Raw genomic sequence first — 72,089 nt, forward strand, 5'->3', positions numbered from 1 at the left:
ACACACACACACACACCTACCTCTACACATACTTAGACACACACAAGTGCAATCATACCCACAAATTGAAACACACTCAAACCTCATACATCATGTCTGCCATTTCCATATCATACCCTACATAGAGAGCTCTCACACACGGGAAGTATGTGTGCTGTCGGACCGCGGTTCTGCATACCACAGTCTGGTAGCCCAGCCAGCAATGTTGCAGGGGGAGAGTGGTGAGGGTATGAAGGAGGAGGGGGGGTGAAAGTGGCTCGTTTGGTGGGGAGGGGGCAAGGTTGGTTGTGGATGGACTTGGATAACTCAAGCCTTCCATCTCCCATGACAGACATCTCCCCCAGGTTTCAGCCTATAGCTGGCCCCCAAACCCTCTTCCCTCCAGTCCAGGCGGCAGGAAAGACAGACAGAAACACAGCAGAGCAGCGCAGCAGACACAGAAAGCAGAAATACAGAGGCGCACGTGCGTCTGACACCTAACAGCCGCTGTGACGCCATGCCAACTGTGCAGCACAGGGTTATGTGTGTGTGCACGTGTGTCTATAAACACAGTGCCAGTATGCATGGAGAATAGACACAAATCAATGTACATTTAACATTTCACACTTACTTCTCCTGGCATGTACGGTGCAGGAACTTCGGCTCTAATATACAACTGTCTGGAACAGTTGATCTCTCCACTTGGTTTTCAATGGAGCCTCACTTCTTCCTGCTGTTCTCTTTCTTTATTTCTCCCTCTCTCTATCGTTTATTTATCTCTCTTTCTTGCTCTCACGCTCTCTCTTGGTCATGCCCTGATCTGTTTCACCTGTCCTTGTGATTGTCTCCACCCCCCTCCAGGTGTCGCCCATCTTCCCCATTATCCCCTATGTATTTATACTGGTGTTCTCTGTTTGTCTGTTGCCAGTTCGTCTTGTTTGTCAAGTCAACCAGCGTTTTTGTTTCAGCTCGTGCTTTTCCTGTCTCTCTTTTCTCGTCTTCCTGGTTTTGACCCTTGCCTATCCTGAGCCCGCCCGCCTGACCACTCTGCCTGCCCCTGAGCCTGCCTGCCGTCCTGTACTTTTGCCCCACCTCTGGATTACCAACCTCTGCCTGACCTGACCCTGAGCCTCCCTGCCGTCCTGTACCTTTTCCCCTGTTGCTGTAATAAAAATTGTTACTTCGACATAGTCTGCTTCTGGGTCTTACCTTTATCCTGATAGTACGAACTGGCCATGACTGACCTAGCAGACCCGGGCAGCTGCGCGACGCCATCACCTCCCAAAGAGTCACTATCGGGAGGCACAAGAAACTGCTTTGTGGCTTCATGGAGGGGGTCCAAACGTTGGCTGGATGCCATGACCGAGCATTGGACAGTTTGCTGGAGCAATTCCGTGGGTTGTCTGGGAGGCAGCCTACGCTTCAATGGAGAGTCGAACATCTGTTGGACATTTCCTGCAGTGTGCCCTCATTTTCGAGCTTCAGCCCTCCTCCTTCCCCTCGGATCACTTCAGGATAGCCTATCTCATCACGCTGATGTCCAGGAGGGCTCTCACCTGTGCTACTGCTGTATGGGAACAGCAGCTGGCCATATGCATTAGTCTGGAGGGGTTCGTGAGAGAGGTGAAGAAGATTTTTATGCCCCGTTCTCCGGGAGAGAAGCTGCCCAGAAGCTAATCCAGCTTCGGCAGGACTCTTTGCAGTGTGGCCGACTATGCAGTGGATTTCCGCACGTTGGCAGCGGAGAGCACTTGGAACCAGGAAGCACGAATCTCGCTTCCCTCATCGCTTTGACCATCCGAATCGATGGGAGACTATGGAAACAATGGAGGGAGAGGAAATTCGACTTCGCTTGCACGTCCGAGTCATCCCGGAAGTCCCCGACGATCTGGTTGCCAAGAGAACCTGAGGCTTCCCAACCTTCCCAGAGAGTCGGCGAAGACGTCTGAGTCACCGCTTCCTGAGCCTATGCAACTAGGTAGAGCAGGGTTATCGCCAGTGGAACAGCAGGGTGGCAGGTAGCGTAGTGGTTAGGGCGTTGGGCAAGTATCAAAAGGTTGATAGGTTGAATCCCTGGGCTGACAAGGTGAAAATCTGTCATTCCCTGAACAAGGAGGTTAACCCACTGTTCCTAAGCTGTCATTGTAAATAACAATTTGTTCTTAACTAACTTGTTAGGTTAAGTTATATAAAAATACAGGATCAACACAAAGAGTTATCTGTATTGTGGCCTCTTGTCCTTTAAAGAGATCAGGCTCACTAGTAGGAGCGAGTACTCTGGTGGGCCATATGGAGAACTTTCCTGCTTCCCTTGCTCGTACCCCTGTTCATGCCATTCTGCTGTGCGGAAACCTAAATCTCTTCGGGTCCTCATTGACTCTGGGGCCGATGGGAGTTTTTTGGACGCTACCCTGGCTTCCGAGCTGAACATACCCACTCAGCCTCTCTCCACTCCCATGGATGTTAGAGCACTGGATGGGCGCACTATAAGCCGGGTCACTCATATAACCTCTCCCATCAACCTACGGGTGTCAGGGAATCACAGCGAGACTATTCAAGTGTCCTCAGATTCCCGTGGTATTGGGATTCTCCTGGTTCCAGTGACACAATCCCCTCAACAACTGGTCTACTGGTAACATCATGGGCTGGAGTCGATTCTGCCACGCCCAGAGTCTGAAGTCAGCGCAACCTGCCCCAGGACGTCTTACTAGGGTCTCGGAAGGTGCCCCGGACCTCTCCGCCATTCCCAGGGAGTACCAGGACCTTGTGGACTGCGTAATTTACCTTCTCCCTAGCACCACTCTGCCCGGGGACGACTGTACTCGATATCGGAACCGGAGACCAAGGCTATGGACATGTACATTGGGGACTTCCTAGCTGCAGGATTTATACATCCTTCGTCCTCTCCCGCTGGAGCAGGGTTCTTCTTTGTGGAGAAGAAGAACAAGACCCTGCACCCATGCATCGACAACCGGGGACTAAATTACATAATGGTGAAGTTCCTCGTCCTTCAAGCCGCTCCAGGGGTCCACCGTGTTTTCCAAGCTGGATCTACGGAACACCTACCACCTGATGCATATACAGGAGGGGGATGAGTGGAAGACTGCCTTCAACATGGCCAGCGGCCACTACTCCTGTGTCCCAGGCATTGGTAAATTATATTCTCCACGACATGTTGAACCGTGCCGTCATCAATCATCAATCTACGTTGATGACATCTTTGTCTTCTCCCACTCCCCCCAAGAACATGTGCTCCACATCCGACAGGTTCTTCAAAGCTTCCTGGAAACCAGCTGTTTGTTAAGGCAGAGAAGTGCAAGTTCCATTGATCCATCATCCCCTTTCTGGGGTACATCATCTCCGCTGGGAGTGTCCAGATGGAACCCGGGAAGGTGTGAGCGGTGGTGGATTGGCCCCAGCCTTCGTCCAGGGTGCAGCTGCAATGTTTCCTGGGGTTCGCCAACTTCTATCACCTCTTCATCCGGGGTTACAGCATCCTGGCTTCCCACCTGTCAGCACCCACCTCTCCCAAGGTTCCATTCACGTGGTCCCCTGCTGTGGAACGGGCGTTCCGGGACCTCAAACACCGCCTCACCACTGCTCCCATCTTGGTTCATCCTGACCCTTCCCATCAGTTCATGGTGGAGGCCGATGCATCGGATGTAGGAGTGGGGCGGTCCTGTCTCAGCGTTCTGCCCTGGAACTGAAGCTACATTCATGTGCCTTCTTCTCCCATTGCCTTAAAGCCACAGAGAGAAACTATGATGTGGGAAATCGTGAGCTTCTCGCAGTTAAGATGGTGTTGGAGGATTGGAAGCACTGGCTGGAAGTGGCGGAACACCCGTTCATTGTATGGACCGACCACAAAAATCTGGAGTATCTCTGCACCGCCAAATGCCTCAACTCCAGGCAAGCTAGATGGGCCCTGCTGTTCACATAGTTCAACTTCTCCCTCTGATATCGGCAGGGATCCAAGAATGTTAAGCCGGATACACTGTCTCGCCATTATAGCCCCACCACTGTTACCCTGGAGCCCGAGACCATCCTTCCCACCTCGTGCCTGGCCACGGCACTCAGCTGGTGTATAGGGAAACAGGTCCGGGAGGCACAGCGGTCCCAGCTGAACCCCTGGGTGGGGTCCTGCTAACCGGATGTTCATGCCTGACGTGGTCCGCTCTGCGGTTCTGAAGTGGGCCCACTCCTCTAGACTGGCCAGCCACCCGGGCTCCCGCCGGACCCTGGCTTTTGTGAGACGATGGTTTTGGTGGCCCACCATGGTCCCTGACGTCTCCGCATTCATCACCGCTTGCAAAGTGTCTGCACAAAACAAGTTTTGGCTGGTCTCCTCCAACCCCTGCCTGTCCCTTACTGTCCCTGGTCCCGCATCTTCCTGGACTTTGTCATGTGTCTTCCCCCATCTGATGGCATCACCGTCATCCTGACTGTGGTGGATCGGTTTTCCAAGGCCGCCCATTTCATTACTCTCCCCAAATTACACTCTGCCAAGGAGACGGCCCAGCTCATGGTGCAGCACGTCTTCCGGATCCATGGACTGCCGGTCAACATGGTCTCTGAGCGGGGCTCTCAGCTCTCGTGTCAGTTCTGGAAGGCGTTCTGCACCCTCATTGGGTCGTCAGCCAGCCTGTCCTCCGGATTTCACCCCCAGTCCAACGGCCAGTTGGAGAGAGCCATCCAGAATCTGGAGACTACTCTTCGCAGCCTAGTCTCCGCCAATCCAACCACGTGGAGTCAGAAACTGGTATGGGTTGAGTACACCCGCAACACCCTTCCTTGCTCTGCCACAGATCTCTCGTCCTTCGAGTGTTCCTTGGGATATCAGCCTCCGTTCTTCCCCGAACAAGAGGATGAAGTCAGCAATCCCTCTGCCCAGATGTTCATCCGCCGCTGTTACTGTACCTGGAAGAGAGCCACGGCCACTCTGTTGAAGACCACATCCAGGTATTGGCGACAAGCGGATCACCACCGGACCCCTGCTCCACGCTATTGGCTCGGGCAGAGGGTATGGCTCTCCACCCGGGACCTGCCCCTCCAGTTGGAGTCACATAAACTTTCCCCTGTTTCATTGGCCGTTCCCCATCTCTAGAGTCATTAGCCCCCCTGCTGTTCATCTTCTGTTACCCTCTGTATTTACCCTACTTTCCATGTGTCTAGGATTAAGCCCTTGTCTCACAGCACTTTGTCTTCTGTTTCCAGATCCCTCCTCCCCGTGTCATCGATTTCCATCTGGCGTACATGGTGAGACGCCTTCTGAGTGTTCGACCACGGGACAGGGGTTTCTAGTACCTGGTTGACTGCGAGGGTTATGGCCCGGAGGAGAGATGCTGGGTCCCTGCTAAAGACATCCTAAATGAATGGTTTAGTAATAGGGCATTTTTTATATTTTCATAATTAATAGGCTGACACAGTACCTTTAGCTATACAGAATATCTCACCACCCTGTGTTTCCTTCTCCTCCCCTCTCTCTTTCATTCCTTTCTCAAGCACACAGAGTGATGGGCTGTCAGCAGTTTAATGAAGTATGTTTCGTTGTGAAAACATGTTACTATCGATGTTCCCAAACAGATTTCACTTGGTTTCCCAAATTAAGTCCTTGGAAACTGCTGGAAAAGGGTTGGCGAGCCCATGACATAAAGTTTGGGCGAAATACCACCTGTTGTGTGGAGAGAGGCTGCATGCTCCTCAAACAGTGGTTGATGCATGGAATGAAATAACCGAACTAGCCTACTACCCAAAATGAGTGAAAAACTAACTGGCCTCCAATTACTATTGGAGTGCATACTAATGACTTGTGTTTTTCCCTACCCTGTTCCTAACCATTTTGATAACGGGCCATTCTAAAACAAATTGTACATATTAGTAAAGACAATATTAAATTGAGAATAGTATGATATGATCAGTAGAAGAGATCTTTTGATTTATTTAGAATTTCTTTTGACTTCTAAGGCATTCTAAGGTTTGTCGTCCAAAAAGTTGACTCAAGGTTGCCAAAAAGCACCTGGAAGTACCTGGATGATCATCAATACTTCTGGAAGAATGTTCTATGGACAGATGAGTCCCATTATGCCTGGCGAAAACCAAACACTGCTTTCCACAGTAAAAACCTCATACCAACAGTCAAGCATGGTGGTGGTAGTGTGATGATTTGGGGATGCTTTGTTGCTTCAGTACCTGGACAACTTGCCTTAATAGAAGGCACCATGAATTCTGCTTTGTATCAGGGAGTTCTACAGGAGAATGTCAGGCCGTCCGTCTGTGAGCTGGAGCTGAAGCTGAAGCGCAGCTGGGTCATGCAGCAAGACAATGATCCAAAACACACAATCAATTCTACATGAAAATGGCTTAAAAGCAACAACGGTAACGTTTCGGAATAGCCTTGTAAAAGACCAGAACTAATCCCAATTGAGGTGTTGTGGCAGGACTTGAAACGAGCAGTTCATGCTTGAAAACCCACAAATGTTGCTGAGCTAAAGTAGTTCTGTATGGAAGAGTGGGCCAGAATTCCTCCACAGTGAAGTTAGAGACTGATCAACAACTACAGGAAGCGTTTTGTTGCAGTCGTTGCAGCTAAAGCTGGCACAACCAGTTATTGAGTGTAAGGGGGCAATTACTTTTTCACACAGGGACATTGGGTGTTGCATAACTTTGTTTATGAAATAAATGAAATAAGTATATAATTGTTGTGTTATTTGTTCACTCAGGTGCCCATTATCTAGATTTTGGTTGATAACATTCAGTATTGAAAAATATGCAGCAGTAGAGAAGTGAGAAAGGGGGCGATACTTTTTCACGGCACTGTAGATGTTCCAAAGGCGCGCTTCAGCAGCTTGTATGCTGCTTGTATGCTGCTTGTATGCAGCTTGTATGCTGCTTGTATGCAGCTTGTATGCTGCTTGTATGCAGCTTGTATGCTGCTTGTATGCTGCTTGTATGCTGCTTGTATGCAGCTTGTATGCTGCTTGTATGCAGCTTGTATGCTGCTTGTATGCAGCTTGTATGCTGCTTGTATGCTGCTTGTATGCTGCTTGTATGCAGCTTGTATGCAGCTTGTATGCTGCTTGTATGCAGCTTGTATGCTGCTTGTATGCAGCTTGTATGCAGCTTGTATGCAGCTTGTATGCAGCTTGTATGCATGGAGGCCAGGAGGTACTAAACATTTTATCTTAATTAATGGTTAGTTACTGTGAGACCGGCAGGCTTTTGCATGACAATAACCAGCTGACGAAATGTAATTGACTGCGACAGCCCCATGTCATGTGATATCTGGATTTCTGTCAGTAGTACAGCATGTTCCAACAAATGAGGGGGTTTTGCCTGACAACTGACAGATTGGTCTGTAGTACAATGTAGTTGTTCCTTCAAGGTCCAAGTTTCAAGATTATTTGACACTTAGTTCCATCATGAATATGAAATGTCATGTTTGTTTTGACATGAAACCCGCTAATTAGGCTTAATATACAAGAGGAGAGTTGTGTTGCTACTCTTTGTACATGTCAATGACCACTCTCAAGTAAACGTAAGAGTAAAGAGTTGCGTTGCTACTCTTGCCTTCTTAAAATGTCAGTAATGCGATTCTACTCCTTTTGTGCCTCTCAACAAAGTTGTTTTGTTTCAGATATAATCATCTGGGAGGTCTATACTCAATAATATCTAGGAGATGCTTCAACCTTTGTGGTGTAGCTTTCGTTGTTTAAACTGTAAGCCCGCTGCCTACAACACCTGCCTTCTAAATAAGGAACTCGGATGCAGTTGTCCCGTGCAACTTCAGTGCCATTTTAATACCACACACTCAAAGGCAGCTCTATCCCATTGAGGACAACATATTTCCAATGGTCTTTGTTCTAAAAGTACTGATGCTCAAATAGTGATTGTGCAACTGTAGCTTGATTGCATTGGAGTCATTTGGCAAGGGTTGGGGTTGCAGGGTGGAGTAGAGAAGACCTGCAGTTATGCTGCCCCCGTGAAGTCTGATGGTGTAACTGCACCCTCACAGCCTTTGTAACTTGATCTGCCGTCTCCTTGCCTTTTATGACTGACACATTTCACCCCTCACAAAAACCAATAGCCAGGGCCATGTTTCAGTACTGAAGGCATCAATCACCATAACAAGCTGGGGTTAACCAATGCAATGATCATGCAAAGTAGCCTATGACAATTGGGAATTCTAACAGTATAATGTTGTTTACACCAATTAGTAAGTTGTAGACAAGCCCACCGCACTTGACTTCAATTTCGCTGAGAAAGCATTCGCAGGTAAACGGTGTGGATGTCGTTCAAGCATAAATGTCCTTCAAAAGTCATGCGCTTGTCGACAATGCGTCCTTGACTGAATCCCGGGCCTATGTCTTGGTTTAAGCCCTACTCGTTTCCTTATGATTTCTATCAACACATATATGCGAAAACCTCCCGATAAGCTGGAATGTGACACTTTGAGGATGCACAGCTGAGTAGAATGGGACACACACTTCCTCCTCCAACTGATGAGCTCTAACATCCTCATCAGTATAGAGCTCCAGGCTCTGGTAAACATCTGCCTGTGTGTGTTAATTGTGTACTTCCTCTAGACTAAGCAGTCAGTACAATGCTGCGATAGAAATGTAGAGGTTGGCAGGTAAACATTCCCCTGTGATACTACTGGGATATATATTTGAGGGATCTAATATGTGTGTCCGGAATAAGATTCTCCTCAGATAGTCTTGAGCTAGTTGACTTTCACTGAGGTCAGTGGGATGCAGGGTTAGGGTCAGTTCCATTTCAATTCAGTCAATTCAGGAAGTAAACTCATATTCAGATTTTTTTAAATTAAAACTCATAGAGAAGCAATTGGAATTAGAAGATCTGATTACTTCCTGAATTGACAGGGAATTGACCCCAACCCTTGTGGGAGGTTTGGAAAAAAAACTGAACCAGCTAACCAGCTCTATTAGGTCAAAAGGTAACATGTCATAGTCATGCACACACTGAAGAAAGCTTTGACCAAAACATCAAAAAGCTTTCTTCCCGCCTGCTGCTGGCTGCTGCATGTAGTAAATACATCAAATCAGGTAAGGAAGATATTGGATTCGACTTTGTGTGTGACTTTCTAACCCTGAACTACTCTTTTTTTTTTCTTCATGTCTTTATTTCCTCAGTCATTCTCCATATGACAACGACATGACATGAGAAACACAGGAGAGGGTGTAATAAAGATCCAGATGTCATCCAAATACTCCACGATCTGGATGGGATGAAGCTACACAGTTAGAAACGCTGTGTTTTCTTGAGTTTCGGAGCTCTTGTCTCACAAAGGGAAAGACTGTGCCAGACCAGTATTCAATGAGGTGTTCTTTATTCATACTGTGGATGGAATATTAAACATCAATGCAGAGTCATTTGCGATTGCTCACACTCATACCGTTTGATGGTGCCTGGCCTGCAAAATATTCAAAAATCCTTAAAGGAATTTCCACCCAATGAGAAAGACATAGGAGCACATCTATGGTGCCACAGTTACAAGATAACATTTTGTGATTAATCAAAGAGATGAATATTAATGAGCTACGTTACTTTATTCAATTGTTTTCCTTTCTGTGCCACATCCTTATGTGAATGTCCGAAACAATGGCATGTGCTCACAAAAAAACATACTTATAGTAAGCTATCAAAAGAGTATAGTAGGTCAAAATATGACTAAGTAAAATCAATCAATAATTGCTCCAAACAAGTGGTTTCAACGATTTTACCTTTACAGTCCAGCAATAAAATCCTAACACGTGTCTCCCATATTATCACCAGGGAGATGCAGGGGCAACTGTGACAAAATCTGTTTGCACAAACTGAAGTACAACCAATTTGACATAAGTGTTACACAACTGTTGCGGAGACAGCACAATGGTTGTGTGAACATTTGTGTGCAGACAAACTCCTTTGGACCACAGAAATAGCAATTGTATCACATCCATACCACAGCCATTGTGTAAAATACTTTGTACCTCAACTTTAGTGTTCGTATGGAGCCTATTTGTTTTAGGTAGCGAATAACGCTGTGACCTGCTTGTTCCATGACGGCAATAGAGAACACCATTGCTACAGTAACAGTCATAACAACAGCTTTGCTGGGTAGACGCCAGAGTCGCAAGCTGCTGGTTTGTAAATCTATGTTGATAGTCTTTCACTGAACAATAGTATTTGCCGCGGGGAGAGGTGTGGGTCAGATTGGAAAATATTCACCCTGAACAGCCCATTGCACTCTATATTAGTATCTCTCAGACCTATTCCCTATATAGTGCCTTCCTTTTGACCGGGACCCATAGGGCTCTGGTCAAAAGTTATGCACCATATAGGGAATAGGATGCCATTCCAACCCCAGCCACTTGCTTGTTTCAATATTGTCACATAGCAACAGAGCTGTGTCTTGAATACAGTCTGAAAACTACGGGTATTTCTGTTGTATGTACACATTCTTTCTAGTTTCCCAAAAGGGAGAGGAACTACCGTTTCGATAATAATATGGCATTTTAAATCTTTATTTTAACAGTAAACAATTATTAAACACATTAAATGATAAAAACACATTCCAGTCATCTTGAAACATGTTATTTTTGGTTACATATCAGAGAGGTAAAAATCCACAGGGTGTTTGTCCAGAGAGAGTTCTGATGATGATGATGTCAGAAAGAGTTCTGTAGATATGTCACTGTTTGTGCTCTGCTTCTATTGGCTCATCTCCTCAGGCTTGGGTGGGGCAGTCTCGTGGAGGGTCGAGTGGGGAGGAGTCAAACGGGCGACACTGAGGGATTGAGCTGCAATAGAACTCTTTCTTCTTCTGCGAGAGAGAGAGAGAGAGAGAGAGAGAGAGAGAGAGAGAGAGAGAGAGAGAGAGAGAGAGAGAGAGAGGTGGGTTGAGGGCAAGCATCCACACTAGCAATAATTATGGTGGTAGCTCAACCTGCCGTTGTGCTTACATCAACAGTATCTGGTCCTCTCAGATTAACACGTGCCTATGCCTTGCGGCTTTCCCTGATTGGGCCTTCGTCACTCTTAGTTTTAGCTCTGGTTCTTACCCCTGCGGCACCACCATATCCTCTTGGTTGTCCCCACTGATGCAGCTCTCTGTCTGGGAGCTCTGCTTGTTGTAGGGGTCCTCCTCCTTCTCCTCGTCTGCTCCCTGGGAGCAGAGCAGCTCCCTGATCTCGCTTGCCTCGTCAGTCTGCACCACGATGGAGGGCAGCCGCCCCCTGCAGTGAATAGGATCCTCGGCAAAAGACTCCGACTCTGACTCTATGGCCATGGGAGTCAGGGGGCAAGGGAAGATCTGGGGCAGAGAGGGTGTGAGAGGGGTGGCAGGGAGAAGAGGCACGGGGGAGAAATAGGATGAGGGAAAGAGGAGGGAGAGAGCAGACAGGAAGGGAGGGGAAAGAAAGAGAGCAGTATTTATACAGGTACTTTAAGTCAATTTAAAAAACTAATTCTTATTTACAGGGACAACCTGTCCAGAGGTGAAGATAGCAGCAATATAGAACAACACAAAAATTTAACCTGAACATACACATACAGTATACATAAAGCAGAACTGATGACCTTGGTACACTCTAAAAATGAGGGGTTCATTAAGGGTTCTTCTATGATCCTCAAAGTTCTTTGAAGAACCTTTCGGTTTTTGGCACTGAAAATGACCCCCAAAAGGTTCTTTCAAGAACCCCACAGGAGGTGGGGTTCATCGAGGAACCTCCTTAGTTGGTGGGGGTTCTTGCAGAAACCTAATTGCCCAACTGAAACATTTGGATTTGAAATTGAAAGGACATCAGGTGAAGGCACAACTGAAAAATGTAAAGATCTCCTCAATTTAAGGTAAGGCTTGTCTAATATAACTTGGCTTGTCTAATCTAAATTGATATTGTTTCAGGATGATACCATCTATCTTTTCATATTTATGCAAATGATTCCAAAACATAGACTGGACACAATTCAATGGATACCAATCAACAAAGAGGTAAGAATATGTACTGTAGGCTATAAGAATATGTTGAAGGCTAGCTGTATTGGGTGCAGATGACTGAACTGCTCACTTTTGTGTCTGTGTCTGCACATATACATACAAGGAGGCATGCATAGGTATGTCAACTGGTATTGGTATGTTACGCAGACCGCATTTACCTCCTCCCTTACCTCTTCAATGGATATCCCAAAGGCCTCTACATTTTGGACAAGGTATGTGTATAAAAAACTTTTTTTCATTCACATTCACCGTTTGGTTAATCATCTGTATAATTACATTTTTGGTGATTAATTCTTCCAAAAACAGTTCTTAGGATGAAAAAGGTTCTAGGTAAAAACCCTTTGCCTTACAAACAACCCTTGTCTTCTACATAGGGCTCTTTAGGTGAAAATGGTTCTTGGTAGAACCCTATCCATCTGCAAAGAACCCTTTTGGAACCATTTTGTCGAGGAGTGCAGTAGTTCTGTTTCTGTGTGTGTGTGTGTGTGTGTGTGTGTGTGTGTGTGTGTGTGTGTGTGTGTGTGTGTGTGTGTGTGTGTGTGTGTGTGTGTGTGTGTGTGTGTGTGTGTGTGTGTGTGTGTGTGTGTGTGTGTGTGTGTGTGTGTGTGTGTGTGTGTGCACGCGCGTGTGTGCGTGTGTGCATTCATGCTTGTGTATCAGAGTAAAAAAATATTTCATAGAAAGTGTTACTGGAGAGATGTCAATGTCATATATGTAATTTACTTCAATTGCGGGTTATTACATGTGTGTGCGAGTGTACGTGAGTACCTGGTAGACTCTGCTCCCTCTCCTCTGATTTGGATCTGCTGAATCCTCTGGGGCAGTCACCACATTCACACTGGTAAAACACGGTAGAGCAAGATACATCCATATAGTGCACAGATATCATTTAACATGCTTACAAGTATACTGTACATACACACAGGAAGATACAGAAGTTGGAGTCCATTTCATTGTGCTTGTTGACAAAGTGCCTTTGATTGAATCGCGGCCATGGTCATTCCTTGCATCCACATGGCTCTGTCTATGAATTTGAGTGTGGTTACATTTCTCCAGCTGTTTACCAAAACAAGTGGCAGTTGGATATTTTTTTGTTTTTCACATCGTAGACTGTATCTTTAAGTAAGTCCCATTTTCTGATGTAACGGAAAATGGATCGAAGCGCACCGCTCAGGTGACATCATGTCCCAAATAAACACAGGGGGGCCATACTTTCTGAGGTTAGCAGAGGTCTAAATGTGCAAGCTTTTGTAATGGGAACAGCTAACATGTAGCCTTTGATCGCGTGAATATACATCAACAATTTGAATTGGCTCATGCTTAAACTTAACCTTGAATATTAACTTTCCCTAATGTGTGCAAGTAGGCCTCTGACTGTTCAACCGGGCAATTGGGGGGGGGGGGGGGGGGGGGCTTTTCTATATGTACAGTACCTTCAGAAATGATTCATACCCCTTCACTTATTCTACATTTTGTTGTGTTACAGCCTGAATTTCAAATGGATTAAATAGAGATTTTGTGTCACTGGCCTACACACAATACCCCATCATGTCAAAGTAGAATTATGTTTTTAGTAATGTTTGCAAGTGAACTAAAAAAGAAAAGCTGAAATGTCTTGAGTCAATAAGTGTTCAACCCCTTTGTCATGGCAAGCCTGAATAAGCTCAGGAGTAAAAATGTCCTTAACAAGTCACTTAAGTTGCATGGACTCACTCTGTGTGCAATAATAATGTTGAACATGATTTTTGAATGACTACCTCATCTCTGTACCCCACACATTCAATTATCTGTAAGGTCCCTCAGTCGAGCAGTGAATTTCAAACACAGATTTATGCACAAAGACCAAGGAGGTTTTATAATGCCTTGCATTGAAGGGTACCTATTGGTAGATGGGTAAAAAAAAGTAGACATTGAATATCCCTTTGAGCAGGATGAAGTTATTATTATACTTTGGATGGTGTTTCAATACACCCAGTCACTACAAAGATGCAGGCGTCCTTCCTAACTTAGTTGCCGGAGAGGAAGGACACCGCTCAGGGATTTCACCATGAGGCCAATGGTGGCTTTAAAATGGTTACAGACTTTAATGGTTGTGATAGGAGAAAACTGAGGATAGATCAACAGCATTGCAGTTTCTCCATAATACTAACCTAAATGACAGAGTGAAGAGAAGGAAGACTGTACAGAATAAAAATATTTCAAAACATGCATCCTGTTTCCAGGCACTAAAGTAAAACTCCCAAAAATGTGGCAATTGTTTTTACTTTATGTCCCGAATACAAAGTGTTATATTTGGTGCAAATCCAATACAACACATCACTGAGTACCGCTCTTCATATTTTCAAGCATGGTGGTGGCTGGATCATGTTATGGTATGCTTGTCATCAGTTTTTTTTAGGATGAAAAGAAACGGAATAGAGCTCAGCACAGGCATAATCTTAGAGGAAAACCTGTTTCAGTTTGCTTTCTAACAGACACTGAGAGAAAAATTCACCTTTCAGCAAGACAATAACCTAAAACACAAGGCCAAATATACACTGCTGTTGCTTACCAAGATGACATTGAACGGCCTAGTTACAGTTTGACTTAAATCGGCATGAAAATCTATGGCAAGTCTAGCAATGAACCAACTTGACAGAGCTTGTAGAATTTTTGAAAGAATAATGTGCAAATATCGTACAATCCAGGTGTGAAAAGCTCTTAGAGACTTACCCAGAAAGACTCATACATGTAGCTGTAATCGCTGCCAAAGGTGCTTCTACAAGGTATTTACTCAGGGGTGTAAAAATGTATGTAAATTAGGCATTTCTGTATTTCATTTTCAACAAATGTGCAAACATTTCTATAACTTTGCTTTCACTTTGGCGTTATGAGGCGTTATTGTGTGTAGATGGGTAGAACAATTTCAAATGAATCCATTTTGAATTCAGGCTGTAACACAACAAAATGTGGAATATGTCAAGGGGTAGGAATACTTTCTGAAGGGACTGTAGAGATAGTAATACAAACATAGTGGTGATAAATAATTGTGATATTTATTATAATTATTGTGGGGGCTGCCAATTCACGTGTGTTTCTGATTAGTCCCATAGGCCCTGTACGCACTGTACAACTGATGTACAACACATTTGACACAACTGATATGTTTGTGAAGCTACAGAATTGCTCAGCACAAAAAATGTATACATAATTATTTTGTGCTGTCTCCGCAACCCTGTAGTCATTTTTGTACAGAAAGGCTCTCCATTGTAATACAACCGTTATGGCAAATTCGTTATACATTATTAAATGGGGCCACATAGCTTATGGACTACAGACAAAAGTCACTGGGACTGAAATTTGTGTCTGATAGCACAGTCTCTATTGAACAGACAACATAGATGAAATGAAATAAGACCCAGCACCTCGGTCTATTCTTATACAGACACTCCACTGCACTGATAAGCAACATGTTAATCATGGCAAGCCAGATTATAGCCAGAAGTCAGAGCGAACAGGTGAGAGTCAAGCCAAAGTGTTGACAGACACACTCCAATGGCAGCTCAGCTCTGCTGTTGCCGGCGGCGATCTGGTATTGGTACATACATTTTTGGTGCTTTTAAATATAACATTGATTCTTGAAGAATTTAACTTAGAAATACTTTCTGATCTTAGTACGACATGTCTTTTACTCCATTGTTTGTAAAAATGTATTCTAAACAAATAATCGCTTCCAAACATGGATAAAACTATCATGTAGATGTCATGGACTGTCAGACCCTTGCATCTAGAGCACTGTCTATGAGTTTGAGAGTGGTTCCATTTCCCAGCCCCATCCCTCAACTATACAAAAATAACTGGTGGGGCGGCCGGTTTCACAGACTGTAGCTTTACTGAGAGGGAGGAAGTCTCTCCTCCTCTTCGTTAGCTAATCCTCCACAGTAAGACCTTAACGAGGTAACGGGCTTGCACACCCAGTACCTGCTCACCCCTCAGAGGGATAGAGGAAGCGAAGGGCGGGAGGGGAGGGAGGGAGGGAGGGGGGAGGGGGGAGGGAAGGGGGGTGAGGCAGAAATGGACAGAAAACAAGGGCACGAAGTCGAACAACACAGATGCTGTTTACATTGTCAGTGCTAATCTGAGGATGGGTTCAATGGGGGGGCGGTTTCTTTTACAGCGACGGCCGACCGCTATCCTGGACACCAGAAATAGGGACCCTAGGTTAAAACCTCATCAGGCCCGAGGACCCAAGCAAACATCTATTTGAATTGATCTGCATGTCCAGCCCTTTTAGCATCACCATGAAGTGTTTTACCATTTGCTTTTCAGAACAACCAGAGCTACAAGTAGAATTCACAACCATTTGACATAAACAGTTGCATTCATGAGCTTTATTGACCAAATTAATGTAAATAACAAGAAATAGGTCAGCCAAGCCAAAACCTGATATGAATTTATGAAAATACTGTACAGAAATTCCACTCCCCAATCCTGACCTTATCCTAACCTTAACCATTAGTGGGGAAAATGCTAAGCTGACCCAAAATCAGCGTCTAAGGGCAACTTCACCTTACTTCGGCTCTTACCTGTGGGGAGGGGGTAACCGGCTGGCAGGAGTGCAGCTCATTTCCAATGGAGAGTCCTGGCAATGGCTGTACTGAGACCAAATCAATCAGAACTTCACCCAAATACCGAAACCAAGTCTGATGCTCTTTTGCGTTTTATTTATGCCTGTTCTCCTGTTCGGTTCTTTTACTTATCCCTCTCTCTTTGGACCTCGATCCCTCTCTCTTCTCTGTCTCTCATACACTGACACACGCACACAGTATGTGCATACACCCTCATGCACGCACACAATCCCAAGCCAGCTTTACCGACTGGCCGGCTTAACGTCACCTTCAATTAAAAAAGAGCCAGTTACATCATGGTGACTGTATGGTTGCACGGGGTTGGACACATAGAGACCACGGGGCAAATGGCCACCGCAGACAGATAGTCCAAGGTAGTATTTATTAGTGCACAACATAGCAAAAATGTTTTTGCAACTGAAAAATAAAACGTGTTTCTTATTGGACAAGTTCAGGTAGTCCCTCCCCGTTTCAGCTTGTTTCCCTCTGTTTTGGGTACTAGTGAATACGACCCAGCTAATTAAACACTCTCTCCTTATATTTTACATCATACGATTGACACAGGGTCTCCCCAAGATAACTGTGTTTGAAATGGCACTCTATTCCCTTTATAGTGCACTAATATCCACTGAGTGTACAAAACAGCTCTTTCTATTTTTATTTTTTTTATTTTTATTTCACCTTTATTTAACCAGGTAGGCTAGTTGAGAACAAGTTCTTATTTGCAACTGCGACCTGGCCAAGATAAAGCATAGCAGTGTGAGCAGACAACAAAGAGTTACACATGGAGTAAACAATTAACAAGTCAATAACACAGTAGAAAACAAAGGGGGAGTCTATATACAATGTGTGCAAAAGGCATGAGGTAGGCAAATAATTACAATTTTGCAGATTAACACTGGAGTGATGAATGATCAGATGGTCATGTACAGGTAGAGATATTGGTGTGCAAAAGAGCAGAAAAGTAAATAAATAAAAACAGTATGGGGATGAGGTAGGTGAAAAAGGGTGGGCTATTTACCAATAGACTATGTACAGCTGCAGCGATCGGTTAGCTGCTCAGATAGCTGATGTTTGAAGTTGGTGAGGGAGATAAAAGTCTCCAACTTAAGCGATTTTTGCAATTCGTTCCAGTCACAGGCAGCAGAGTACTGGAACGAAAGGCGGCCAAATGAGGTGTTGGCTTTAGGGATGATCAGTGATCAGTGAGATATGACATACTGTAGACTGACCAGGTGAATGCAGATGAAAGCTATGATCCCTTATTGATGTCACCTGTTATTCAATTCACTTCAATCAGTGTAGATGAAGAGGAGACAGGTTCAAGAAAGATTTTCGAGCCTTGAGACAATTAAGACATGGATTGTGTATGTGTGTCATTTAGAGGGTGAATGGGCAAGACAAAATATTTTGGTGCCTTTGAACGGGGTATGACAGTAGATGTCAGGTGCACCTGTTTGAGTGTGTCAAGAACTGCAGTGCTGCTGGGTTTTTCATGCTCAACAGTTTCCCGTGTGGATCAAGAATGGTCCAACACCCAAAGCACATACAACTTGACACAATTGTGGGACGCTTTTGAGAACTTGTAGTCCATGCCCCGACAAGTTTAGGCTGTTTTGAGGGCAAAAGGGGGTGTTCCTAATGTTTTATATACTCAGTATGTATATACATTTCTTAATTTCTTTCTTTTTACTTTTTTGATTGTGTGAGTATTGTTTTGTATTGCTAGGTATTATTACTGCACCATTGAAGCTAGAAACACAAGCATTTCACTGCACCTGAGATAACATCTGCAAATCTGTGTACGCAACCAATAATCTTTGATTTAATTTAGATTTGATTTCATTTAGAGTTTCTCAGCCCAATACAGTTCAATTCATAGGTCATTCTTACTTTTGGCCACATGGGGGCACTAGTACATGTGACTGAATTGTCAAACTTGTTGCAAAGTACAGTCGTGGCCAAAAGTTTTGAGAATGACACAAATATTAATTTTCACAAAGTCTGCTGCCTCAGTTTGTATGATGGCAACTTGCATATACTCCAGAATGTTATGAAGAGTGATCAGATGAATTGCAATTAATTGTAAAGTCCCTCTCTGCCATGCAAATGAACTGAATCCCCCAAAAAACATTACCACTGCATTTCAGCCCTGCCACAAAAGAACCAGCTGACATCATGTCAGTGATTATCTCGTTAACACAGGTGTGAGTGTTGACGAGGACAAGGCTGGAGATCACTCTGTCATGCTGATTGAGTTCGAACAGACTGGAAGCTTCAAAAGGAGGGTGGTGCTTGGAATCATTGTTCTTCCTCTGTCAAACACGGTTACCTGCAAGGAAACATGTGCCGGCATCATTGCTTTGCACAAAACGGGCTTCACAGGCAAGGATATTGCTGCCAGTAAGATTGTACCTAAATCAATAATTTATCGGATCATCAAGAACTTCAAGGAGAGCGGTTCAATTGTTGTGAAGAAGGCTTCAGGGCGCCCAAGAAAGTCCAGCAAGCGCCGGGACCGTCTCCTAAAGTTGATTCAGCTGCGGGATCGGGTCACCACCAGTACAGAGCTTGCTCAGGAATGGCAGCAGGCAGGTGTGAGTGCATCTGCACGCACAGTGAGGCGAAGACTTTTTGTGTCAAGAAGGGCAGCAAAGAAGACACTTCTCTCCAGGAAAAACATCAGGGACAGACTGATATTCTGCAGAAGGTACAGGGATTGGACTGCTGAGGACTGGGGTAAAATCATTTTCTCTGATGAATCCCCTTTCTGATTGTTTGGGGCATCCGGAAAAAAGCTTGTCCGGAGAAGTCAAGGTGAGCGCTACCATCAGCCCTGTGTCATGCCAACAGTAAAGCATCCGGAGACCATTCATGTGTGGGGTTGCTTCTCAGCCAAGGGAGTGGGCTCACTCACAATTTGGCCTAAGAACACAGCCATGAATAAAGAATGGTACTAAACACATCCTCCGAGAGCAACTTCTCCCAACCATCCAGGAACAGTTTGGTGACGAGCAATGTCTTTCCAGCATGATGGAGCACCTTGCCACAAGGCAAAAGTGATAACTAAGTGGCTCAGGGGAACAAAACAACAATATTTTGGGTCCATGGCCAGGAAACGCCCCAGACCTTAATCCCATTGAGAACTTATGGTCAATCCTCAAAAACCCACAAACTCTGACAAACTCCAAGCATTGATTATGCAGGAATGGGCTGCCATCAGTCGGGATGTGGCCCAGAAGTTAATTGACAGCATGTCAGGGCAGATTGCAGAGGTCTTGAAAAAGAAGAGTCAACACTGCAAATATTGACTCTTTGCATCAACTTCATGTAATTGTCATTAAAAGTATTTGACACTTATGAAATGCTTGTAAATATACTTCAGTATTACATAGTAACATCTGACTAAAATATCTAAAGACACTGAAGCAGCAAACTTTGTGAAAATTAATATTTGTGTCATTCTCAAAACTTTTGGCACGACTGTATATAACATGATTATAGAGGTTAGAGAGGTTAGGATGTTGCAGGTTTTAATCCCAGGACTGACAAGATTTCAAATTCTGACCAGATTTCAGGTGCCAATTAGTACCTATGTGTCCTTGAGCAAGACATTGAACACCAAACCCACCCCAGGGGCATTGCACTGCACAGCTAACTGTGTGCTACTCCCAGCCTGCCATGTGTGTACAGTATGTTTGTGATTGGTGCTGTGTCAGCAAAATGTCACATTTCTGTTGTACTGGACATAAAGATTCTATTTTATTCTAAATATCTATTCTCTTTTCTTATGTTTTCTTCTATTCTGTGTGTGGGGGTGCTCTATAGTGACTGAACAGCACTACTGTCTCCTGTTATACATTAGACATAGACACAATGTTTCACAGTGTGTGCTTGATAATGGATGCATCCGAAATTACACCCTATTCCCTTTATATAGTCATATAGAGTGCACCCTGGTTAAAAGGAGTGAACAATGTAGGGAATAGAGTTCCACTTGGGACACCTCCAATAACTCATCGGCTCTACCGTCCCAGCTACATACTGTACTGTGGCATTGTGGCTCGTGTGTTTAGACGTGTCACTCAAACCTCTCACAGAGCACTAACTCCTCTTTTCAAAACTCTGTCTGTATCTGTGCATGAGCTCCCACCCTGTCCCTAGACAGAGCGCTCTGATGAAGGCGATTCATGTCGAAATTCACATGGTTTGTTTCTCCCGTCAATAAATCGATCAGACTTACTGAGTGCTCTTTTTTATTTACTCTCCTGGATATCCTGGGGTACGTTTTTGGGGATTTCCAAGTCCCTCAGTTGAGCACCTGATCCCCCCCCCCCTTTTTTTAAATGTATTCTTAGCTGAAGCACATTTGGGTTTATCTTTTTTCCTAGGTAGATTACCCTCCCCTAATCCTAACCATAACTATTTGGGTTGAAATGTAAAAACAGATCATAGGTCAGCATCTAGAGGCAACTTCACTTAACTGTGTGGTGTCTGTGTGAGCACCAACCAAGGTTGGGCTCAATTCCATTTTAATTCAACTATCCCAGGAGGTAAAGTGACATTTTGTCAACTAAAAACATTGGGATTAGAATTGGAATTTCAGTTTACTTTCTGAGATCACTGAATTGAAATGGAAATGCTAAAACTGACCGTAGATCAGAATTGGGTCTGACCAGGGTGAAGCTAGCTGCCCAGCCTTCTGTGCTGTGCCCTGGCGTGTCCCAGAGTGCCACTTCCTTAGGAAAACATTCCACTTACACTGTCTGCACCACACTACCATGTTGTTATGCTGTGGCTCCTATACATAAGCACAGACACTCACATGGACACCACACACACATTCACTAAGTCTAAGATATGCTATGCACACATCAGTGGAGGCTACCGAGGGGAACCACTTAATACAAACACGATGTGCACACACCGACATGCTAGATGTGCACCAGCAAAAGACACCAATGTACGTAGACATAGGAACATACGTAGGCACACGTGTGCTCTACATGCACACACGCCTAAGTGCATGAGCAAATACGGATGTACATCAGGGCAAACGCACATAGACAAGAAACACACTGTCATATGTGTGCACAACATGCCGGCTTGCACCCACACAAGCCCCACACTGTCACAAACACAATTCAAACACACATATCAATATGGTGTTAAAATGAAACATACACCAATATAAATCACGCGTTCGGTAGAATCTGCTATGAAAACAATGAAATATTGGAATAAAATGGAGAACAAGTTCAAGGCAATGAGAGGCCAATTTGAGGCAAGGGAGGCTGGAGCGGTGGTGCATCAACAGGAGAAGAGAGGAAGGGGGCAGTTCAGTGGAGAAGTCAAAACAGAAAAGTTGTGAGGAGAGAGAAAGAGAGAGAGAGGAAAGAGGGAGCAAAGCTTACAGGCACACATTGAGCGACAGACAGCGGGGAAAGAAGAGAAGGACAGACAGACAAAGAGAATAAACGTATGGACAGACGGAGAGTGGAGGATTTTCAGAGCCAGTGAGCCTAACAAGAAAAGTGAACAACCACTGTGCCCCTGAAAAGGGTGAGTGAAGGAGGGAGAGAAAAAGGGAGGGAGGAGGGCTGTGCAGACAGAAGATGAGCGAGAGGTGAGATGGAGGGATCTGCAAAAGTTGAGGGACCAAAATAGCTCATGGACCGTGGACAGTTTTGTAACAGTCGTGTGAGAATTGTGGAGACAATAAAGCATGTACTGTGCCTGCAGTACAGAGTAGGGTAGGTTTTGGTTTGGCCACATACAGTTCTAGAACATGGAGCTACAATTCTGTGAAAGAGGTGAACGATTTTGAACTTTGAAGTTTTGGGAGGCAAGTACTGACGAATGAGAAGGATGAGAGAAAGACATAGACTGAAAGAGAAAAATTAAGAAGTGGTAGAAGTGAGACAAAAACAGAAACCAAGAGAGGGGGCCAAAGGGTAAGAGAGAGAGAGAGAGAGACACACACACACACACACACACACACACACACTGTACAGCATGACGAACGAACAGATGAGAGTGGAGTAGCGAGTGGAACAGAGGAAAGAGAGAGGGATCAAGAGAGAGAGAAAGAGGGAGGGAGAAAGAGAGTGACAGACAGGGAGTAAGAGGGAAAAAGACGGGGCAGTGTAAACTACAGGAAGCCACCGTGTCAAACAAACAGGGGACTAGAAGACCTCCAGTCCAGAACCAGCCACCAGCCTCCAGTCTCCATTGACTTCAGGGAGTTGCAACGCCTGCTGGACAGCATGTCGGCGAGCCCTGGTCCTCGTGACTCAGACCTACTTCTGTTGGAACTCCAGGCCCCAGGGCCGGTGGGACTGCAGACACTGTTGGACCTGCTAGTGGGGGTGTACCAAGAGTTCCGCTTCTCACCCCTTGCCAGGGAGAAGTACGTTGCGGGCTTCCTGCAGTGGGGTCAGTCCCTTACTTACAAAGCCTTAACTTAACACTGTGTGTGTGTGTGTGTGTGTGTGTGTGTGTGTGTGTGTGTGTGTGTGTGTGTGTGTGTGTGTGTGTGTGTGTGTGTGTGTGTGTGTGTGTGTGTGTGTGTGTGTGTGTGTGTGTGTGTGTGTGTGCAGATGTAACCTTACATGTGTACTTACTGATTTAAAACCTGCCTGTGTTTCAATTTGCTTACATGTATGCCGGGGGGGCCGAGTTTGCCCTTTTGGGATTATCCATAGGTTCTATTGCCCCGGGGTAAACTAAATTAAGCACAAAGTATTTGAAAGAAAACGATTACACTCCCCTGCGTATTTATTTGTAGAGTGAAGCTAAAACTTTTCATTTAATACTCTAGCATTTTGGATTTGAGACCAAATGTTTCATATGAGGTGACAGTACAGAATGTCAATTTTATTTGAGGCTATCATACATATATGTTTTACTGTTTAAAAATGAAAGCACTTTATGTATCTAGTCGCCCCATTAGAAGGTGTTATAAGAGCCATGGACAAATTGACTTATAGTGTATTAAGTGAAGTCAAAAGTTTAGTATTTGGTCCCATATTCCTAGCACGCAACGACTACATCAACCTTGTGACTCAACAAACTTGTTGAATGCACTTGCAGTTTGTTTAGGTTGTGTTTTAGATGATGTTGTGCGTTAATTGAAACGAATGGTAAATAATAATATGTTTCGGAACATGTCTACATTACATTGGATGCTACCTACCATCACTCTGGATAATCATGAATGAATGGTGAATGTACAAAGATCATACCCCTCAAAAGATGTGCATGTTTTGGAGACATGATCTTTGTGTATCTGAAACCTTTTGTGGGATATGGTTTCATCTTGACATTAGACTACTTTAGAAAACATTGGACAAACTTTGATTAGAAAGTGTAAAGTCCCTAAAATGGACAGCATTACGACTAGTTCTATGTTTATAGAAGCAGTCAACCCTTGGTTGTGGTGAGTGCATGTGATGTGTTCCCCAGAGTAGCGTACTGAGTCATGTTGTGTTCTACTAAGGGCAGGAGAATAAAGTGTCCTTACAGTGTAAAGACTGCAGTAAAAACACAAGGTCATGTAAGCCAACACCCCTCTGTTAACCTTCTTCCAGCCCTCGTGAGCCCCCATGATATTTCAGCTGGTGTCAGCCTGTTAAGCCCACCAGCAGTCACAAACACGTACACGCACACACACACACACTTTACAGCAGGAAATCACAGGACTATTTGCTGATTGCCCCCCCCGGCTACTAAAACTGAGTACTGTTTTATTGGGAACATTGGCCTCACTGTTGGACATAGAGTATGTGAAAAGAACTCCTCACATCTTCACACTTTTCTTTTCAACCTTTCATTGTTTTATCCTCCAATTCTGAAACTATTAATTGACTACAAAATCAGTCTCCGGATTTGAACCCTGTTGAAAACCTGTGGTTTGAATTGAAGAAGGCCGTCCATAAGACCGGACGAAGGATATCAAGGATCTGGAAAGATTCTTTATGGAGGAATTGTCTAAGATCCCTCCCAATGTGTACTCCAATCTCATAAAACATTTTAGAAAAAGGCTCAGTGCCGTTATCCCTTCAAGGTGAGGAATTGAAAGATATTGAAAACAGAGGTGGCAATAATTTTGACCCTTAACCTTGAGCGCTATTTTTTATTACAAAATCTCTTTCTTTTTTAAATTGTATAAGTATATAATAATATGTTCAAATTGTTTTGGGGCACACAACACAGCTCAGTATTTGTATTATTATTTTATAGTATTTTTTTCTCATTTTTATCAAGGATACCAATATGGACCAGACTGTATATTCCATGATATTTCAATCAAAAAGATGTGTATGCATGTATACTGTAACATGAATGGTTCCACATATATACTGTACAATACAGTGGCGGTGAGTGCCGTTTAAGATGAGGGAGGAAGATTTTTTCCTCTGGCCTTATTTCTATTACAGCATATTGGATGACTCTCATTCATGTTCCATTCACCCAGTTCAATGTAACAGCGATAGGTTTTGGCTACTACATGATACTTACATTTTCCCTATACCCATCATGAGGTGGCTACAACCTAGACTAGGTTGAGGTGGCTACAACCTAGCCTAGGTTGAGGTGGCTACAACCTAGCCTAAGTTGAGGTGGCTACAACCTAGCCTAGGTTGAGGTGGCTACAACCTAGCCTAGGTTGAGGTGGCTACAACCTAGCCTAGGTTGAGGTGGCTACAACCTAGCCTAGGTTGAGGTGGCTACAACCTAGCCTAGGTTGAGGTGGCTACAACCTAGCCATAAGGGTGTTTCAGTAGGTCTAACTAGCTTGCTGCATTTGCTTGCTAAGTAAGTGATACTGAAAGTCCAAAATAATGCAGAAATGTCTCTATCAATTTTTCTCTAGCTTCTCCTTTTTTTGGGGGGTAGAAATGATTTGGTTAAAAACTGTTCAACAATTGTCTTTCTCTCTCTTTGAGTTGACTACTCACTACATTTTATGTGCTGCAGTGTTAGCTAGCTATAGCTTATGCTGTCAGTACTAGATAAATTCTCTGATCCTTTGATTGGGTGGACAACATGTCAGTTCATGCTGCATGAGCTCTGATAGGCTGGAGGAAGTCCTCTGGAAGTTGTCATAATTACTGTGTAAGTCTATGGAAGTGGGCGAGAACCATGAGACCTCCTAGATTTTATATTGAGGTCAATGTACCCAGAGGAGGATGGAAGCTCGCTGTCCTCCGGCTACACCATGGAGTGCTGTTGAGGCTACTGTAGACCTTCTTTGCGAAATAGTGTTTTAATTAGTTATTTGGTGTCAATTGATTATATTTAGTATAGTTTTATCTAAAAAAGGATAAAAAATGTATGACATTCACTGAGGAGGATCACCAATCCACATCTTGTCAGATCTGTGCTCAAACTTAATTTCTCCTGTGCTCGTTTGAATAAACTCTTAGTGTACAGTATTTCAAAATGCTTCGTAAATATGTGATGCGACTGAGTGAGTGTGTGTGTGCACAAAACGTTGTGTACGTGCGTGTGCATGCAATCGCTCATGTCCTCCTGCTTCTGTGTTTGTGCAATTTAGTCCAGTGGCCGAGGGATATCATATGTCACAGAGATGGAGGTTCCTATTTTGGTCTTAGCATGTGTCCAGTCTTGCTCAGGGATGAGTGTACTGTAGAGTGTCAGATGTGGAACGTTGACCAGTTCGTGGGATTAGTGTAGGCTGAGTGGGTTAGACCTCAGTTAATCTTTGCTTAACACAGTCAGCAAGGCAGAGAGTCAGGCAGAGAGTCAAGGAGACGTTGGTTGTGGGGATCTGAAATCCCCAAAAGTCCCCACAAAGATAGTAAATCAAGGAAAATTCTCCCTCGTGTGGACATTTCCCACATCCCTCAGAGGATAAAGGCTATTTTAAGTTTAGGGGTTAGGTTTAGGTTTAGGGTTACAATTGGGGTTATAGTTAGAATTAGGGTTCGGGTAAGGGGTTAGGAAGGGGTTAGTTTCAGGGTTAGGATTTAGGAGTTAGGGTTAGGGTTACGATTTAAGGTTAGGGTTATAGTTAGGGTGAGGGTTAGGGTTAGGTTTAAGGGTTAGGATTAGGATTTTGAATGGAAGTACATTTTAAATCCCTATGAGGTTAGATTAACATAACATGTGTGTGTCTGTCAGTCTGTCTGTCTGCCTTTCTTTCTTTGTTTCTCTCACTGTGCATCTTTCTGTCTGGATCTGTGTGTATGCCCCCCCCCCCCCCCCTCTCTCTCTCTCTTTCTCTCTCTCTGTCTCTCTCTCCCTCGCTCGCACTCTCTCTCTCGCACTCTCGCTCTCTCTCTTTCGCTCTCTCTCTGTCTCTCTCTCGCACACTCTCTCTCTCTCTCTCTCGCTCGCTCACTCGCTTTCTCTCTCTTTCTCTCTCTCTCTCTCTCTCTCTCTCTCTCTCTCTCTCTCTCTCTCTCATTCTCTTTCTCTCTCCATCCCTCTCTTTCTGGCAGGGTTCTGGTCTGGTCTGGTCACTCCCTACATGGCATTCATAACAGAATGAGTTTTCGATGGGGACATGGCCAAAGTCAACATGCACAGGAACAGGCTGTGGCTCAATCACCCTCCTTTTCAGCTTTTCAGCTTTTCATTGCTCCCGCTTTGAGAATGCAATGTCATAGCTGCCGACAAGTGTATTACATTAATCATGTAACATTACATCTCTTGGAATGACTGTGTCAGCAGCTAGAGGAGCTATATGAGTTTTCAACTTGGGATAGTTCCTTATCCTGTTCATGCTATTAGTATTTTGCATCATTATTTTGGGTTATTATGTTATCTCCCAACAAATCAGGATATGTGTTTTATGGTGCCAAATAGAGAAGGTGTTGCATAGATGCTGTGTAGATGCTGTAAAAAAGTCACCTGACTTACCCATATGTCACTCAACCTTATCAAGTCAGCTCCTCCACTTATTTAAAGTTATTAAGAATCTTTCTTTCCAAAAAATGTACACAAAAAGATAGCAACAGGACTCCCACCCCTCCTCCCTCACGCTCTCTTTTTTCTCTCACTTTCTCTCTCGCTCTCTCTCTCTTTCTCTTTTTCTTTCTCTCTTTCTCTCTCTTTGTCCCTCTCTTTTCAGCTCCCTGTCTCACTAATTTTTCCCTGTCTCTGTCCATCTCCCTGGAGGAAAGACATGTCGATTTACAGATGTAGGAACCTTGAGCCAGTTTGCTACAGCAGAAATGTAATTCTGCAGCAGGAAATGTGAATTATTATGTGTATTATAATTCATGTACTTTTTTTCCAGGGGTTGATACATTTTCATTTAGGGCAAATAAAGTCTGAAATGTTGAAGTGGAATTTACTAACTTTTAGAAGCCTTTTAAAATATTGAATACACTACAAGTTAGCAGGAAAATGCTCATCAACAAGTGATACAATTAAGATCCTACATCTGTGTGAGACAGTTGGATAGCTTGGCACAATTTCACCAGTAAAGGACTGTGGTAAACAACACAGACAGGAAGAGGAGAGGAAAGAATCTCATCCCACTCCATACCATACTTTCCATCAGGGCCCTGTTCTCTGTCAACGTGTGTGTGTGTGTCCCTAGGGTTTGTTTATCTGGTGTGTGTCCTTAGGGTTTGTTTATCTGGTGTGTGTGTACCCTGTGATAATCTAATTTTAAGTAAGCTACTATGAGAAGCCAAATGAAACATTTTCTTATATAAAAATGTTTCTTTATTTTTATTTTTATAATGTTTTGTCTCAATGATTCTGGTAGTTTATATGCTAAAATGTTGTTGTTGTTGCTAAAACTACATCAAAACCTCAGGAAAGGCGGCAGGATATTCACGCCATCCTTTTCATCCATTCAAATCGTTGACGCGTGCGGCCATTCCTGACTCCAATCAATGTTAATGGATAGAGTCAGGATAGGCGTGGCTCCTTTGCCTAGCTTGAAGTAGCTTTGTTCGTTGCATTGAGACAATTTCATATTTATTTGCACATGGGTATTGCCTGAACATGTTGTGTGGGAAATCTGGGGTAAGCTCTTTACACATGTTGGCGTGTCCACATAATGTGGCACTCGCATCTGTTGAACAGAACGAACGTACGGACCTATTCGCATAACTCAGTAGGGAGTTAGGTGAAAAAGGGACCTATACAAAGGTTACAATCATTTTTATACATAGAATAAAGTAGGTAGAGTCTTGTCGTATCGCCTTCTGAATGGTCCAGAAGGGTTGGAGGCGGACCTGCTCTAGCCAGAGCAGGAGCCCCATTGGTGCAAAGCAGAGTCTTCTGTTCTGAGCACCCGACCAGTTGAGGGGAGGGTGAGGTGTGTGTGTTTATGCAATGGTATTTGTGTGTCAGTGGGGGTCGTGAGGCAGGACAACAGAGAGGGGGCAGTTTTATGGCTGGGTGTATGTGTTCTTGCGATGGAATGTCTTTGTTTCCTGGGGTCGTGGGACAACAGAGCTGAGGGGGGTAGTTTTAGGGGGGTAGTTTTATTGCTGGGTGTGTGAGCTGGTTCCTGTTTTAGCAGGGGTACATAAGATGACTTGAGTCAGGCGGTTTGGCTTGGCGCTGAATAATATATGAGCTATGTGTATGAATGTTTACATATATATATGACAATTGTCCACTCTGAAATGTCATTACCAATTAATACTTTTTACCCGGACTTTTACACATCTTGGACATTTACTTTGGCTTTGTGGATGTAACGGAAATGGGGCTTCTCCCGCCACTAAATGCGGGCCAGAGCCTTGGCATGTGTGCAGTGTGGGAGAACTGTGTAGCACAGCTACAGCGTGTGTGTGTGTGTGTGTGTGTGTGTGTGTGTGTGTGTGTGTGTGTGTGTGTGTGTGTGTGTGTGTGTGTAACTTTTTGTGTCAGTGTGTAAATGGAACCAAAGGAGGCCTTGGACATGTGTCTCCCAAACGAGCATAGGCCTGCTGTGTGCATGCAGAATAAAATAATAGCAGAGCCATGTCCGTGACTTCTACAATGCCATCACCGAGAGGTTCGCCCTGAATGACAGATGAATGGAATTCATTTGCAAGTAAAGGTAGGCCTAAATGGATTTTCCTAGGCTACTGTTGAATGGACATGGGAATAGACAACATCCCTTTGATGCGTTTGATTTATCAAGCTCGAATTTCATTTTGTTGAGTCCCTTTTGCAACGTTTTGAACTGGTAATTGTAGATATGGACATTTCGTTTGAACCTTATTTATTATGTACAGTATGTGTGTATAATAACATTTTACATAATAATATTATTGTGTGTGCGATGCATTGAAAGAATTGTAAATTCATTTTGAATGGAGTTTGCTTTGCCACCTATTCGGATGGAATGTGTCCATGTATTGGTCTTTTAGTGCCAACTATTGGTTGTAACTTTGGATGCTACATCGGTCTACAGCTGAGCTGAGTTGAGCAGTGTGTCATTTTGTTGGGTGATATGAAATATGCCACCATCAGAGACGATTGCTTGCGTATCTTTGCTAAATTGTTTGGGAATTGTTTGTCAATATGTATGGTTGTATGGTTAACTTGGGCTTCATCAAGGTTTATTGTGAGTAAATCTGGCTTTGATAATAGCCAGTTCCTACCCAGTCACCGACCTCACCGCATGTCACTGGTGTGTGTGTGTGTGTGTGTGTGTGTGTGTGTGTGTGTGTGTGTGTGTGTGTGTGTAGGAGGATAAAGCTGATCAGGATGGGTGGAAATCGAGAAGGATGATTTCTGACCTCACATCCTCTCCTGTGGCATTACAGTCATCATCTCTTTAAACCAAGCATGTCCTGCTGACAGGGACACCTTCTCTGACACTCCAGAGTGAAGTTTCCCATAGGAACAGATCTAAGATCAACTCCCTCTCTGCCAATCTTAACCTGAACCATTATTGCAGAAAATGCTAAACTGACCCAAGATCAGCCTCCAGGGTATACTTCACCCATAGCCATTCTCTGAGAGGTAGTTAGAGGCTAGTGGGTTCCTACACTGTGATTGATGAGCTTGCCTGGCACAATGGAACATTTGCAAACATGGCACATCTGACACTCCAGGCTGGCTAAATCAAATGCTGGTGGGTTCAGGATGTTGGAACCCCTATGAGCTATTAGTAAGGTTAGAAACTCTATCATTGACCACATTTACATGCACACCAAAATCCTGTTATTATATCCCGTTTACAATAACCCGAATAAGATGCCTGGGATACGTTGATCTTAGAGGGGATACTGTGGCATGTAAATATCTTATCCCGTTTACTGTTGTTTTTCGCGATATGCGTAGGCTCAGTTTCGCATAGTAATCAATGTAAACTGTTGTGTTGAGGGTGGAATTTCAACCACAAGATTATGTCACCATTATAATGAATTCTCAACATATAAAAACCTTGTAAAAATATGTTTTAGTTGTACCTCTGAAACAATGTCAGATCTTCAACACTATATCCACTATCAGAAGATTTAAAAAACAATAGGCTGGGCAGCACCTCCTGGAGCAGGGATCAATAACCAGCTTTCAGGGCTAGAACCACTCAGTTTATAATTACAAATGTTTTGTAGACCACAAATTGACTGCAAGAAGCCCAAACAGATATAATGTTTGACTTTAACGTAATCATTTCAAACCTTGCTTACATTTGTATACTATCACGTGTCTCTCTATTATGCGTGGGAATACTTGGGAACAGATTTCTTAAATTAAAATCACTTGGAGCTCATTTCCTGTTGTTTTTACAGTCTTATGTCCCAAAAATTATAATAATTATAATAACAAAAAAAATATTACAAAAATGTTTTTGTTCAGAAAACTTGGGGTGCCAAATAAAACCACCCGCGGGCCGTCAGGCTGAATAGAAATAGCGCACATAGAACATATCTACCACTTCTTGGACTTGCTTACAATGCGAGTAACAGATCTATAACTCATGTGAATTTGATCAGGTCGCCCAAAAAGTTATGTTGCAGCTTTAATAAGTAAATATAGTCACTGTTGCTATCATTTTTTCCCCAAAGGGTAGGTTTAACAGATACAAACTTTATAAGTCATATGTCAAAAATGTGACTATTTAGGCCTATATATATATATATATATACATACAGTGCCTTGCGAAAGTATTTGGCCCCCTTGAACTTTGCGACCTTTTGCCACATTTCAGGCTTCAAACATAAAGATATAAAACTGTATTTTTTTGTGAAGAATCAACAACAAGTGGGACACAATCATGAAGTGGAATGACATTTATTGGATATTTCAAACTTTTTTAGCGAATCAAAAACAGAAAATTGGGCGTGCAAAATTATTCAGCCCCCTTAAGTTAATACTTTGCATTTATATCCAATAAATGTCGTTCCACTTCATGATTGTGTCCCACTTGTTGTTGATTCTTCACAAAACGTTTTATATCTTTATGTTTGAAGCCTGAAATGTGGCAAAAGGTCGCAAAGTTCAAGGGGGCTGAATACTTTCGCAAGGCACTGTATTCGGCCCCCTTGAACTTTGCGACCTTTTGCCACATATTTTGGCTTCAAACATAAAGATATAAAACTGTATTTTTTTGTGAAGAATCAACAACAAGTGGGACACAATCATGAAGTGGAACGACATTTATTGGATATTTCAAACTTTTTTAACAAATCAAAAACTGAAGAATTGGGCGTGCAAAATTATTCAGCCCCTTTACTTTCAGTGCAGCAAACTCTCTCCAGAAGTTCAGTGAGGATCTCTGAATGATCCAATGTTGACCTAAATGACTAATGATGATAAATACAATCCACCTGTGTGTAATCAAGTCTCCGTATAAATGCACCTGCACTGTGATAGTCTCAGAGGTCCGTTAAAAGCGCAGAGAGCATCATGAAGAACAAGGAACACACCAGGCAGGTCCGAGATACTGTTGTGAAGAAGTTTAAAGCCGGATTTGGATACAAAAAGATTTCCCAAGCTTTAAACATCCCAAGGAGCACTGTGCAAGCGATAATATTGAAATGGAAGGAGTGTCAGACCACTGCAAATCTACCAAGACCTGGCCATCCCTCTAAACTTTCAGCTCATACAAGGAGATGCAGCCAAGAGGCCCATGATCACTCTGGATGAACTGCAGAGATCTACAGCTGAGGTGGGAGACTCTGTCCATAGGACAACAATCAGTCGTATATTGCACAAATCTGGCCTTTATGGAAGAGTGGCAAGAAGAAAGCCATTTCTTAAAGATATCCATAAAAAGTGTTGTTTAAAGTTTGCCACAAGCCACCTGGGAGACACACCAAACATGTGGAAGAAGGTGCTCTGGTCAGATGAAACCAAAATTGAACTTTTTGGCAACAATGCAAAAAGTTATGTTTGGCGTAAAAGCAACACAGCTCATCACCCAGAACACACCCTCCCCACTGTCAAACATGGTGGTGGCAGCATCATGGTTTGGGCCTGCTTTTATTGAGCAGGGACAGGGAAGATGGTTAAAATTGATGGGAAGATGGATGGAGCCAAATACAGGACCATTCTGAAAGAAAACCTGATGGAGTCTGCAAAAGACCTGAGATTGGGACGGAGATTTGTCTTCCAACAAGACAATGATCCAAAACATAAAGCAAAATCTACAATGGAATGGTTCAAAAATAAACATATCCAGGTGTTAGAATGGCCAAGTCAAAGTCCAGACCTGAATCCAATCGAGAATCTGTGGAAAGAACTGAAAACTGCTGTTCACAAATGCTCTCCATCCAACCTCACTGAGCTCGAGCTGTTTTGCAAGGGGGAATGGGAAAAAATGTCAGTCTCTCGATGTGTAAAACTGATAGAGACATACCCCAAGCGACTTACAGCTGTAATCGCAGCAAAAGGTGGCGCTACAAAGTATTAACTTAAGGGGGCTGAATAATTTTGCACACCCAATTTTTCAGTTTTTGATTTGTTAAAAAAGTTCACTTCATGATTGTGTCCCACTTGTTGTTGATTTTTCACCAAAAAATACAGTTTTATATCTTTATGTTTGAAGCCTGAAATGTGGCAAAAGGTCGCAAAGTTCAAGGGGGCCGAATACTTTCGCAAGGCACTGTAGCGTTTGCAAAGTCATCAACAGCTATTGTTTCAATTCAAGCCAAAAATTTGACGAAAATAGGCAATACATATAGGCCTATGGTTTTAAGCGTTGGTTGATTTAAAATGTAATCTTCAAGTTAATCATTAATATGTTGGATTCACATCTCCTTTTCAACAAAAAAATTGAAGTAAAAAATAGAACTACATCAAATCAATCTTGAAATAAAATCACATTTTATTTGTCACATGCGCCGAATACAACATGTATTCACCTTACAGTGAAATGCTTACAGGGGGTACTGGTACAGAGCCGATGTGCGGGGGCACCGGTGTCTAGGTAATTGAGGTAATATATACATGTAGGTAGAGTTATTAAAGTGACTATGCATAGATAATAACAGAGAGTAGCAGCAGCGTAGAATATGGGGGGGGGCGATACAAATAGTCTGGGGTAGCCATTTGATTAGATGTTCAGGAGTCTTATGGCTTGGGGGTAGAAGCTGTTTAGAAGACTCTTGGACCTAGACTTGGCGCTCCGGTACCGCTTGCTGTGCGGTAGCAGAGAGAACAGTTTATGACTAGGGTGACTGGAGTCTTTGACAATTTTTAAGGGCTTCCTCTGACTCCGCCTGGTATAGAGGTCCTGGATGGCAGGAAGCTTGGCCCCGGTGATGTACTGGTGCAGCTGTAAAACCTTTTGAGGATTGAGGACCCATGTCAAATCTTTTTAGTCTCCTGAGGGGGAATAGGTTTTGTCGTGCCCTCTTCATGATTGTCTTGGTGTGCTTGGACCATGTTAGTTTGTTGGTGATGTGGACGCCAAAGAACTTGAAGCTCTCAACCTGCTCCACTACAGCCCCGTCGATGAGAATGGGGGCGTACTCGGTCCTCCTTTTCCTGTAGTCCACAATCATCTCCTTTGTCTTGATCACGTTGAGGGAGAGGTTGTTGTCCTTGTACCACACGGCCAGGTGTCTGACCTACTCCCTATAGGCTGTCTCATCGTTGTTGGTGATCAGGCCTAACACTGTTGTGTCATTGACAAACTTAATGATGGTGTTGGAGTCATGCCTGGCCGTGCAGTCATAGGTGAACAGGGAGTACAGGAAGGGACTGAACAGGCACCCCTGAGGGGCCCCTGTGTTGAGGATCAGCATGGCGGATGTGTTGTTGCCTACCCTTACTACCTGGGGGTGGCCCATCAGGAAGTCCAGGATCCAGTTGCAGAGGGAGGTGTTTAGTCCCACGTCCTTAGCTTAGTGATGAGCTTTGTGCGCTCTATGGTGTTGAATGCTGAGCTGTAGTCAATGGACAGCATTCTCACATAGGTGTTCCTTTTGTCCGGGTGGGAAAGGGCAGTGTGGAATGCGATTGAGATTGTGTCATCTGTGGATCTGTTGGGGAGGTATTCAAATTTGGGGTGGGTCTAGGGTTTCCGGGATGATGGTGTTGATGTAAGTCATGACCAGCCTTTCAAAGCACTTCATGGCTACCGACGTGGGTGCTATGGGGCGGTAATCATTTAGGCACGTTACCTTAATTTTCTTGGGCACAGAGACTATGGTGTTCTGCTTAAAACATGTAGGTATTACAGACTCGTTCAGGGAGAGGTTGAAAATGGCAGTGAAGACACTTGCCAGTTGGTCCACGCAGGCTCTGACTACACGTCCTGGTAATCTGTATGGCCCTGCGGCCCTGTGAATGTTGACCTGTTTAATGGTCTTGCTCACATCGGCTACGGAGAGCATGATCATACAGTCGTCCCGAACAGTTGGTGCTCTCACGCATGCCTCAGTGTTGTTTGACTAGAAGAGAGCATAAAAGGAATATAGCTTGTCTGGTAGGCTCGTGTCACTGGGCAGCTCACGGCTGGGTTTCCCTTTGTAGGCCATATTAGTTTGCAAGCCCTGTCACATCCGATGAGCGTCAGACCCAGGGTAGTGGGATTCAATCGTAGTCCTTTGTGGGGTATTGTCTGTAGATTGTTGAGATTTAAAAAAAATCCATTTTAGAATAAGGCTGAATAAGGCTGTAACATCACGAAACTCAAGAGGTCTGAATACTTTCCTAAGGCACTGTATAGGGAATAGGGGGCCATTTGGGATCCAATCAAGGAAGCAACAGGACTCTGCAGGATTATGTTGTTTCCACAAGAAGCTCTCTCTGTCTCTCTCTCTCTCTCTCCACTGAAAGGGTTTACAATGTTGCCTTGGTCTTGCACGCATTCCTCCCCACACAAGAAGGCATGGGAGAAAAAAAGGAAAAATTATGGGGCTGAAAAACCTGCCTTAAAAAAGTATTAAACGTTGGTGGCTATTCTTAGACACACTCTTAGACTATTTCAGACCACCAGTGTCTTAAAGGGGAAGTGGGGGCTTGTTACCGTCATAAGTGCATACATTTTTCAGATGGTGGCCCCAGAAAGAATTAAACCCACAATTCTGGCATTGCATGCTCCATGCACTACCAACTGAGTCACAGAAATACACATGCATGTGTTTGTATGAAAGGTAAAAGGAAATGAACGATTCTTGCCAGCATGCCCGGGGGCCTTCTTGTTAACAGTGTGTGTGTCAGGCTTGCTTTTAAAGGACATGTGATGTATAAAACATTTTCTCCATAGAAAACAAAAAAATGCTTCAACAATGCATCAACAAAAAAATGCTGGCCCTGATTACATGACATTTTTTTCCCCAACACCCTCTTTCCTTTCTTGTCCAATAACAACTCTCTATCCTCTAATCACAGTGGAGCCCCTGGTGAGGCAGGTGAAGAAGACGCGCATCAAGAGGGATGACTTCCACATCTTGAAGGTGATTGGTCGAGGGACCTTCAGTGAGGTGAGAGGACACCGCACAAGGTCAAGGTGCACATTGGACAATTGAATCTTGTCTCCGTTGTGACATGTTTGTGGCACCATATTTATAGGTGGCTGTAGCGAGGATGCGTAGCACACAGCAAGTGTACGCCCTGAAGATTATGAATAAGTGGGACATGCTGAAGCGAGGAGAGGTAAACATAAACACACATACACACACAGGAACTTTTCAGTATACTGTATTCTCATTATTCACATAACGGACACATTTTGTGTCAGCACCGACTTCCTCCCTTTGTTGCTTCTGGCTTCTACTGTAAAACAGCATGTGACGTCATCCTTCTTTCTGTGTTGCGTCTGTGTGTGTCTGTGTATGTCCTGTAGACAGCTTGTTACCAAGAGGAGAGAGAGGTTCTGCTGAAGGGCGATCGACGCTGGATCACTGAGCTGCACTACGCCTTCCAGGATGACAATTATCTGGTGGGTATCAGTAACAAGCACTCAGTTACAAGGGTCACGTCAGTGGCAGATTCTTGTCTGTTCTGTTCATCAGTGTCATTTCAGGGAAACCCCCTGTGTACTTTGACTGAAGCTACACTGTCTTTTCAGTGTAAATGTAGCTGCCCTCAGTTTCTTTCCCTCAAAATACACCAAGGAAAAATGAATACATTTCTCGTCCACTCTCTTTGTTGGCACTATCTCTCCCCTTGCACAATATCTCTCTCTCTCTCTCTCTCTCGCTCTCCCTCTCAGTACCTGGTGATGGACTACTACGTGGGTGGTGACCTGTTGACCCTGCTCAGTAAGTTTGGCGACCGTATCCCTGAGGACATGGCGCAGTTCTACCTGGCTGAGATGGTCATGGCCATTGACTCCATCCACAGGATGGGCTATGTGCACAGGTTAGTTAGTCAGAGACACCCGGAAAGACGACACCATCCAGCAAATAATTTGTGGTGTTCCTAGAATTCCCCCCCTAAAGTTCTGAAAACAGTCATGTTTCTGGAAGGAATGTTCGAAAGAACACTCAGAAAACAGGGAACATACTGCGAGTTGGTATTCATGTCATAACAAGGAATTCCTCTTGACCACGCCCACAAATTGGGGAAAACAATCATTATTTCGCAAAACTCCCACGTAGAGAAACTCTGTGGCTTCAGGGTATTCAGTGTGTAAGAGTGGGAAATTGTGGGGAGGCTAGACGTAGCTATGTGTGTGGAAAACATTTTATCACAGGTAAGACATTTAACTTGTATAATGTAGTGTGTTTGTAACTCCACTTACTACTTGAAGCATTATAGTCCGTTTTCTTGTGTTCTTTTCTTAAATTTAGTTTTGTAACTGACTTAAAAAAGCAGAGAACAAGAAAATGGTGTTTGAAAAAGGTGACATTTTTCATTGTAGGACAATGGGGTAAACAAGGCAACCGCAGGTTGTTTGCCCCACAGGTGGGCGTCGCCGCTCGTCTATTTAATACTGACTAGGACAATTGTTCCTTACTTTGGAACACCTACAAGGGAAGTTCAGAGAACATTGTTGACTATAGAATGGATGAATATATCAGCATACAATAACTTGAAAACACAATTTTTTGGAGTGTGGACCATGGACTGCATCTAATGGTTTATTTTTGGTCCATGCACCTCAAATGAGTGCAGGATTCCAAGAACCATGGCAAAATTAGTTATGCAATCTCATATAGATGGCCTGGGAACGGGAAGACCTTTGAAAGCACATAGACAGATTGGCATCTGTTACTCCCTTCTGCAGGGACATCAAACCTGACAACATCCTGCTGACGGCAGAGGGCCACATCAGGCTGGGGGACTTTGGTTCCTGTCTGAGGGTCCAGGAGGATGGCATGGTGAGAGGCCCCAAAGGGCTGAAAAACACTCACAATTCACTCCACTGTTAACAATATTGCTGTGCAAAAGTTATAGACTGGGTATCGAACCTGGGTCTACTGTCACAACCCACTGGGCACACCACATCATTTCAATGTGGATAATTGGGCATTTCCTTGAGACGTTGATTAAAGAGATTACAACCTATATTCACCCACTCAAAAAGACAACTAATAGTTTGTTGAATTTCTAATGCGTTATCACTATGCTTTCAACAATCTAAAAGCACAACCTAATTCCAATGGAAAAACAATGTCACATTTTTGTGTAATTGTCACCCAAATGTTTATCACTGCGCTTTTACCTATTTGAAAGCACAGCAACGTTCAAATGGAAATACGATGTCAAATTGTTTATTTATGCAACAGATTGTGTTGTCACTGTGCTTCATTTAATAGCAGAACCAAAATGACCTGGATTGCAGTTGAGATTACATTAAAAGTACACGATCAATGCCAGCGATCAATGCCGTTTGAGATTCTGTGCAGATTATTAGAGCAATTGTGAAGATCTCTACAGACCTGCAACGACCTATGCATGCTATCTAGAACATGCACGCTTCATATGATTACATAAGACAAGTATAGTTACAGTAACCTCAAAATGTGGCCATGGATGTGTTAAATAACATGGTGCTATGGTATAGATACAGATACTGTGCCTATCGGCATCTTGTCTGTTGGTAATGGGGTTACCTTGGCAAACATGTCAGAGCGGTCATACCTTCTTGTCCCATATACAACAGGATTTTCCTGATCCTGGTGCAGAATACACAGGGTTTCTCCCTCCCCATATTGACTGATACCATTCAATTCAATAATAAAAAAAGAATACAAGTAAAAGTTGTGTCTAGTCAGTGCCAGGTCTCTCTCCATTTTGAGACATCAGTATCAAGCCCGTCTGTATCAACAGGTCAGTCTAAACAAACGTAATTCTGTTCTCACCATCGATCACCTTTCGTGAGCAGGCAGGAGGTGAGGCTGGAGGTAAGGTCTTTGCTAGTGCCCCATTAATGGGCATGGCAGCTCAGATCAGCTCCTGTCCGGTTGTGATACAGCCTTGAATCAAACCAGGGTGTCTGTAGTGACACCTCAAGCACTGAGATGCAGTGCCTTAGACCGCTGCGCCACTCGGGAGCCCGAGATTAAAGATACTGCTCGGTCACACAAACACACGCACAAAACACTGATTACATTATCAACGGTGGTTATGATTCAAATGGTGGAACCAACCTGATTGCTGTGCTCACCTTTCTATTTCACCTCAGATATCATATGAAATAGAATGGTAAACGCAGCAATCGGGCTGGTTCCACCATTTGAATCAAGTGTCTGCCCTGCTCACAGCGAGGACATGATGCATGATGCTGAGGGTCCCTTGCTGGTCTTCTCTATGTTGTATGTTCGGCTGCAAAATTGACATCTCTCAAACAACTGCAGCAGGCAATCCTCATAAACAATTGACTTTCTCATCTTATGAGGTGGTGTTGACTGAGAGGTCCTGTGACAGGGGGATACAATAGACAGCCAAGTGGTAAATTGCATGTTACTATAAAGAAAGGACAACGCTTTTTGATAACACTTCACAACCAAAATGATTCTACCCACTATACATTTCACATCAGGGGACCCAGACTGTCCTTGATTCAGCTCAAAAATAGATGTCTATAATTGGTTCAGATTTGGTCTGGTCTGGGACATCTATGTTCACAGGTTTGGACAGCACAGTACAGCTCAGTACAGTAGAGTACTCTGATTAGGTATAGAAGTAGGCCTAGGCTACCTGGCCTGTGCATAGATGTAGACCTATAAATGTGCCCATTTGGGGATCTGATACAATTTCTGATTGTCTTGACTCACCATCACTGTGTTTTTAAATTTTTAATTTAACCTTTATTTAACAAGGTAGGCCAGTTGAGAACAAGTTCTCATTTACAACTGCGACCTGGCCAAGATAAAGCAAAGCAGTGCGACAACAACACAGGAGTTACACATAAACAAACGTACAGTCAATAACACAATAGAAAAAAATCTTCTCAAAGTCCTTTTTTTCTTCGCCTCAAACAGCAAGTAAACAAAGTCTGTTTCTACCTCCATTGAGAATGAAAATAGTTTGCCTACTAGCTCTCTCCCTTTTGATAACCACTCAGCATGTAATGCTCTGATCCGGTGGAAACGCCATAAAATAGGCCTACCTGATTACTTCTTATCCCTTGTGCAAATATCCTACAGCTGTCTCTGTCTGTCTGGAGCTCACTGGTGTAGGACACTCTGAGGGCCCAGAATATTTTATACAATGTTGCAAATTTGCTGGCACGATCAGGCTGGACCAAATTCATAGTTGATATAATGTTTTAAGTTCCTTGCAGACTGGCCATGCGTAGCCAGTGTGATTCATAGGATATTTATTTTCATCGGGATATTTTCGACCTGCAGGCTGCAATGTTTTTATTTGTTGGTTTATGAAGGCTATTTTTAAATATTGGCAATAGAAGTTACTTTTAGATGTGTGTCACTTTCATTTAGATAGTGTTTTGTTTAACCACATTACATTGATTTTGAGATATGAAGACTTTATTAGAAATTAAATGAAACTGTTCCACAAAAATGTGCATATGAAAATCATAACAGGCATGCAGATCAGTAGAAATGGTATAACTTGGCACTCCAAATGGAAAAGCTTGCTCACAGCTGGTGTAGGCTATTACCGGCAACTTTTAGGAGCCTAATGGCGGAATCTGCGAAAGTGGGAGGAGGTGGGTTGGAACAGTTTTTTTTTTTCTGGATAGGCTATATTAATCTCTGTCTCCCTCTTTAGTCATTTTTAATATCAGTGCTTAAAGCATCAGACAAGCTCAGTAGCCTACATATATTTGATTTTATTCAAACTTAGGGTGTTTCTATTATAGAAAAATAAACATTTAAAAATGTCAACCAATCGATTGGTCGAAAGAACAGATGACTCGGTTGACCAAGATTTTTTGGGGTCATTCAGCAGGAGCTCTTATCCAGAGTGACTTACACTCAGTGCATTCAGCTAAGGTAGATAAACAACAACATATCACAGTCATAGCAAGAATAAAAAGCATCTGTAACCATTACTTAGAATGTTATTGTAGCTGAAGTGGTCTGTTTGTTTATTCTGTATGTTGGAGTACTTTGAACATCATCACTGCACCGGGACATAGCGTTGTACGAGATCTTCAGTTTCTTGGCAATTTCTTGCATGGAATAGACTTCATTTCTTAAAACAAGAATAAATTGACGAGTTCAGAAGAAAGTTCTTTTTTTTTGAGCCTGAAATCAAACCCACAAATGCTGATGCTCCAGATACTCAACTAGTCTAAAGAAGGCCAGTTTTATTGCTTCTTTAATTTAGGACAACAGTTTCAGCTGTGCTAACATAATTGCAAAAGGGTTTTCTAATAATCAATTAGCCTTTTAAAATGATAAACTTGGATTAGCTAACACAACGTGCCATTGGAACACAGGAGTGATGGTTGCTGCTAATGGGCCTCTGTACGCCTATGTAGATATTCCAGCTACAATAGTCATTTACAACATTAACAATGTCTACACTGTATTTCTGATCAATTTTATGTTATTTTAATGGACCAAAAATGTGCTTTTCTTTCAAAACAAAGACATTTCTAAGTGACCCCAAACTTTTTTTAAAAATAATATATTTATTGACAATATATTTTTTTTACAATTAAACAATCATCAAAATATGACACAGATAATGCCCCGTTATTCCTTCCACCTACACAAAACACCATGCTACATGGGGACACATTGTGCCAAACTCTTCCCTCACCAACACAGGAACACCCCCCTCCCTCCCCTCTACCGGTATTAGCTTCCCTGACTAACATAAAAACAAAAACAGAATGGCCTTCACATTCCATGCTAGAAAATAAATTATTCAACAGAAAAACAAATAATAATAATAATACATTAATGAGTAGTAATGAGGCAGCTAAGGTGACTTCTCTAGAAACTGCTGAAAGTCCACCCAGACATCAGTAAATTCAAAGGGTTTATTACATAAATTGTATGATTTTTTTTTCAGACGGAATATAGGAAGATAGTTATTTTAGCCACATCTGCTTGCTTGGCGGAGTGTCACTCTTCCATATAATAGCTGTGCATTTATTGGCTGCAATGATTGCCAATTTAATGAATCTGGTTTTGCTACAAATATTAACTGGTAGAACACAATCATCTCCGAAAAGAATAAGGGAAGGATCTTGTGGTACCGTCATATTAGTGACCTGTGATAAGATCTGAATAATGTCTTTCCAATAATTGCTTAGTTCAGGGCAGGACAAAGTTCACTGTATTAGTCAGACTTAGACATGAGTTAGCTACCACCATACAGTAGCTGCATCCATTATTTAGGTTTGCCCTAGACAATACAGAATACTTTTATGAGCTACAAACTAACTTTCAAATCCGACTTGAAAGCTAATGTTAGCTAGCCTTTAGCTAGCTAGCCTGCCAAGCTAGCATTATCCAGTATAGATACTTTTTAGCTTGTGTTGCCTACCACTTCACGGTTGAAGTGTTGCTCCTAGATGTTTCCACTTCACAATAACAGCACTTACAGTTGACCGGGGCAGCTCTATCAGGGCAGAAATTTGACGAACTGACTTGTTGGAAAGGTGGCATTCTATGACGGTGCACGTTGAAAGTCACTGAGCTCTACAGTAAGGCCAATCTACTGCCAATGTTTGTCTATGGAGATTGCATGGCTGTGTGCTATATTTTATACACCTTTAATAGCCAAATCCATTCATTTGAAGGGGTGTCCACATACATTTGTATATATAGTGTAGATCAATTCTCCAGGAGGAGATATTGCCTAGCCAAGATCTGAAAACGTTTTGCATGTAAAAATTCAACATTTTATACAAGGTTTGTCTATTTGGACATAATTCTGTGGTTGAAATTCCATCCTCAAATATTTTTTTCGAATCAAATATATTTTCCACATAGAATCCACGTCACAATACGTTAACAAACCACATTGAGACAATGTTTATTCAACCAGTTTGTGCCCAGTGGGAAGGCTGTGTTATCCCTCTGAGCTAAAGACAAGGCTCAGGGAGCTAAAGCAAGTCTTTAGGGCTCAGGTAGGGTTACTTACTCACTAAACCACGTCGGTAACACAAAGGTGTACTCCTTTGTGTGTTATAGTGTGACAGTGTGTGACTTCTGTTGCTACTAATGAGTTAGAACTACTACTTTCTGTGAGGGAAGGTTTCTCTCTTCTATAATGTGAACGTATTGCATCCCAAGGATAGAATCCTACTTTTGTCAATGCATTCGTGTGTGTTGACATGTCACTGTGCATTTTCAGGTGCACTCGTCCTTGGCAGTAGGCACACCCGACTACCTGTCCCCAGAGATCCTGCGTGCGGTGGAGGGAGGGGGAGGCTATGGCCCTGAGTGTGACTGGTGGGCCCTGGGGGTCTGTGCCTACGAGATGCTGCAGGGGACCACGCCCTTCTACGCAGAGTCCATCTCAGAGACCTATGCCAAGATCATGAACTTCCAGGTAGGATGGCGACTGAGAGAAGGTCACTTCACAAATTGAACAGGAGAACATGTTGAAGAGTCATCAGAAAATGTACATATGTATCTGTGCATATCGGTGCCAAGAGTGGTGGGAAATCCGAGGAGGAAGGGGTGTTTAAAAATAGCTAATATTCAATAGGGCTCAATCCCAAATCGACCCCTAAGCCCTACACTCTATGCACTTGTGGAGATCTTACATAATTTGATTAGTATAAGCAATATTGTGAAACTTCCACCTAGCTTCCACTTATCAGAGAGCAAGGTAGAGCTATTACGATATTGCTTACACCTGTCAAATCCAATCAGGTCTACACAAGTGCATAGAGCGTAGAGGTCGATTTGGGATTTGGCCATAGTAATCTTTGTGACCATCTTCTTATACATCTGCAAAGACTGCAAAAATGTATATATTGAGCTCAAACCGAAAGAATTGTGAAGAAGAGCTGCAAGCTTGAACTATAAGGAACTAACCATTATGTCCCTCCAGGAGCACTTTGAGTTCCCCCCATCTGGCCCCGAGGTTTCAAACATGGCCCGTTCCCTCATCATGGGGCTCATCTGTGAGAGGGAGGATCGTATGGGGGCTGGGGGCTCTGGAGACTTCAGGGGCCACCCTTTCTTCTGTGGACTAGATTGGGGCTCCCTGCATGAACTTCCAGCACCCTTCGAACCTGAAGTCTCCAACGCCACTGACACTTCCAACTTTGACGTGTTGGACGACTGCCTCAGTGAAATGGTATTAATCCAAAAAGCCGACATACAATCTATATACAATCCATTCAAACGTAAAGGGGCCTAATATGGAGCAACTTCCATAGAATATCAAATCAAACTTTATTTGTGACATGCGCCGAATACAACAAGTGTAGACTTTACCGTGAAATGATTACTTACAAGCCCTTAACCAACAGTGCAGTCCAAGAAGAGTTAAGACATTTTTTACCTAGTAGACTAAAACAAAAACGAATAATAAAAACATAACACAATAAGAATAAGAATAACGAGGCTATATACAGGGGGCACCGGTACCTAGTCAGTGTGAGCGGGTACAGGTTAGTTGAGGTAATTTGTAAACAGTGAGTAGCAGCAGTGTACAAAAGGTCAATGTAAATTGTCCGGTGGCAATTTTATTAATTGTTCAGCAGTCTTAAGGCTTGTGGGTAGAAGCTGTTGAGGAGCCTCTTGGTCCTAGACTTGGCGCTCCGGTACAGCTTGCCGTGCGGTAGCAGAGAAAACAGTCTACAACGCGGGTGACTGGAATCTCTGACAATTTTATGGACTTGCCTCTGACACCGCCTATTATATAGGTCCTGGATGGAAGGAAGCATGGCCCAAATGATGTACTGAGCCGTTCGCATTACCCTCTATAGCGCCTTCCTGTCAGATGCTGAGCAGTTGCCATACCCGGGGGTGATGCAACCGGTCAGAATGCTCGAGATGGTGCAGCTGTAAAACCTTTTGAGGATCTGGGGACCCATGCCAAATCTTTTCAGTCTCCTGAGGGGGAAAAGGTTTTGTCGTGCCCTCTTCACGGCTTTGTATGTTTGGACGATGATAGTTCATTGGTGGGAAGGAACTTGAAACTCTCGACCAGCTCCACTACAGCCCCGCCGATGTTAATGGGGGCCTGTTCGGCCCGCCTTTTCCTGTAGTCTACGATCATCTCCTTAGTCTTGCTCATATTGAGGTAGAGGTTGTTGTCCTGGCACCACACTGCCAGTTCTCTGACCTCATCCTTGCGGGCCGTCTCATCGTTGTCGGTGATCAGGCCTAACACTGTTGTGTCGTGGCCATGCAGTCGTGAGTTAGCAGGGAGTACATGAGGGGACTAAATACATACCAGAGGGGCCCCAGTGTTAAGGATCAGCGTGACAAATGTGTTGTTGCCTACTCTTACCACCTGGGGGTGTCCCATCAGGAAGTCCAGGATCCACTTGCAGAGGGAGGTGTTTAGTCCCAGAGTCCTTAGCTTAGTGATGAGCTTTGTGGGCATTATGGTATTGAACGCTGAGCTGTAGTCAATGAACAGCATTCTCACATAGGTGTTCCTTTTGTTCAGGTGAGAAAGGGCAGTTTGGAGTGCAATTAAGATTGCATCATCTGTGGATCTGTTTGGGCGGTACGCGAATTGGAGTGGGTCTAGGGTGTCCGGGAGGATACTGTGATGTGAGCCATGACAAGCCTTTCAAAGCACTTCATGGCTACCGATGTGAGTTCCACGGGCGGTAATCATTTAGGCAGGTTACCTTTGCTTCCTTGGGCACAGAGACTATGGTGGTCTGCTTGAAAGAGGTAGGCTTGGTCAGGGAGAGGTTGAAAATGTCAGTGAAGACACTTGCCAGTTCGTCTGCGCATGCTCTGAGTACAAGTCCTGGGAATCCGTCTGGCCCAGCGGCTTTGTGAATGTTGACCTGTTTAAAGGTTTTGTTCACATCGGCTACTAATAGCGTTATCACACATATCCAGAACAACTGGTGCTCTCATGCATGCTTCAGTGTTGCTTGCCTAGAAGCGAGCATAAAAGGCATTTAGCTCATCTGGTAGGCTCACGTCACTGGGCAGCTCGCGTCTGGGTTTCCCTTTGTAGTCCGTAATAGTTTTCAAGCCCTGCCACATCCATCGAGCGTCAGAGCCGGTGTAGTAGGATTCAATCTTAGTCCTGTATTGACGCCTTTCTTGTTTGATGGTTTATCTGAGGGCATAGCGGCATTTCTTATAAGCGTCCGGATTAGTCTCCCACTCCTTGAAAGTGGCAGCTCTAGCCTTTAGCTTGATGCAGATGTTGCCTGTAATCCATGGCTTCTGGTTGGGATATGTACGTACAGTCAGTGTGGGGACGACGTCGTCGATGCACTTATTGATGAAGCCGATGACTGAGGTGGTGTACTCCTCTATGCCATTTGATGAATCCCGGGAACATATTCTAGTCTGTGCTAGCAAAACAGTCCTGTAGTGTAGCATCTGCGTCATCTGACCACTTCCACATTGAGCGAGTCACAGATACTTCCTGCTTTAGTTTTTGCTCATAAGCAAGAGTCAAGAGGATAGAATTATGATCAGATTTTCCAAATGGAGGGTGGGGGAGAGGTGTGTACGCGTCTCTGTGTGTGGAGTATAGGTGGTCTAGGATTTTTTTCCCCTCTGCTTGCACATATGACATGCTGGTAAAATTTGGTAAAACTGATTTAAGTTTGCTGCATTAAAGTCCCCGTTCACTAAGAGCGCCGCTTCTGGGTGAGCATTTGCTTCTTTGCTTATGGCCTTATATAGTTGGTTTAGTGCCAGCTTCGTTCTGTGGTGGTAAATAGACAGCTAGGAATAATATAGATAGTGTGGTCTGGCTCCAATATGACGTGGCTCCAGAAGCAAGCCTAAGAAGGGACCTTAGACAACGTATAATGTTAATTCCATGCCAGCATAGGTGGAAAATATTTGACATGATTTTTACATTTGTATCACAAAGCTGTCATCAAGGCAAAGTGTGACTACTTTGAAGAATCTCCCATATAAAATATATTTTGATTTGTTTAACACTTTTTTTTGGTTACTACATGATTCCATGTGTTATTTCACAGTTGTGATGTCTTCACAATTATTCTACAATGTAGAAAATAGTAAAAATAAAGAAAAACCCTAGAATGAGTAGGTGTGCCCAAACTTTTGACTGGTACTGTACATAGGAATGGACATTATACAGTAGGTCATTAACCAATCACAGCACTCCTTTAGAATTGCACATTCAGCTAAACATTCAGCTATTTGAATCAGCTGTGTAATGCTAAGGCAAAAAACAAAATATACACCGGGGGGGGGGGACAGGACTGAATTTGATCACACTATAAAGAGTGTAATTACACCAAGATGATGTCTGTATCATGTAGTTTACGGATCATAAAGTCTTACAGGAGGTGTGTATACGCCTTAAAAGTGCCTTAAATGGTTTGTGATACAAATGTATAAGAGCATGTCAAACATCCTTCCTCCCAATGAAGTTTCTATGTGAGAATTGCCATAACAATCTGAGATGCCAAGAATATTATCCGTCTGCGCTGGCATGGAATTGCCCATACCTGACATGCATATAAAGCACACTAGATGTAATGCTGTCTTTTGTCCTGCAGGAAACACTGAGTGACGTGATGGACAGGGCCCCTATCGGTGTTCACCTGGCTTTCGTTGGCTACTCCTACACAGCTACAAGGTCACATTCATATCATATACTGTCTCAGTATAAACGTCCCTCAAATGAATGGGGTATCATACAAAACTGTGTCAAAACAGTTATGTTTGTTTCCGCCAATTTCTAAATCTCTTACAGACAGACAGGTGCCTTGGACCGCAGTTGTGACATCATGATGGAGATTGACCACCAGCGGCATCAAGGGTTGCCAAGCCTCAATTTCCAGGACAAGCTGGTTGGTTGACTATCCACACTAGCGACTAGCTGAGATGAGTTGTAATAGTCAAAACTAAACTAAATACTAACCACTAGCTAGGCTAGTTAAGTCAATTTGAGTTCTCATGTAGCCGATACAGTTTGTTTATTCAAGAATACTAACTGCTATAGTTAACCTCATCTCAAGTGTGCCAGTCAGCTGTGACACAAATGCTTAGTGCTTCTTGAGCTTGCTGCATCTTGAATGTCTGATGTGTTCTGTGGCATGCATCAGAGAGTTAGTCATGCAAGAGATATTAACGGCTACGAGATTGTTCTTTTCGGGGAACTGATATGCTTACCTTTACCATGATGTGTATTTCTGACACTGAGTGGGGTGGTGTGGGCTTTCAGAGTCAGATGTGGCAGCTCAGAGACGCTCTGACATCTACTGACAGCCTGCCTGCCCTTCTTGAGCTCCCCCTAGCCTTGGAGCAGGGTACTGCAGAGTCCACTCACACCACGATAGAGGAGGACGAGGAGGAGACAGACCAGAATTCAGGACTTGATGAGGACCTGCACAGGTTAGATGAACCCTGAGTGTGCACAGACAGACAGACAGACAGACAGACAGACAGACAGACAGACAGACAGACAGACAGACACATTGATAAGGGGCATTTCTTGCAGTATTGCTCTACTGCTAAAAGTGGGCCTCCCTCACCTTTCCTTTCAGACGTGACAGCTCTGACATCTAGGTGATGTACATGTATGTTATAGAGGTATCCATAATGTCATGATGCAATTTGATATTTAGGTAAATATTCATAGCCAATACCAGAGCTGACTGTATCCACGTATCTCCATAGACGGCTACATGAGGCAGAGAAGAGGAATGGAGATCTGGAGAAGGAGATGGAGAGTCTAAGGGTGGAGATTGGGGGCCTGAAGTCCTCCAAGGAGACAGGCAAGAGACCCAGCACTCATCCCTCCTCATCTCTTCTTTAAAAAAAAAATACCTGAATCATTGCCTGTTCTATCATCCTTCCTTGGGTTTCTGTTCCATCCATTTGACAGATCATTTTGAACCTGTGGCCTCTCTCGTCAAGTTCAGTAAGATAAGGTCTGGCTTGTGTTTATTAAGGCACACAACTGAAAAAGTTTTAAATCGTTTTGCAACGGAAAACTAAAATGAACATTTATTTTTGGACACATCCAACTAGTCCCCCCCCCTTTTCAGTAAGTTCTCTTACATTTGATGTGTACAGCATTAACTCCTTCTATAGACATCTATTGGATATAGCATCTCTTCACAAGCATCAGTGTCTAATATCAAGACAAATGTGAGATGGTAGGAATTCCAGACCATATGAGCCACATACTGTGAAAAAAGAGTGTTGCATAGCAGGAGCAGCATCTGCTTATGTTGGAACCTTTGGCCAGAACAAAACGATAAATATCCCCTCTAAAAATAGGTCTGGTATGCAGTCATTGGCCCTCCCTGACAATAAATCAATACAGCATTATGAGCTTTATAAAGAAGCAGTGTTAGGGGGTCTTCCTCCTCTCCGGGGAAGGTTTCTAATGGATGGATGGCTGGTGGGGCAGGTGCTCAATGTGGAAAAAGTCCCCCCCCCCCCACACACACACACACACACACACACACACAAAGAGGTGACATAATTCCATTCCATTCAAAATAGTTTTCTTCTGCTCCTGTAGCCAAGTTCTACAATATTTTTAACCCATCACATATTGTAGGCTAAGCAAGCTAGAACCACCACAGTAGCTCTAGAAAACTCTAAGCGGTTGTCACGAACCTTGCCGAAGACGGTGCCTCTTCCTGTTCGGGCGGTGCTCGGTGGTCGTCGTCGCCGGCCTATTAGCTGCCATCGATTCCCTTTCCGTTTGTTTTTGGTTATTGGGTAATTGGGTACACCTGTTTTGTATTAGGGTTTGTTTGTAGGGTATTTGTGCGGGCTTGTTTGTGTTACTCTGTGTTTGATGGTGTGAGTTATTCGTATATTTATTCTCCGGACTATTTTGTCCTGTTGTTTGGACCGGCAACTTATTATACACCCTGTGTGTTGGCGTGACTGTTTTGTTGCGCTGGGGAATAAAACTGAAAGAAAGACTGAACCCTGCTCTCTGCGCCTAATTCCACCCACCACCACTCCTAGTTGATCGTAACAGCGGTATTCTGCCTTCTCCCTACAGTTTTCAGCCATTAGCTTCGCCCAAGACTGCCTCATGTGAACTACAACCCCAACGCTGTCTAGAAACGTCAATGTCACACCCTGGTGTGAGCTGAGTGGGCATTCTATGTTTCATTGTCTAGTTTGTCTATTTCTATGTCTGGCCTGATATGGTTCTCAATCAGAGGCAGGTGTTAGTCATTGTCTCTGATTGGGAACCATATTTAGGTAGCCTGCGTTTCACTGTGTGTTTGTGGGTGATTGTTCCTGTCTCTGTGTTTGCACCAGATAGGGCTGTTTCGGTTTTTGTTACGTTCTTTGTTTTTGTAGTGTTTGTATTGATTCGTGTTTTACGTTTGTTTATTAAACATGGATCGCAATCTACACGCCGCATTTTGGTCCGACTCTCCTTCACCACAAGAGAACCGTTACAGAATCACCCACCCCAACAGGACCAAGCAGCGTGTCAACAGGCAGGAGCAGCAGGAGAAGCAACAAAGGCAGCAACAGCGGCGAAATGAGGATTGGACATGGGACGATATATTGGATGGCAAGGGTTGCTACACATGGGAGGAGATCCTGGGGGGAAGGGATCGCCTTCCATGGGAACAGGTGGAGGCAGCGAGGAGAGCAGAGGCAGCTGGAGAGAGGAGCCGGCGATATGAGGGAACACGGTTGGCAAGGAAGCCCGGGAGTCAGCCCCAAAAATGTATTGGGGGGGGGGGGGGGGGCTCACAGGGAGTAGGGTTACGCCAGGTAGGAGACCTGCGCAAACTCCCTGTGCTTACCGGGGGCTAGAGAGACCGGGCAGGCACCGTGTTATGCAGTGGTGCACACGGTGTCCCCAGTGCAGGTGCATAGCCCGGTACGGTATATTCCAGCTCCGCGTATCGGCCAGGCTAGATTGAGCGTCGAGCCAAATGCCATGAAGCCGGCTCTACGCATCTGGTCCCCAGTGCGTCTCCTTGGGCCGGCTTACATGGCACCAGCCTTGCGCACGGTGTAAATTTGCAATTTGTGGTGGAAAATAAGTATTTGGTCAATAACAAAAGTTTATCTCATTACTTTGTTATATACCCTTTGTTGGCAATGACAGAGGTCAAACGTTTTCTGTAAGTCTTCACACGGTTTTCACACACTGTTGCTGGTATTTTGGCCCATTCCTCCATGCAGATCTCGTACATCAGCGTTGTGGCAGCATCATGCTGTGGGGATGTTTTTTATCGGCAGGGACTGGGAAGCTGGTCAGAGTTGAAAGAATGATGGATGGTGCTAAATACAGGGAAATTCTTGAGGGAAACCTGTTTCAGTCTTCCAGAGATTTGAGACTGGGAAGGGGGTTCACCTTCCAGCAGGACAATGACCCTAGGCATACTGCTAAAGCAACACTCGAGTGGTTTAAGGGGAAACATTCAAATGTCTTGGAAAGGCCTAGTCAAAGCCCAAACCTCAATCCAATTGAGAATCTGTGGAATGACTTAAAGATTGCTGTGCACCAGCAGAACCCATCCAACTTGAAGGAGCTGGAGCAGTTTTGCCTTGAACAATGGGCAAAAATCCCAGTGGCTAGATGTGCCAAGCTTATAGAGACATACCCCAAAAGTTGGCTCTACAAAGTATTGACTTTGGGGGGGGGTGAATAGTTATGCATGCTCGTTTTCAGTTTTTATGTCATTTCTTGCTTGTTTCACCAAAAAAATTATTTTGAATCGTCAAAGTGGTAGGCATGTTGTGTAAATCAAATGATACAAACCCCCTAAAAAAAAATCTAATTTAATTCCAGGTTGTAAGGCTACAAAATAGGAAAAATGCCAAGGGGGGGTGAATACATTTCGTAAGCCACTGACTCCTTGCCGTTCCTCAAGTTATAACGTGTTTGTTGCCTACTGGACCCTGGCAATCTATGTGAAATGTTAAATAGTTAACTAGCTAACGAACTAACACACATCTTAGAACTAATGGTTTCCCTCTACAGTATGTTGTTAATTTTCTAAATGGGAGAATTAGGTGAAAATGAGACGTTGCTTGATAAACAAGTGGATTCAGGGATCAAGTGTAGTTGGAGCTGGACCTGGATGCCACTAGAGGTGAAAGGAACACAACACACTTTCCCTCATTCTCACTTGTTCAATACAGTGGATAAAAAGGGGTATGCCAGGTGTACTCTGCCTGAAAGAGATCGATTTTGCCAACAAAGGGTATCATGCTCTGCTGGCACATTGTACAACAGATGTCCACAGGCAGAAAGTGTACAATGTAATAATGTGCAGTGTAGCCTAAAGATATTGCTTTTGTTGTGTTGAACTTGACAGAAACACATGCCATTTTTTACTCAGTTAACGTTTTTTTTGCAGACATGTGGCCTTGTGCACATGTGGCCTTGTGCATCGATGTCTACTATAGCGGCCCCTATAATACAGAAAAAATAGAATGCCTGTTTGTTTCATTCTATTTCTACTTTAAGATGTTTTTTCCCCAAGTGCAATATTTAGATGTGTGTTCACAAGTGTTCTATTATAAAGGCTGTCATGGCTAACTGCAATATTAGTGTATTGTTTTTTCTCAAGACTTGAGTCTAATTTGCAGTTAAGTCTCAGTAACAAATAACATTGGTTTGCTTTCTTTAAAAATGTTTAGCTGTGAGTTAGGTTCACATTAACCACCTTTTATTTTACACACAGAGACTGATCATGTAGATCATATTCTTTGTTGTCTAATTAGTTAAAACCTGCATTTCCCCTTAGCAGGGATAAAAATAAAGAAAATCGGTGCAAAAAAACGTGTCACCTTTTTGGGCCCTCACCAGTTTGCTTCCCTGGAGATTGCGTCAGCTGTGGATGTGCTGGGATGGTATGCAAATTGGAGTGGGTCCAGGGTGTCTGGGAGGATGGTGTTGGTGTGAGCCATGACCAGCCTTTCAAAGCAATTCATGGCTATAGATGTGAGTGCTACGGGAACACTGGTGTTATTGTTCGGAGAATACAAGCTAACTAGTTATTTTGCACTCCATACACATCAACAATGTAATACAGTATCTGCATGAATTTTATAATACTAATAATAAGGAACATACAGTAGGATTACATGATACACTACATTACCAAAAGTATGTGGACACCCGCTCGTTGAACATCTCATTCCAAAATCATGGGCATAAATATGGAATTGGTCCCCCTTTTGCTGCTATAACAGCCTCCACTCTTCTGGAAAGGATTTCCACTAGATGTTGGAACGTTGCTGCGAGGACACAACAGCATTAGTGAGATCTGGCACTGATATTGGGTGGTGAGGCCTGGCTCGCAGTCAGCATTCTAATTCATCCCAAAGGTGTTCGATGGGGTTGACGTCAGGGCTCTGTGCAGGTCAGTCAAGTTCTTCCACAACGATCTCCACAAACCATTTCTGTATGGACCTTGCTTTGTGCACGGGGCATTGTCATGCTGAAACCTTCAAAGGGCCTTCCCCAATCTGTTGCCACAAAGTTGGAAGCACAGAATCGTCTAGAATGTCATTGTATGCTGCAGATTTAAGATTTCCCTTCACTGGAGCTAAGGGGCCTTGCCCGAATCATGAAAAACAGCCCCAGACCATTATTCCTCCTCCACCAAACTTTACAGTTGGCACTATGCATTGGGGCAGGTAGCGTTCTCCTGGCATCCGCCAAACCCAGATTCGTCCGTCGGACTGCCAGATGGTGAAGCATGATTCATCACTCCAGAGAACGCATTTCCACTGCTCCAGAATCTAATGGCGGCAAGCTTTACACCACTCCAGCCTACGCTGGGCATTACGCATTGTGATCTTAGGCTTGTGTGCCGCTCGGCCATTGAAACCCATTTCATGAAGCTCCTGACGAAAAGTTATTGTGCTTTCAGAGACAGTTTGGAACTGGGTAGTGAGTGCTGCAACCAAGAACGGACCATTTTTATGCGCAACGCATTCTGTGAGCTTGTGTGACCTACCACTTCGCGGCTGAGCCGTTGTTGCTCCTAGACGTTTCCACATCACAACAACAGTATTTATAAGGAGCCATACGTCGGTGTTCGTAGGGTGAAACTAAACCAGCATTTCCACACTAGGAATTAAGTCAAAAGTGTGACGGGAACTTCCTCTGCAGGGGCCCTTTAAGGTTTTCAAGAAATACTGGCAATCCCTCTCACCCTTTCCAATCCCTTCATTTTCATCACTGTCTCTCTCTCTCGCTCACTTTCACACACCGATTCACTCACGCAATCACTCCTGCTGAAATTGTTATTGTTGTCTTTTTCACATGGATGGCAAAGTCAGATGGCTCATCAGCCGTGCTCCCACCCAAAACAGTCACCTGCAGCAGTGGCGCTACATAGTCCTTTGCCATGTTCAGTAGGCAAACGTTGTGGAACGTTGCAAATAGAAATGTCATGAATAAGGCCTCCCGGGTGGCGCAGTGGTTAAGGGCGCTGTACTGCAGCGCCAGCTGTGCCATCAGAGTCCCTGGGTTCGCGCCCAGGCTCTGTCGTAACCGGCCGCGACCAGGAGGTCCGTGGGGCGACGCACAATTGGCCTAGCGTCGCCCGGGTTAGGGAGGGCTTGGTCGGTAGGGGTGTCCTTGTCTCATCGCGCACCAGCGACTCCTGTGGCGGGTTGGGCGCAGTGTGCGCTAACCAAGGTGGCCAGGTGCACGGTGTTTTGACACGATAGAGCTAATCCCCAAATCTGGGTGACAGACAACCATATCTGTTCTATAACGGTTCTGTAACGTTTCATCATCCTGAACAGGCCCCTGCTGTCTTGCGCTGTTCTAATATACCTCTCTCTTCTCCAATCACAGAACTGCGTGTCTGCCCGTCGTCTCTTTCTCTGCCTGCCCACTGTCTGGACAATGTAAGCCTTACTCACGCTCTCTCTCTCACTCGTTCTCTCTCTCTCCCCCTCTGAGATTATCAAAGGCTTTCTGAGGGCATATAAAACACATGTTTGGCTGTCTGCTCTGTCAGTTTGGAAACGTCTTGTTTTATCAAGTAATATTAGCCTTGTTTTCCGGTATATACAGAGAATGTGTGTACATTTTCATGAGGATATAGAGGTAAAGTAAAGAGAAGAAAACAAGCTCTTTCCTCCCTCACAATCGACACCAACCCCTATTTATGCTCCTGCATTGTATCCCACTTTATTTGGATGGTCCTCTATAGATGGTTGATACAATTTGCTGGTCTGTACCATTTGATGGTGTTAGGGGTAGGTTGAGATTGGATAAATGTGGCCTGTAAACCATCTGTAGGGTACTATCCAAATAAAATGTTAAAAATGCAGTCTTTTTTGCGTGTGTCACAGCACAGCATGCCACACTCGCCTGGGTCAACATTGCCTGGGGAAAAATATTTTGCTGCATTCAATTGAATTTACCAATGCCACGTGTCTTCATCATCCCCAGGGAAATAACAATATATTTTGTGTCTGCTTTTCTTTCACGGATTTTGTCCCAGACGAGTGCGGCATGCTGTGCTGTGCTGTGCTGTGACTCGCACACAAAAAAAGGCTGCATCTATACCACGGCCTACAATCCTGTTCAGTGGCTGACTGTGAGTGTGTTTCAGGGAAAAAGATCACCCCCTGCCTGTCACTACCCGCTGGTGATCCCTCTCCACCGCCACCTGCTGCTCTTCCACAGGGTAGGAAATGGCAACATCTACATGGGGACTAGAAACAATGCTTTCATCCTAAATTATACCCTATTCCCTATTTAGTGTGCTACTTTTGACCAGGACCCATAGGGGTCTGGTCAAATGTAGTGCACTATATAGGAAATAGGGTGCCATTTGGGACACAAGTGGTGTAAATCTTTAGAGTGATATATGCTTGATGAAAAAATGACTTATTTTCTCTTGTTTCCTCTTCATGTTCTCTATCCCTTCCTTACTGACTGCATCTTTCCTTCTCTGCGCTCACTTGCACTCTCTCCCCATCCTTACCACAATGTCTCCACCTTTCTCTCTCCCTCTCTTCTCCCTTTCCCTCATGTTTCTCCCCTTGTATGCCCCCCTCTCCCTCTCTCCCTCTCGTTTCCCTCTCTCGCCTCTTCTCTCTTCATCTCATCCTCTCTCTCAGGTGCGCTGGCCACAGGAGAGGACTGAGTCCTACCTGTTAGTGTGTGCGGAGGGGGGAGAGCCCCAAGCCTGGGACAGACACTGCTGTGCTGAAATCTCCTGAACCCCCCCACCCCCACCCTCACTATAGTGGGGAATGACAGACTTCTCTATTCCACCGAGGAGTCCTATTACAGTATCTTGGAATGAGAGAGTTTTGAGTATGGTGGGTGGGTGGGTGCTAAAGACAATGCTACTCATGGCACTGAGCAGAGTACTGGGGCATAAATAAACTGAGAGCAATTGGGACAGCAGAACTGGAAACTTGCAGGAAGTTGGACAGACATGGGAAAGCTAATGACTGTCACTAGAAGGAATGAGGAGATATAATAATCAAATGAAGGACATCTCCTAAACTACCAATGGGACAGAGGTAAAAGTGAACACTGAAAACAAAGAAGACACCATAGAAAAAAGACATTGCTGGTTTGAGTGACAGCCAGGGGGGCCAATCAGTATCCTCCATAAGCCAACACTCTCCAGCCCACCTGGACATTGATGCATTTTGCCCAATATTAGTGGCATGACTTATTAACAGCACCATCTAATGGTTATTTACTGTTTGAGTTCTCCATTGTACTTTGTATCTATGCTTCTAAGAGTGGATTGTGTTGAGTCGTCTGAGAGATATTTGTTGCACTAGACTAGAGGCTCTGATTTAAAGGCATTTTAGATAAGCCTGTTTGGAGTACATAAATCACAGCTACAGTACAATATTGAGCGAGCGCTGACTGAAGGTTAAGGATAGAGTAACCTTGTCCCCAGGCTATTGGGAACAGAGCATATAAGCCTGGGATATCAACGAGACTTAAACATCACGAGACTTCCGGGAATGCTTGCGAAATAGACCAAACAGACCAGGCCGGGGGTTGGTGTTTGAGAAGAAAATGATTCCTTAGTTGTTCATTTTCTCAAAATCTAAAGGCACAACCTAGATTCGAGTCAATGTCTTAAGTAGTTGAACATGTTACTAATCCAACCTTGTGAAATTGACAACTTATATTAAAGGGGTGGCTTTTATTAGTCAGCCTGCACATGCAGTTCGGCCCGAGACGACCGTTAGACCTGGGCTGCGGTCCAAACACTTAAAAGACATACCCTCGTCCACTTGCCCTCGTCTTAAGCCCTTGGAGAAATCCCCGTCGCCATTTTGGAGAGTGGTCCAAATGTTTAGCCAAGCAAGGGAAATTTGCAACATAAGCCCGTCAGCTCTCGTTTTAAGTCGGCTTTGCGAGTGTACAATTATGCTCACTCCAGGGCCTGAAACTCCCCATAATTCAATTTGCGACGATTATACATCCGCTAAGAAAAGTCAGCGAAAACTTAAAAACAACATCAATGGAGAAGTCAACATAAAAGTGTGAGTAAAAACGAATGCAAATAAGTTAGAAATTGTGCTACTAATGCACATGACGGCACAAACACGTCTCATAAAAAGTAAATATGTTTTTGTTTGGTTATCTTTTGGAAATTGTAGAAATAAAACATTCTCCTTCAGAAGTTCCAGCTAGACAGGCTAACGTTAGATAGGTCATTCATTTGCTAGCTATTATACAGTAGGCGTATATTAATAATGAATATTTAATATACACTACCGTTGAAAAGTTTACCGTCACTTGGAAATGTCCTTGTTTTTTAAAGAAAAGCACTTTTTTTTGTCCATTAAAACATCAAATTGATCAGTAATACAGTGTAGACATTGTAATGTTGTAAATTACTATTGTTGTTGGAAACGACAGATTTTTTATGGAATATCTACATAGGCGTACAGAGGCCCATTATCAGCAACCATCACTCCTGTGTTCCAATGGCACGTTGTGTTAGCTAATCCCAGTTTATCATTTTAAAAGTCTAATTGATCATTAGAAAACCCTTTTGCAATTATGTTAGCACAGCTGAAAACTGTTCTGATTAAAGAAGCAATACAACGGGCCTTCTTTAGACTAGTTGAGTATCTGGAGCATCAGAATATGTGGGTTCGATTACAGCCTCAAAATTGCCAGAAACAAAGACCTCTCTTCTGAAACTCATCGGTCTATTCTTGTTCTGAGAAATGAAGGCTATTCCATGCAAGAAATTGCCAAGAAACTGAAGATCTCATACTGTGTACTACTCCCTTCACAGAACAGCGCAAACTGTCTCTAACCAGAATAGAAAGAGGAGTGGGAGGCCCCGGTGCACAACTGAGCAAGAGGACAAGTACATTTGAGTGTCTAGTTTGAAAAACAGACACCTCACAAGTGCTCAACCGGTAGCTTCATTAAATAGTACCTGCTAAACACCAGTCTCAACGTCAACAGTGAAGAGGAGACTGGGATGCTGGCCTTCTAGGCAGAGTTCCTCTGTCCAGTGTCTGTGATCTTTTGCCCATCTTAATATTTTATTTTTATTGACCAGTCTGAGATATGGCTTTTTCTTTGCAACTCTGCCTTTTGGGTGGAAGTGTCTGGGAACGAGATTAAGGATGGAGAGATCTGAGGCATGTGTGTCTGTTAACGCTTTCTGGCGTTGTAAAGTTGGGATTAGGTCTGGTCCAGGGTGTTACATGCAGCTTGCTGACAGTGAGCCTTCCTACAAACAGGAAGGCTAAGCACCATAATGACCTTGACCAGAGATAGGTTACACTATAGATGATGTGTACTAAGGATATATGTTGGAGAGCTATGGGACATAAGTCCAGTATAGCCAAGTAACCAACACAAGGCTATTGGTTTGAATCCCAAACTATGTGTCCTGTACTAGCTATTATGCTGTCAACATGCTTTTGTATATACTCCTTGCTGTTTGGTAAGCCATTTTAAATCATATAGGCCTAAAATGTTCCTTTGGACATTGAGGCATGTAAGAGAATTATACTGGATTTTGAGAGAAACTGTATAGAGTACCACAGTATGAGTCATAATACCCACAAAACCTAGCCGTCAAATAGGGAAATGGTTCCAATCGTTTTTTTTCACCATTCATTTTTCCCGTAGGGGATTTTAGAAACACTTATAATAAGGGCTGTGTTTTGTGCAGGCTTACCCTGGCGTGATGTTTTGATAGATGTGTAAATCTCTCTAGGACAAAGTGACTTAAATCAATATATTTACCTGTTTGACCTCTAGGGTTATGGGTATTATGACACCTTCATCGTGGGGCTGTATACTACAATATATGCACTGTGTACTGTAGGTTGCAAGGCCTTTTGTATTTGAGCAATACTTGAGATGTGCATGAGGAAGAGCACGATTGTCACTCACTGGGTACGATAAAATGTCATACATACATTTGTGACTTTGTTTTGTTTAAAAGAGGTGGCATTATACACGGAGTATACAAAAGATTAAGAACACCTGCACTTTCCATGACATAGACTGACCAGGTGAATCCAGGTGAAGGCTATGATCCCTTATTGATGTAACTTATTAAATCCACTTCAATCTGTGTAGATGAAGGGGAGGAGACATGCTAAAGAAGGATTTTTAAACCTTGAGACAATTGACACATAGATTGTGTATGTGTGCCACTCGGAGGGTGAATGGGCAAGACAAAACATTTAAGTGCTTTTGAACGGGGTATGGTAGTAGGTGCCAAGCGTACAGATTTTATGTCAAGAACTGAAACGCTGCTAGGTTTTTCATGCTCAACAGTTTGCTGTGTGTTTCAAGAATGGTCCACCACCCAAAGGACATCCAGCAAACTTGGCACAACTGTGGGAAGTATTGGACTCAACATGGGCCAGCATCCCTGTGGAACGCTGTCCACACTTTGAAGAGTCCATGCCGCAACGGATTGCGGCTCTTCTGAGGGCGAAAGGGAGGGGGCGGGGTGCAACTCAGTATTAGGAAGGTGTTGCTAATGTTTGGTATACTCAGTTTATATATATATATTGTATTACTGAGATGCCTTAACGTTTAATTGCACATATTTAATAATCTTTTGGAAACCATAGGAATTATACTAATAAAATCTTTATTATGGATCTATCTCGCTTGGCTCATGAATGAAGTGCGACATAGCCTATAGTGCCCCTATGTGGTCGAAAAATTATGAAACGCATTGTCAAACATGCATATTTTTAAGGGAATTATTACTTTTTGCTGTGACAACTACAATACATGGCCTAAAGTATGTGCAAAAGCACCCCTTCAAATTAGTGGATTCGGCTATTTCAGCCACACCCGTTGCTGACAGATGTATAAAACCAAGCACACAGGCATGCAATCTCCATAGACAAACATTGGCAGTAGAATGGCCTTACTGAAGAGCTCAATGACTTTCAACGTGGCGACGTCATATGATATGATATGATTCACGACTGTCTTGGCACATTTGGACCACAAACTATTTATACATCTGGGTGATGTGGACACCAGGGAACTTGAAACTCTCGACCTGCTCCACTACAGCCCCGTCAATGTTAATGGGGGCCTAGTCGGCCCGCCTTTTCCTGTAGTCCACGATCAGCTCCTTAGTCTTGCTCACATTGAGGAAGAGGTTGTTGTCCTGGCACCACACTGCCAGTTCTCTGACCTCCTCCCTAGAGGCCGTCTCATCATCATTGTCGGTGATCAGGCCTACGACTACTGAGTCGTCAGCAAACTTAATGATGGTGTTGGAGTCGTGTTTGGCCACGTAGTCATGGGTGAACCGGGAATACAGGAGGGGACTAAGTACACACCCCTGAGGGTGTGGAACATATTCCAGCCACGTCTCGGTGAAACACCCTGTCGGTGAAACGCCATGTTGTAAATCAAGGGAGAAGATTCAGTTCTGCGCTCTCAAGATTCAGCAAAGGAATGGTCTTTGTTTCAACAGACGTTTTCGCTTTGAAACTAACATGTTCTAACACCGTAACTGTGCTCCTGGCAACAATTTAATTACACTTTTTGTCGACGTTTACTGACACCGGCAATATTCAACGGGTGTTGAACGTTCATAAATTCATAATTTATTCTGAGCTCTTGCACGCTCAGATAAGAGTGCTCTGAAACAGTTGTTGCAGTGACATTCTATTGAAATGGATACTTGCATAGTGGAGTCTTTTGTTAAGTTTTACTACGCAATACATTTTTTAAAAGCTGCGTTAGACAGGATTACCTACACATACTGACCAGCTCAAATAGACAGAAGCATCAATATGGCAGACCAATCCAAACTCGCCTGTTGGCATGTCCAGCCCACTTTTTATCTCAGCCAATCATGGCTAGCGGGAATGTTGCGGTCTTTTTCTGTGGCTAAACCGACTAGGCTCGTAATTTAACCATTTTATTCGTATTTACAGATGGCATACAAATTTGTTGTTAGGGCACAAGAAAATTCACATGTTCGAGAAGGCATTTCTGCCAGAAAAGGCATTTATATATATTTTTTAAGTTTACATTCAAACAGCTCTCCTGTGAAGTAGTGGCCTGTGACATATGCCTAGTTTCCTGAAACATTACGAACATTACATGTACCTGAGCAGAATCAAGACGTACTCATCGACTATATCACCTTTTACGTGGGCTACCACAAGGAGCACCACGACTTTCCCAGCATGAAATGTAGGATAATCTGACTGATTTTGTAGGATGTAGTTGATGTAGGATATGAACTGGCCTGGGTTCAAATACTTAATATACTTTTCGGGACTTTTCTATTGGTTTATTAAGCCAGGCAAGCTCAAACAAGCACATATAAAGTATTTGAAAGTGATTCCCCAAGTATTAAAACCCAGCTTTGGACGTGAATGATGGTGACATATAATGTGGGTGATATAGGATGGGAACTCATGTAGGATATCACTGGTGATATGTAGCCACAGTTGCTTTCTGTCGGCTAATGTGCACGCAATATCACTAAGGCCAGGAGTTTTTCTTGGCCATTTAGGTCAGGACAAACTCCTTCCCACAATGATAGCTGTTTCATATCAGTCACATTGCATGCAACGCTAAACCTTGATGGTATTCCAAACAGAAAATTGTGAAAGATTCAAGACCCGTATGCGTAAATTGTCTCAGAGTAGGAGTGATCTGTCCCCCACCTGTCCATTTAATCTTATTTATTATGATCTAAAAGGCAAAACCGATCCCAGATCAGAACTCCTACTCAGAGACGCTTTATTAATACAGGCCCAGAAGTTGCAAATTGGTGGGGAGAAGTGGTATCTGGATTTTCTGTGTTTTTTACTGCTTTTTCTGTGTGAAAAGAGCCATGCTGATAGACTGACGTCAAAGGGACAATAGATACTTAAAAAGTGACTACACAGAGGTATGGCTGTACCATTTGTGTACAGCAGTCACTATGGAGGATGCATGACACCCAAAAGAACAGTAATTAAGAAACCCCCTGACTCATCCCTAGGTCCAAATAGAAATTGTGTAAGTGTAAAAGTTGTCAACTTGTAACAGTAGGATAAACTTCGGTAGCGTTTTCCTCAGATTTGCTTTATTAAAGTCCCCAGGTACAATCAATGTGGCCTCGGGATATGGGGTTTCCAGTTTGCACAAAGTTCAGTGTAGTTCCTTGAGAGCTGTCACGGTGTCGGCTTGAGGTGGAATATGCAGGCCTGAAAATGAGTTAATGTGGTCGAAATTTGATAGTAAGTTATACCAAATCAGGAGAACAAAAGGACTTGAGTTCCTGTACGTTGCCACAATCACACCATAAGTAGTTAATCATGAAACATTCACAAGGACTCAGGGCCAGACGGATTATCAGGACACGTACTCAGAGCATGCGTTGGCCAGCTGGCAAGTGTCTTCAGTGACAATATAAACTTCTCCCTGACCGTCTGTATTAACTACATGTTTCAAGCCGACCACCGCAGTCACTGTGCCCAAGAATACCAAGATAACCTTTCTAAATGACTATTGACCCATAACACTTACACGATACGGCCCCAACAGATCCACAGAATCACTGGTCACTTTAATAATGGTACACTAGTACTTTAATAATGGTACACTAGTACTTTAATAATGTTTACATACTGCTTTATTCATTTCATATGTGTATATACTGTATACTATTCTACTGTATTTTTGTCAATGCCACTCTGACATTGCTAGTTCTAATATTAATATATTTCTTAATTCCATTCTTTTACTTTTAGATATGTGTGTAATGTTGTGAATTGTTAGATATTACTGCACTGTTGGAGCTAGGAACTCAAGCACTTCGCTAGACCCGCAAAAATGTGATTTGATTTGATTTGACATGATGCAATCTCTATTGCACTCTACAATGCTCTTTCCCACCTGGACAAAATAAACACCTATGTGAGAATGCTATTCATTGACTACAGCTCAGCATTCAACGCCATAGTGCCCTCAACTCATCACGAAGATAAGTTCCCTGGGACTGAACACCTCCCACTGCAACTGGATCTTGGACTTTCTGAAGGGCCACCCTAAGTGGTGAGGGTAGGCAACAACCCACCCGGCCCCTCGGGGGAGCGTGCTAAGTCCCCTCCTGGACTCCCTATTCACCCACGACTGCGTGGCCACGCACGACTCCAACACCATCAGTAAGTTTGCAGAAGACCCGACAGTGGTAGGCCTGATCACTGACGACTATGAGACAGCCTATATGGAGAAGGTCAGACACCTGACAGTGTGGTGCCAGGACCCCCAGATCCACAAAAAGTTCTAGAGCTGCATCATCGAGAGTATCTAAACTGGCTGCATCACCTCTTGGTATGGCAACTGCTTGGCATCCAACCGCAAGGCGCTACAGAGGGTAGTGCGTACGGTCCAGTACATCACTGGGGCCGAACTCCCTGCCATCCAGGACCTCTATACCAGGCTGTGTCAGAGGAATGCCCAAAAATGTGTCAAAAACTCCAGCCATTCAAGCCACAGACTGTTCTCTCTGCTACAGCACAGCAATTAGTACCAGTGCTTCAAGTCTGGAGCCAACAAGGCCCTGAACAGCTTCTACCCCCAAATCCACAAGACTGCTAAACAAGACTGCTAAATAGCTAATCAAATGACTACCCAGACTACCTGCATGTTTTTTTATTGAACCTTTATTTAAGTAGGCAAGTCAGTTAAGAACAAATTCTTATTTACAAGGATGGCCTACCCCGGCCAAACCTGGACGACGCTGGGCCAATTGTGCGCCGCCCTATGGGACTACCAGTCCCGGCCGGATGTCATACAGCCTGGTTTCAAACCAGGGACTGTAGTGACACGTCTTGCACTGAGATGCAGTGCCTTAGACCGCTGCGTCACTCTGGAGCATTGACCTGTTTTATCACTAACTCACTGGCTTTTTTGCACATACGCTGCTGCTACTATCTATTATCTATCCTGTTGCCTAGTCATTTTACCCCTACCTATATTACAGTACATAACTAACTCAATTACCTCGTACCACTGCACATCGCCTCAGTACTAGTACTCACTGTATATAGCCATGTTATTTTCTATTTGTGATTAATATTTGTTATTCACTGTGTATTTTCTCTCTCTCTCTATCACCTATGTGAGAATGCTATTCATTGACTACAGCTCAGCATTCAACACCATAGTATATATAGTATATATATATAGTACCAGTCAAAGTTTGGACACACATACTCATTCAAGGGTTTTTCTTTATTTTTACTAGAATAATAGTGAAGACATCAAACTATGAAATAACACATATGGAATCATGTAGTAACCAAAAATGTGTTAAACAAATCCCAAAAATATGTTTTAGATTTTAGGTTCTTCAAATGGCATTCTCTCAACCAGCTTCATGTGGTAGTCACCTTTCAATTAACAGGTGTGCCTTGTTAAAAGTACATTTGTGGAATTTCTTTCCTTTCCTGTGTTTGATCCAAGCAGTTGTGTTGTGACAAGGTCGGGTTGGTATACAGTAGACCATTTGGTAAAATACCAAATCCATATTATGGCAAGAACAGATCAAATAAGCAAAGAGAAATGACAGTCCATCATGACTTTAAGACATGAAGGTCAGTCAATAGGGAAAATGTAAAGAACTTTGAAAGTTTCTTCAAGTGCAGTCGCAAAAACATTCAGGCACTATAATGAAACTGGCTCTCATGAAGACCGCTACACGAAAGAAAGACCCTGTTTAAGACTTGTTTACCTAGCCACTGCCAGCAAACACTAATAACTGTAAAAAGAGTCATATTAGTGGTCATGTCATTAAGCTTTACAATCTCTTTCACATACTTAGAGATGATATGAATATTAAAATATGCTGGTAAATAATCCCAAAGTGTGGATTGTCGTCTGTGTTTAGACTACTTTCATTGTAAGGAAACCAACAATTGTGGCAAAGAAGGGGGTCGAGTGATAAATGGCAGATATGGGAGAGCAGAACTAATAAACGGGCTCTGCCCAATCACTAAAATGGCCACCCCTGTCAGAACTACAGATCACAAAATGGCCGACCGCCAAAACTACAAGTCCCAGAAGCAAGGGGAACCCTCAGAAGGTGGAGCCGACCCACAGATAAAGGGTCAAGAAAAACCAGGAAGAGAGAGAGAGAGTGCTGGAAGGATCTATGAACAATAGAGAAAGAGACAATAGAGATTGGCTGGATTTACCGTGTATGAGCTGGATTGTTTTGGACTTACCTGTTGGCGTTTGGACCTGGACCTACCGAGAACCCGATTCGTGTACCGAAACCTGCTATCCTTGACCTCTCCTACGGCCTGGGTGGACCAGGACGGAGAAACAAACACACAGGTACTGTCCTGTTCGAAAGAACTCTCATTCTTGGGTGATTTTGTGACAGTTTAACACTTAATTTGTGACAAACGCTCCTAACCTTGAAGAGGTTTGCCACACAATATATATTGTTTTTAGGGTGAACTCTCCCGTTAAACACAATAAAACTTGGTAAGGAAACATAGGTAATTTAAAAAATTGGGGAATCTACCTCATCAAGCAAAATAAAATGTTACAAAACCATAGTGGTTACAGAACAAGACCAATCCCATGATGCCTCACTACTAGCCTCAGCTTCAGTCCCTGATTAGAGGGAGGTCCAGAGTTGAGTTTGAGAGCTTTAGAGGAATGCTTTAGTTTTAGGATTGTTCAACTTCACGTTCTAGTTCAAAACCATATTGCCCATTCTTGTTAGGAGTGTTTTCTGGTTACAGGCAAGCGGCTCATGAATGTAGCAAACAGACAGAAAATGTATGAATACTGTAGTGTGTAATGTGTATTTTTTTGTATATGTATATACATTATTATTATTAAAACAGTGTGCAGGTGTGGTTGGAAGTACTTGTTTGAACAATGTTTTATGTTGGACCCCAGATGAGCTTGACTTTAGTTACTATGGATGCAGTGAAATTAAACCTCCAATTTGACAAGTTTTATGTTTCAGTCAGACCCTCCACACTTTCCCTCAAACTCTACTGGTATCTAGAACTGTACCTGTCTCTCCCACAGGCCAGAAAGGTCATATGGGACCCCACACATGCACTCGACAAAGAGTTCCAGCTGATTCCACCGAGGAGGCGTTATAGGACTGAACAGATAAAAACATTTGTTTGTGCCTGTCAATAAAACTGCTTAGCAGCAGGGGAGACATTAAGGCAGACGAGGGAGAAAGCAATGACGGACAAGAGCCTGGCCTGTAGGCCTTCATCATGTGGAACTGCCACCTAGTCACAGCCATGAACTTATGAACTACTTGTGTGTGTTGGGAGTGTACAGTGTGATGGGGTGTTATTCTCAATTGATTCTATGTACTTATGTGGAAGCAGCAGCACTCTCTACTGTTCAAGTCATTTACGTAGGCAGTGCTTTTCAAATGGTCACACTTAAACACTGATGTTTTTATTTTTATATAATCCAATTTTATTGGTCACATACACATTTTTATATTATTTAAATTTTACCCCCTTTTCGTGGTACCCAATTGTTTGTAGTTACTATCTTGTCTCATCACTACAACTCCCGTTGATTTCTACTCATTCCAGGGTTTTTCTTTGTTTGTACTATTTTCTACATTGTAGAATAATAGTGAAGACATTAAAACTATGAAATAACACATATGGAATCATGTCGTAACCAAAAAAGTGATAAACAAATCTCGGGAGCGACGGCTTGGGAGAGACCAAGGTCGAAAGCCATATGTCCTTCGAAACACAACCCAACCAAGCCGCACTGCTTCTTAACACAGCGCGCATCCAACCCGGAAGCCAGCCGCACCAATGTGTCGGAGGAAACACAGTGCACCTGGCGACCTGGTTGTCGCGCCCTGCGCCCGGCCCGCCACAGGAGTCGCTGGTGCATGATGAGACGAGGATATCCCTATCCGGCCAAACCCTCCCTAACCCGGACGACGCTAGGCCAATTGTGCGTCTCCCCCTGACCACTGCCCTAGACCACTGCGCCATCCGGGATGCCCACATACACATATTTAGCAGATGATATTGCGGGTGTAGTGGATGTTATAGCGGGTGTAGCGAAATGCTTGTGACGCATTTAGCCTTGGTGCTAGACTTTCTCTACTTTATACCAAGTTAACAACAAAGGAATTGGCTAAGGCAGAAACAAGTAAAGTTGCCTGTAGACGCTAATCTAAATGTTGCATCTTCCCTACTAATGGTTAAGGTTTGGGTTGGGGAATGGGAAGTTGATCCTATATCTGTACCTAGGTGAAACTTCACTCCGGAGTATTAATCAACCCATATAATACCCAGCCGTAGTATAAATAAAAAGGGGGCTGGGTTTGTGTTGATAGGGCATGTTGTTGGCGCCCTCATGTGCCTGGTGGCGGTAGTAGCGGCGCAGGGCTTGGCTCCCCGGGTGGCACTGGCACATGTGGAGGAAGTACTCGTCGGGCCGGTTGGATGTGTAGCCGCAGTCCTCGCACACGAAGATCTTGGAGCGACGCTGGCGGTAGGCATACTGCTGGAAAACACCATGGATCTTCCTCAGGTGGGATTCGAGGGAGCAGCGCTGGGTGAAGGCCTTGTCACACAGCTCACAGCGGTACGGACGGATACCTGGTGGGAGGGGAGAGAGGGTGAGGTGGGTGTGTGTGTGCGGGGGCAGGTGCTCAAAATGAACTCACCCCTGTTTGAACATGTTTTATTTCATAATGCATATCTCGAAATTCACAACATTCCAAATGCCTCTGTTGTGAATTTTTTTTTTTTTTTCTTCCATGGGCAGGCTGGGTCATTCCTGTTATGTGGTGCCTTTTCTGTCCCCAGGAAATAACACCTCTTATTTAGATTAAAATGTTTCGTTCCAAAGGGCTTAAAATATCAAGTTGGGTGTCCTTTACCATAAAAAAACAAAGATATGACTCACAAAAGGGGATTTTATGCATTTTGACCATTTTGTTTTCAGTGGATGTAGGTGTTTTTGCCATGTCCCTGCGTGCTATATATCCACTTCTACGATATTTCGAAGTCATAAAATATTCAACATATGTATTCATTATTTTATAGTCCTACTTTTTTAAATATCTGTCATCCTTTTTTTCATGATTACTGTATTTGACAGCCGTGGTATATCAGACCGTATACCACGTGTATGACAAAACATAAATTTTTACTGCTCTAATTAAATTGGAAAACCAGTTTATAATAGCAATAAGGCACCTCAGGGTTTGTGATACATGGCCAATGTACCACACCACCTCGGGCCTTATTGCTTAACTTCTTGGATATATGGGGCGCTCTTTTAATTTATGGATAAAGAAACGTGCCCGTTTTAAGCGCAATATTTTGTCACAAAAACATGCTCGACTATGCATATAATTGGCAGCTTTGGAAAGAAAACACTCTAAGGTTTCCAAAACTGCAAAGATATTATCTGTGAGTGCCACAGAACTCTGTGAGTGCCACAGAATTGGTACGTAATCTACAAGCTGCACGCAGTCATCCAGTGATTGAGAGGAGAGAGGAGGCTTTCAACGAACGATATATCATGAAGAGATATGTGAAAAACACCTTGAGGATTGATTCTAAACAACGTTTACCATGTTTCAGTCGATATTATGGAGTTAATTTGGAAAAACGTTTGGCGTTTTGAAGACTGAATTTTCGTTTTTTTTGGTAGCCAAACGTGACGCACCAAACGGAGCAATTTCTCCTAAACAAATAATCTTTCAGGAAAAACTGAGCATTTGCTATCTGAGAGTCTCCTCATTGAAAACATCTGAAGTTCTTCAAAGGTAATAATTTTATTTGAATGATTTTCTGGTTTTTGTGAAAATGTTGCCTGCTAATGCTAACGCTAAATGCTACGCTAGCTGCGATAGCTGTTACACAAATGCTTGTTTTGCTATGGTTGAGAAGCATATTTTGAAAATCTGAGATGACAGTGTTGTTAACTTCTTGTGTCGAGCCATCCGGGATCGTGAATACAGCCTCAAGCTCATTACCATAACACAACGTTAACTATTCATGAAAATCGCAAATGAAATGAAATGAATATGCTAGCTCTCAAGCTTAGCCTTTTGTTAACAACACTGTCATCTCAGATTTTAAAAATATGCTTCTCAACCATTGCAAAATAAGCATTTGTGTAACAGCTAGCGCGGCTAGCATAGTTCTGTGGCACACACAGATAATATCTTTGCAGTTTTGGAAACCTTAGAGTGTTTTCTTTCCAAAGCTGCCAATTATATGCATAGTCGAGCATCTTTTCGTGACAAAATATTGCGCTTAAAACGGGCACGTTTTTTTTATCCATAAATTAAAAGAGCGCCCCCTATATCCAAGAAGTTAACAAAAGGCTAAGCTTGAGAGCAGGCATATTAATTTCATTTCATTTGCGATTTTCATGAATAGTTAACGTTGCGTTATGGTAATGAGCTTGAGGCTGTATTCACGATCCCGGATCCGGGATGGCTCAACGCAAGAAGTTAAATATATTTTGATTTGCTTAACACTTTTTTGGTTCCTACATGATTCATATGTGATTCCATTATGATGTCTTCACTATTATTATACAATGTAGAAAATAGAAGGGAAATAAAGAAAAACCCTGGAATGAGTATGTGTCCAAACTTTTGACTGTTACTGTATATACTGTATACTGTATACTGTATATAAAATAAATATATTAAAATGGCTACATGCATTTTGTTAGGGAACGGCACCATGACTCAGTGGTCCAGAAATGCATCAGCGTTACCGATCATGCCGTGATACAGACCCAGAAAGAAGACAAAAGTACCTTGAGAAAAAGAGACCGAGATGGCAGAGAGACAGGGAGATGGAAAAAGAAGAGGGTAGTGGATGTCAGTGAGAGAGAGAAGCGTGTTCTAAGGAAAAATGGAGAGAGACAAAGAGAGAAGAAAGGCCAGAGCAACCGGTAGGGCATCTTTTACCCCTCCCCCACTTCCTGAACATGACCCAATGACAGGGCTCTCAAGGCTAGAGCAAGCTTGCAGCTGGGCACTTTAATGCTTTACTATTCAGGATCTACTTGAGTTGTGTTCACAACAGTTCTTTATATTTATGCTCTATTCTATATTACTAAACCAAACCCATGCTATTATTATGTTTTTATTATTATAAATTTTTTTATTGATTGGTTTGCTGATTGATTCATTGAATAACTGATTGATTACAATACTAATAGTGCTTACTGTGTTTTAGGCAAAGATGTCAAGGTCAAAGAAAGACCAACAATAAAAAGACAGAGATCAAGCCACCTTGGAAATTTGAGAAAAGGAAAATGTAAAAATAAAACATTCCAACGCATTGGAAATTCCAAATCTCCTCGCTCAAAAGTGAATGCCATGTTGAGACATCATCCAGTTCATCCAACCATTAGAAGAACCCTTCTGTCTACTTGGAGGTACATAAAATACCACTTTGGAAACCATTGAGCTACAACTGGAGCAATGGGACTTGCAGTATGTGAAGGGGAGTGAAGAAAAGGTGAGAGAGGGGTGGAGTGGGAAGAGTTTTGGAAGGGAGTTAAGTGGAGGAGAGGCAAGGAGGTGAGAGGAAATAAGGGGAGGGGGTGGCACTTTTTAACGGTTCACGTATCCTTATATGTATGACATATTTTATAAATGCTGTTTCAAACTTTTTGAATAACCATTTTAGTATGCTTGAACCGTGAGCCCAGAATTGTTAGGAGCAATATGAGTTGGGCTGTTTATCATAAAATGCCTGATTAGTGTTACTAATCTTGAACTAATAGTGATTTTCAAATACAATCCAATTGTTTTAGATCTAGCTATATTGTTCTAATGCAATACTTGTTTTAATAATCAATTTTTATATGCTTGTTTAACACTTTTTTTGTTACTACATTATTCCATATGTGTTATTTCATTAGTTTTGATGTCTTCACTATTATTCTACAATGTAGAAAATAGTACAAATAAAGAAAAACCCTGGAATGAGTGTCCAAACGTGTTTTTTTTCCCCACTTTACCTACAGTCCAAGTCAATCTCTCTCTCTTGCTTCTCCTTCATTTTGGAAGAAATGAATTTGTTCTAAACTGTTCAACTATTGTCTTTCTCTCTCTCTATGAGTCATCTACTCACAATATTTTATGCACTGCAGTGCTAGCTAGCTGTAGC

General features: G+C 43.3%; 2 protein-coding genes across 3 annotated transcripts in view; one reads left to right on the plus strand and one right to left on the minus strand.

The window, feature by feature from the left end:
• Nucleotides 1–21,972: 21,972 nt before the first annotated feature.
• dmpk (DM1 protein kinase) lies at nt 21,973–59,863 on the plus strand. Of its 2 annotated transcripts, none has more exons than XM_020485845.2 (15): nt 21,973–23,016; nt 36,349–36,440; nt 36,529–36,612; nt 36,803–36,898; nt 37,172–37,320; nt 38,189–38,282; nt 43,684–43,881; nt 44,389–44,637; nt 48,023–48,102; nt 48,220–48,316; nt 48,691–48,860; nt 49,146–49,243; nt 55,282–55,334; nt 55,937–56,122; nt 56,559–59,863. In XM_020485845.2, exons 1-15 carry the CDS (start codon nt 22,848–22,850, stop codon nt 56,658–56,660), a joined length of 1,917 nt encoding a protein of 638 aa, XP_020341434.1. In that variant the 5' UTR covers nt 21,973–22,847; the 3' UTR covers nt 56,661–59,863. The 2 variants fall into 2 exon arrangements, with proteins under 2 accessions (XP_020341434.1, XP_020341436.1); XM_020485847.2 differs by having other exon boundaries at nt 56,048–56,122.
• Nucleotides 59,864–68,214: 8,351 nt separating this feature from the next.
• The window catches only part of LOC109891840 (putative transcription factor ovo-like protein 3), a 10,527-nt gene continuing 6,652 nt past the window's right edge, over nt 68,215–72,089 (minus strand). Inside the window, exon 4 of the mRNA XM_020484316.1 lies at nt 68,215–68,540. Within this exon, the coding sequence (XP_020339905.1) occupies nt 68,215–68,540 (326 nt within the window). The remainder of the gene's footprint in view (nt 68,541–72,089) is intronic.

The sequence above is a fragment of the Oncorhynchus kisutch genome, linkage group LG6 (assembly GCF_002021735.2).
Source record: "Oncorhynchus kisutch isolate 150728-3 linkage group LG6, Okis_V2, whole genome shotgun sequence".
Classification (NCBI taxonomy): domain Eukaryota; kingdom Metazoa; phylum Chordata; class Actinopteri; order Salmoniformes; family Salmonidae; genus Oncorhynchus; species Oncorhynchus kisutch.

Coding starts and splice junctions, on each gene's coding strand:
- dmpk (XM_020485845.2), top strand. CDS start 22,848: ATGTCGGCGAGCCCTGGTCCTCGTGACTCAGACCTACTTCTGTTGGAA. Junction 36,899..37,171: donor TCCAGGATGACAATTATCTG/GTGGGTATCAGT, acceptor TCTCCCTCTCAG/TACCTGGTGATGGACTACTA. Junction 48,103..48,219: donor TACTCCTACACAGCTACAAG/GTCACATTCATA, acceptor AATCTCTTACAG/ACAGACAGGTGCCTTGGACC.